Source organism: Pieris napi, chromosome 19 (genome assembly GCF_905475465.1).
Source record: "Pieris napi chromosome 19, ilPieNapi1.2, whole genome shotgun sequence".
Lineage (NCBI taxonomy): Eukaryota > Metazoa > Arthropoda > Insecta > Lepidoptera > Pieridae > Pieris > Pieris napi.
The window spans coordinates 9,246,287-9,318,375 of record NC_062252.1 but is presented as its reverse complement, the minus strand read 5'-3'; the positions used below and the strand labels follow the sequence as shown (position 1 = coordinate 9,318,375).

Here is a 72,089-nt window from a genome sequence, read left to right as displayed (position 1 = left end):
CAAGGCTGAAGTGAAAAAAATATTTCTTAGCCGGCAATCAAACTCAAATACTCTGCATTCAAAAAAATATAAATCGTGAATATTCTAAGTTGTAGAAATAAAACTTTCTTTCGTTGTAGAAATGTTAATTTATGTTGTATGTGTAAAAGTATAATGGAATTTTTTGAATAGCTAGACTAATTCTTTGTCCGAGGTAGCTGCCAGCTCTTCGGTCTCTTGTGATATCGACGAACCCATTTGCTATTCTTACAAAACCTTATAGCGCTAGGACCCCACGGACCAAGGGTCTCGACACCGAATGGGACAAAAACATATTTTATTTATATTATATTTACTAAAGTTATATTAGCATTTTGTGACTAGTTATCTCTTTTATCAGAACTATTATATTATTTATTTTGTCAAAGCTTTAATCGATGTAATACTATCAACTTTATCTTATACTTAATTAATAATGTATCGAGGGTTCAATCTCATAATGCCTAAAAAAAGACAGTGTGAATCGCAGACAAATAAAAAACTAAAATGTAAAAACATAGCAAATTGTTAAAGGTAAAAAACTCTAATTATATTTGAAAGAATAACTTAAAAAGCATCTGATATAAGGAAGTATGAGACTAAAAATAATCAACCTTGTTACACAACGACCGACCGAACGTGTTGTCAAAGTCAAAGTCAAAGCATTAATTTCAATTAGACCACCTAAAATGGCACTTTTGAGCGTCATACAAAGTACAATGAAGATTCTAGTTGCCCCTTCCAAAAGGTAGTTTCGTGTGGAGAAGAATGGGCAAGAAACTCCACACTTACTCTTTTAAAATAGGTTTACTATATTGTTAAATAATTATATGTGAAGACAATGTACTCTTAGAATAAACTACTATACTAAAAAAGTTAGTATACATGTTCTTCACATATTTACAAATATCGAAACCGTAGAATATTTACATTAAGGAATAATAAAACTAATAAAAAACACAATAAATCAGTGTGTGAGATAAAATAAAATAATTACATTTGTAGCATTATAAATTAAAAAAAAATAACAAAAATATGTTAAAGCAAAAAATCAGCAACCAATTTGATTTTGTTCAGGCTCTATTATGATTGTCCTATGGAGCAGGACCAGCATGTTTCCAAGCATTCTTATCTTGAATATAATCCTCTAATTTGTAATATGCTTGTTTACAAAGTGTACTTTTAATAAAACATTTAAATTTTCGTTCAACTTCAATCATCCATTAATTAAAAAGTATAATTTTTTATGTTCTCAGTAAATTTGGAGAGCATACTGACTTTTAGTTTGACTAACCTCACGTTAGTTATACTAAAAGAATTGTAGGGAGAGTATGCCTGATATTTTTTTTTTAACTTCACCTGATGTTAAGTGATACCGCCGCCCATGGACGCTCTCAATGCCAGAGGGCTCGCGAGTGCGTTGCCGGCCTTTCAAGAATTGGTATCTAGAGGTACTAGACCTATAGATGGCAGGCATAAAAAAACTGTCTTATAACCATCATACACAAAAATTTCAAGGGCGTTGTTTAAAAACATCGCATATAAAAACAGGGCCAATAAAACTTGTACTTGAAACCGAATCGGTCCACGTTAAACGAGGAAATAAAATATCAATAAATTATAGTATTTAAAGATTTAAATATTTATTATACTTGGTAATATCTAACAATACAAAACTGGGCAGTATGATGACAATGTAAAACCAAATGATCAGATCCTATCCATTGCTTATTTGTGGTATCTTGTCTTGATTCACAACGTTATTATTGTTATTAACTAACTTGACTGTCTGAAAAAAAACTAATGAGGTGGTTATGAACTTGACTTGTAATTTTTATATATATTCAAGCATTGATCCTCCATCTTTGTACCAATAGCGTATAATACCTCTTATAAATTTCCTCATTAACTCGTATTTATATTTAAATTTATATTTTTATATTTAATCATAGCTTCATAGTTCTGAACACTATAATTAATTTATTCCCGTTGAAAAAAAAAAATTTCTTTTTTATATAAATTTTAATTTGAAATTTCTTAAATATTAATAGTTTATTAAATATTGGCAAAAAACTAAATGCCATTATTTTTTCATCTTTAATGGTCTATAACTTTTGCAATTCTTTATGTGCTAATACACGCTTTTAGCACATTTTTCTAGACGTCATTCCGGATCCAATGAGCTATCGCACATAATTTTAAGAGTAGTATCTCTATTTTGTTCCATTTTCAACTTGTCGACTAGACTATGAAGGACACGACGTACATTATACATCATAATTATGACTTTTTTGTGTCAATTAGAATTTTTTTTCAAACTTCGAACGTAGAATTTTTACGACGGGAACAAACTAGGCATCTTTAGTTTAAAGGACTATACTACCCGCTGTAAGCTACTGAGCTTGGAGGTATGACATGACGTATTTAGGATTAAATTTATTTTAGTATGCCTAATATTCAGAAGTTAACTTAGATTATCAAATTATATATTAATTTCGTACTATACTGTGATAAAGATCGAAGTTCATAGGAATGTACCTATTGCTACTTAATAAATAATTTGTTTGCCGGAAGTATTATACAGTTCGCGATTGTTGTTTACAATGTTGAGACAAGTTGGGTTTGTGTTGTTAATATTTGTTATAACAAATGTACATTCAGCTAAAATAATAGCAGTCTTTCCTACTCCATCTGTGAGTCACCAAGTAGTGTTTCGACCACTAGCTCTAGAACTGGCCAAACGTGGTCACCATATAACAATCATAACAACAGATCCATTCACGCAAGCAAAAAACCCAAATATCACAGAAATTGACGTCCATGATATATCATACGAACTGTGGAAAAAGTACGTCGTTTTGGATTTGGAATTTGGGAATAAAGACAATATTTATCCACAGGTCGAAGTGGTACCGAAAGTAATGATGCATATTATTTGTTCGCAACTTGAACAAGATTCAGTTCAAAAACTGATAAACAGTAAAGAATCCTTCGATCTTTTAATATTAGAAGGTTGGCTGAGGCAAAATTTGATATATTCTCATATTTTTAAAGCCCCCGTGATTTTGATGAGTTCCTTTGGAGCGATGTTTGCAAGGGATGAAGTCAACGTGGGAGCACCTACACATCCTTTTCTCTACCCAATGTTAATACAACAGAGACTTTATAATATGAGTTTTTGGGAGAAAATTCAAGAATTATACAAACGACAGTGGTTTGATTCATTTTGGTATGCTAGTGACGGTAAGGAAGTTGCGGTCTTCAGAGAGAAGATAGATAAAGATTTGCCAGATTATGAAGAGTTAAGCAAAAATATTAACATGTTATTTATAAATACCCATCCTATGTGGATCAATAATCAACCTCTGCCACCAAACGTAGTAACGCTTTGGGGAATACACAAACACCCGCAGAAACCTTTGCCGAATGTAAGTAATTTAAGTTTGACTAATTTATTGAAGTCGTAAATTTCCAAGAATATTTGTACTAATTTATCTCGATAAGAGCGAAGGAGTAAAAACCGCTAAAGGCCAGACCTTTTATGATTTAATAATACGCTAAGAGATAGTATTGTCGTTTATTGACATAACTTTTACACATTTAAAGAAAACACTTTTTTACCGGATTGAAGTTATGTATTATTATAAATTCCATCTTTTAGTCGATACCAACTCCGGGGAAATAAATACAGATAATACAACCTTTTCTACAGCTGTGATACATTTTGACATTCAACACCTTTAGTCTTCAGTCACCGTGACCACGCACGCTATAAAGCACGCGAAACGTCGGAAAAAACTAAAATTATGTAAAATAATTGTAAATTTATAATAATGCTTAACTTCACTAAAAAGTGTTTTCTTTAAACGCTAGGAGATAGCAACACAATTCCACAACTGATTATTCTACTTTCGATGAAAGCGTCATAATACTAATTTGTCCAGGTCAACTTTGATTTTTAAATCGTTTGAATTTACATGATTTTTTTGATGTAAGTTTGAATAATAAATTGTTATTATTTCAAAAAATAAATCCGTGGCCGGCGGCCTATTTTATTTATAATAATAAATACAGTGGAACCTTGACATACAAGTTTAATTCGTTCCGTAACCTTGCTCTCATGTCAAATGTCAAAGCTATTTTCCCGATTGTAATTGAAATACTATTAATCCAGCACCTCCACCTCAGTTGCTTTTGTCAAGTGTTTTTGAATAAGAAAATGATTTCACGCTATAATTAAATAGATATCATCTTCTTCGGACCCATGATTTAAAAATAAATGTGATAACGTTTTGTAAATACTACAACTTATCAAAAATATTTAATTATTAATGAGGTGGTAGAAACCGCTAGTGTAGTGTGAGATTCCTAGTATCTCAAATCTTGCCCTCATTTCGGCTGCTCGTATATCGAGGTACTGTATTCGCAAAACAATAAAAAACGGTAGAGTCTAAAAAGTGTTTACCCACCTCTTTACAATCACGGTAACCAAATTAACTTTAAAAACGTTAATCTTTAATCTAACCAACTATGATTAGAAGATATCGCTAGTAAGGAATAACGCTGCCCGTTGCCTTCCGAATTATTAATTATAGACCAGTGCAGATAGCCTTTAAAATAAATTAAAAGTGAAAAAAATAATAGTAGGATAAAAATAAAGTTAAAAATAATTTTTTTTTTGTAAAAGATAAAAATTAAAAACCAAAAACTTGGTTTTTTGAATTTTTCACATAAATTTTGAGGTTATGTGAAAAATAAGTGAATACAAAAGTTTTAGATCTTTTTATTACCTACAACTTTGGCATTTAACTTTCTGCGATAGGACTTTTAGTTTTGCCGGAAATCGAGATAAACCGTTTTTTACCCTTAAAACTCAGCCCCCCTAACCCTTCCCGACCTCAGATCGCCCGTAAATTATTTTTCCTTTAATTTTTATAATATTCTCCTCCTTTTCCAATAGGTTTCATCCTACTATTATTTTTTCAGGTTTCAAAAATTATCTGCACTGGTCTATTATTGTACCGTATGGTTATGCGTTGAAGGGTTCCACAATGCACAGTAGGAATTTAAACGACCACCGGTGCCACCCGCTATACTTATTAAACCTATTGAAATTATCTTTATATATATAATTCTTCTGTGATAGTGAAGTATATACACACGTATGTCACTGAACTTCTCTCAAACGACTGGACCGATTTTGATGAAATTTTTTGTGTGTGTTCAAGGGGATCTGGGAATGGTTTAGATTCAGTCCGGCAGATGGCGCTGCAGTCGGTACTTTCATACTTTGCTTTACTAATCGCTTGAAATATCATGCAGGACAACGTCTGTCGGGTATAATATATTATTATTTTATTTCAGGATCTTCAAACATACCTTGACTCATCTAAAAACGGAGTTATCTATTTAAGTTTTGGTTCCAACGCACTCTCATCCATTTTATCCCCAGAGAAGATACAAATTTTTGTGCGCGTTTTTTCTCGATTGTCATACGACATTTTATGGAAATGGGAGACTGATGAACTGCCGGGAAAATCGGAGAATATAAAGATTTCCAAATGGTTACCGCAGTCGGATTTATTGAGTAAGTAATAGCATTTCTTTGGATACTGAAATATATTGAGTGCAATGAAAGACATTATAAATGATCTATATTTTCCAAAAGCAATTAAGTATACAAAAACTATAATAGGTATTTTATTTGAAAAAGTATTACAATATACACTCACTTTGCATTAGTTTTATTGACTTTTTAAAAGTATTATAATAATATAATAAAGTCATTTAATCATTTAGGTACAATTTGTACTCTTATGCATGTCAACTCCCCATCTTACAGCGGCACTAGTGCCCACACATTGTCATCGTCTATAAATTCCCGAACAGTGTAATATCCTCCCTTTGTTAGGGTTTTCTTGATGCAAAGCTTAAACTCATGTATCGGAAGTTTGGTTACACGGTCCGGAATCTTGTTAAATATCTATATACATTTCCCCATAAATGAGTGAGCAGTTTTATGAAGTCTAAAAGCTGGAAAATCAAGTCTATTCCTACTTCTTGTGTTTAAATTGTGACAGTCACTGCGCTTTATAAATTTATTAATGTTTTTATAAACGTACATAATATTTTCATACACATATTGGGAGGCAACTGTTAAAATACCAATCTCTTTAAATAATTCTCTTAGCGAGTCACGCGGTTTTAATTTGTATATAGCGCGTATTGCTCTTTTTTGTAAAACAAAAATATCTTGAATATCGGCCGCTGAGCCCCACAACAATAATATACCATATGTCATAACACTATGGAAGTAACTGAAGTATACAAGCCTCGCCGTTTCGACATCAGACAACCATCTAATCTTTCTTATCGCAAAAGCAGCCGAACTAAGTCTTGCCGATAGGTTTGTAATATGGGGCTTCCATTACAAACGAGAATCTAGAGTGATCCCTAAAAATACAGTTGAATCAACACATTGAATTATTTCCTCATTAATATTAATGTTTGTTCTGACATGTTTTACGTTAGGCAAAGAAAATCTAATACATTTTGTTTTATTAGAATTTAGTAACAAGTTATTATAAGTAAACCAACACATAACTCGGGAAAGGGCATCATTCACCTCGTCAAAATTTATTGCGTTCCTACTGATTTTAAAAATAAGAGATGTATCATCTGCAAATAATACCGTTTCACATAAGTTATTTACATAAAATGGCAGGTCATTTATGTAGACAAGAAAGGGCAACGGCCCCATTCATTAGTCTAATAATCTATTAGTCTTCTGAGCCTGACCACCCAAACAATTATTAATTTTCAATTCCCCTTTAACCTGTGTCATAAGAAAAAAAACAAACCTGTCGAAATAGAATCAAAGATATATCATAATTAATCACTAAACCCGTTACTCGGTAACAATACAAATCATCACTATGCGATGTTATAATAGTGTTTCTTAATCATCACAAATTATAAATTTGATGTCGCCGTTCAACCAATAAATTGAGGTTGTTAATTCTTTAGGAAATGACTGGGCCGGTAAATGAAACTCTTTAGACTTCTTGTTTAATTTCTTTATATGACCTTTCGCTAGTGAAGTACAAATAGAAGTGATGGCGCACGTCACCCCACCTTTGTGTTTTATTTTACCAATTATAATTTGAAAATGCGCCTGATATAAAACTTACGCAATGTCGCAACAGAGGGAAGCTTTAAAAAAGCAAAAAATGTGCTATATTCCAAAGAGATAATTCGCCGATAACGTAACTTTATTGGTAAAATAATTTATCCATTACAAAAAAGAAACAACATCTCTTTCTTATCTTATTGTCGATAAATTTGATTGGGTACTTATTTTTAAATCTGTGGAATTCAAAATTCTAAAATTGACAAACAATTACCTACTACACACAGTAAGGAAACAATTTTTTTACAATATAATATATGTTTAGGTTTCAATGGTAACATACATATAGGTATATTCCTGTTGATCAATCACCATTAAAAAGTTCACATTTTTAACCTGTAACACTTCAGGAATTGATTTTACAAAATCAGAGTTAAGTATTTTTTATACTTTCGTAGATAAAGATAAGAAGATGACCTGTCAAATCTATTGCTAATCCCAAACTCACTATGCACTACAAAGGTGATTTAATTAATAATTACCTCATTACAGGACACCCAAATATAAAACTCTTTATAACCCAAGGAGGTTTGCAGTCAACCGATGAGGCTATAACAGCTGAAGTACCTATGATAGCTGTTCCATTGCTCGGAGATCAATGGTTTAATGCAGAGAAATATTTATATTATAAAATTGGAATGAAACTCGATATGGAAACAATTACTGAAGACGAACTTGATAACGCTATTAGCACTGTTATAAATGATACTAGGTATGTTTATATAAATATTAAAAAATATAGTCATCTTATTAAATACAACTGTGTAATGTCAGTCGTACAGCTTAAATAACTCCTTTGAATTGTGCATCAATTAAATGGTTAGAATCCAACTGTTTGGTGCTCATTTATTAATAGAATAGCTTTATAGACACTGTCACGATCCTGGAATCTTCTAATAGGATAATATTTTATGGACAGCCCTACAAACATTGATTAGTCATTGTATAAACTCCTATAGTAAGCAACAAAAAATAAATTCTCAAAATAAACTTATCTTATTTCAGCTATAGGGATAACATCAGAAGATTTAATGATCTATTACACGATCAACCACAGAGTGCATTGGATCGAGCCGCTTGGTGGACAGAATATGTCATAAGACATGGCGGGGCGAAGCATCTTCGATCAATTGCAGCTAATTTGCCGTGGACGGAATATTATGAGATTTATTTTGTACTTAAGCTAACTTCACTTTTGCTTAGTATTATATTCGGCGTTTTAGTTGTAGTTTATCTGGTTTGGCGACGTTTATTTACGAAGGAAAAGCTTAAGTCTGCTTAAAATTTCAACCATGTCATTGCAGTGCATGGAGTTACGGTGTTTAGCTGATTATTTTGTCTATGACTATAGTATGCCAATACCTGATATTACTAACTTGACTACCAAGTGCCAACTAGTCCAACCAAGAGGTCGTTAGAGAGAAGTCCTTAGAGGAAGATTGCCTTGGTGACGTTCAAGTTAGTAAAGAGGAAGTTAACAATATTCTAAAATCACTAGATACTTGCAAAGGACCGGGTCCATCTATCATGGTATTCCGTTTCACTTTGTCGAAAATTGCTACGATGTGCTAACAACACACATATACCTTGTTTAAAAAATCGCTCTACTGGAACCTTTCCCGGGAAATGGAAAGTTCTTTACATAATACCTATACACAAATTGGGGGAAGACAATTGGTCTTTAACAACAAACAAATATGCATAATCAACTACTTTGCTAAAATTTTTAAATGCGGTGTTTACAAAATTAAGCTAGTAAAAAATCCTTATCAGCACGAGTTTATGACTCACAAATCAACAACATTAACCTTGACGGCATACTCCGATTACTTGTCAGATCGATGATAGGGGTCGACATTATTAATACTGATTTTCAATAAGCGTTTGATAAAGTACATCATCACCTTCTATTGACAAATACCTATAAAAAATTATAACGGGATACATGGCAACTTGCTCGGATGGATAAGCTCTTAAACAATTGCACCCAAATAGTTGCCATTAGGAGTTATTATTAGGTTTACCATTATTTGATTAGATTGGATTCGAATAATAGTAGGAATTTTCAGTAGGAAAATCTAAGCATAAATAAGAAACCATAAAAAAAGACTAGCAATATTAAAAAATCAGAAAGTGGAATTAAAAAAGGATTGAAAATAGTTTAAGATCACTCACAATGGATACCAAATGTGAAAGTACAAACTAACAACAATGAAATTTTTCAGAAACAAATATCTATATAATCAATGCCTAGGTAATTTAATAAAACAAAATTATACAACACGTTATTCATACAAATTACATAAGTCTCACAGAAACACAACATTACACAATAAAAATAAAAAAATATTTATTATGGAACATAAGATACATGTATAACTTATTCCACGTCATTAGGTATATTTGAATTTGTAGGCATCCCTACTCATCGGCAAAGAAGACAGAGTGCGTTTACAGAACATAATGCGACTCAGTGCCGCACAATGCCGCATAATGCTGAAGCTTAATTGGAACGTGAATTAGTTTTCAAATGCATCAGCAGAGTGCGCTAACTAAGTGTTGAAAAAAAAAATGTTTTGAATAGAGTTAGCAACCTCATGAATGTATAAATAATGTGGTTAACAATAATAATTGGTTGAAAACTTTTTACGCTTATTTTAATAATCAAATAATTTAATGAAATAATTAACATTTTTTTAGTGAAATAAGAGAAAACCTTTAAAGTATATAAGGTTTTAACAAGCTAAATTAACAGTAAAATATTTAGTTTCATATAAGAAGTTTACATAATTTACGTTTAGAGTAATTTTTTTTAAATGATTTCTAAAAAAATTACTTATATACTTTTTCAAAACCATTGCAATGTTTACAAAAGTATAATCCTGTAAAATAAATTTGTTTACAGATCCGAATTAAATGTGGAATATAAAAAAAAGTAACTATTTATACCTTCATCCATACTTATATTTATTTTTTTTAGCAGTTTGAAATAACTTTAATTATTTTCAAAATCTAGGTACGACGAAACAAATTTTTCAACAATAAATAATATTTAGTAACGAAAATTTCGATAAATGCCAACTTAAAGAACAAACACTGGTCAATTTCCTGTCACTGTGTTGGTATTTATTGCGAGAAGCACGCGAGAGCAATAGTTTTGAGAGTGCTCAATTGTGCGAAGCGTTGCTGTAGTTGGAACATTCAACGTTGAGTATTATGCCGCATAATGCGCTCTAGTGCTGTAATTGGAAAACGCAAAGAGGGTGTAGGCCGAGAGAAAATGCCGGCGTAAAAAACTCTCGGTACTCTTTTAAAATAGCAAATCATCAAACAATACTTATTTTAAAACAAATATCGCAAATTAATTAGAAGTAGCCTGTCTAGCACTAGTCCCAGGCCCTTTTATTGTTATTGTTAATAATAAGTAATTACCCCCCATCTCGCGGACCGCGGAAATTTTTATTACGATATTTTGCTTGGTCCAGCATTGCCATTGCGAACTTTTACATTTTCATAGGTGTTAACGTCGAAGTTAAAGGTCACAAAATATTCGCGAATTTTTTATCGGTAGGTATAGGGAATATAGGAGAGAAGCAACGAAGTGCACCTCGTCTTGAGACCCGTCAAGGATAAAGATTAGTAAAAAAATGTATCAGAAATTCTCGAGTGCGTCAGATTGAGGTAGGGTGAGTTAATGACATGCTAAATGTATATTTCCCTAATCTGACAATTTGTAAGTGACGTAAAGAAAGAAGAAGGCTGCAAAGTTGCAAAAAAACGTCATCTCGACATTCTTGAACGATTCCACAAGCTGAAGTAACAAAAATTCGTCGATAAAGTTTAATACATGCAGCTGCGTGATGCCTATATTCTTCTCTCTGCGTTTCTATTCCTCACTCACTTTTTCTCTATCCATTACTCTCTAACTCCGTCGTCTTGTTTCTGCCATCATCACAGCTAATCACACATCTCGTTCGTGGTATGATATTATTTCCAAGGGTTGTCTAACGTTTTAGCTTATTATGTTATATAAATATAGCTTATGTGAATTAAAGTATAAAAATAAAAACTATGAGTGATATTAACATAACATAATATTGTGTATTTAATTTCTAAGCACTTACAACTAAAAGTGCTTATTAGGGGTTATAAAACACGTAACTAAGGAGTGTTTCAACACTGAGATATGTCATAAATTAGCGTCGAATGTTTAATTTGTATAAAACGCACGAATGGCGCCAAAGCTCGCTTAGCCACAGCTAAGTAAATATTTGAATATGTTATTGATCAATCATTAAGTGCCATACATTGCCGCCAGTTTTATAGGAAAAATGATAGCTATTTGCAAATGACGTGGAAGTAACCATGATAGGTATAGATTATAGTTATTAAGGGATTTTTAAATTTGTTTTAATTTTCTTTTTGAGAAATTATAATTACTTTGTAGGTTAAGAAAATTGTAAATTCAAATTATATTTTAAGAATTATAGTTAATATATTAACGTAACGTTATAATCTAATATATAAAATTCTCGTGTCACAGTTTTCGTTGCCATACTCCTCCGAAACGGCTTGACCGATTTTGATGAATTTTTTTGTGCTTATCCGGTATCTATGAGAATCGGCCAACATCTATTTTCATCCCCCTAAATGTTAGGGGTAGTCCACCCCTAAATTTTTTTTTTATTTTTTAGACAAAATTTTTAATTTATATTTTTTTATGATACAAAAATACATACAACCCCTAACTTTCACCCCTCTACGATCAACCCCAATTTTTTTATTATAAATGATATGGCAAAACGACGTTTGCCCGGTCAGCCCTGCGATTCTGTAACTCACTTCACGAACTCACACAGCGGTGCTTGTAGTTTATTGTTTATCAGAATGCCAAATCATAAAATGACTGCTTCACGACTGATTTGAGAGCGACCGCCGATGCAAAAACCGCTGTGTGAGTTCGTGAAGTGAGTTACAGAATCGCAGGGCAGCTAGTAATATATAACATTGTTTTCTTTAAACAATGATGCAGCATTTATTTTAATATATTCTACTTCCTAAAAGCACTAATAAAATGGTACATTGTTTTTAATTCGTTAAAGCAATATTATTTACCAAAATTCAGTTTATTTTTTGTTCTTCTACCTCCCTTCTCGTCCCGCCTGTTTATATTTAAGGTTCTTAGATTTTGTAAAAGCATCAGTTCTTTTATGAATATTATAACATCTTATATTTAAAGAAAACACTTTTTTACCGGATTTTAACTTCAATCCGTTAAAAAAAAAGGATTGTGAAGTTTTATGAAACCACGGTAAAAGTGAAACTTTTTTCACATTATAGACATTTAACTAATTTTTTTTGAAATGATATTCCATTAAGGGTATAAAAATCGCTTTATCAATCTTAATTTTATACTTGGAAAATTGGAATGATAAGCGAAAATAATAAAAGTCTCCAACTAATGTTTTTATTGAACTCTGTGTCTTAGAGAGTACGACATACATAATATTTAAAAATTATTTTGTGTATACACATATTAATAACAATTATTTAGATTATATACACATATTAAATAATAGTCTATACACTACACGGTCAGCTGCTGCGAACTATAGGCGCCGCCATATTGGCCTTAGCTGCTATGACGAGCGCCTTTCATTTATCCCTACTCCGCGGCCGACCGTCACGCGACATGCGACACACAGACGAAAAAGTTTGAGACGATGTAATAAAAGTTTCACTTTAAAAATATTTGAAATGGCGCAAAATCGAAAGAAGTTTTTAAATACGTGTTCTAAATTCAAATAATTAAAAAGGTGAATTTTTTTTATTTTTATGTTACAGTATTTTTGCCCAGACTAGTTATAATACACGACTATTTATAATAATAGTTATGTGGGCTAGTGCTTTCAGCGTGCGACTCTCATCCCTGAGGTCGTGGTTTCGCATCTCAGGCCTTGCACCAATAGACTTTCTTTATGAAGGAAAACATCGTACGGAAACCGGCTTGCCTGTGTCAGGCACAAGAGGCTGCTCACCTACTTGCCAATTAGATTGACAAATCTGAGGCCCAAACTTAAAAAGTTGTAGCGCCACTGATTTATTTTATTTTATTCTGTTATTTTCTACTTTTTCAATAATATAAGTCAGTTTTAAAATGACACTACTTATTCAGGCTATCGGGATAACATCAAAAGTCTAAAAGTAGCATCTTCGAGCGTTCGCAGCGAATATATCCTAGACTAAATATTACCAGATAGATACTAGATAGATTTGTGTGTGGGCTTTCATAGATTGACTAGAGATTGATAGATTTGTACTTAAACTAGCGTAATTTTTACTTAGGTTATGAAGTTTTACCAAAAAAAATTTAGTAGTATTATTTTTGGTGACACTTATTAACGAACCGAAAGCTTAAGCTTAAAGTTGGTTTATTCATAATAATAAGCAACTAGATATTGTTGTCTCCTTTAAAACTTTAGTAGGTATACTTATATAAGTTTTCTCTATTTCATTTAGACCTGTATTTTTTAATAAAACAACATGTTTTCAGAATAAAACACAACTGGGCACACAAAATCACAGCTGGACAAATACTTACATTAGCGATAGAACTATCGCAATGATTTTAGATCGTGAATAGCTGTTAAAATAATAAATTATTATAACTTATTTAACTAAATTATTATAATTTATATTAACATATGAACAAAATCGTCAAGGTACAACGGCTGTTACTTCTACAAAGTTAGTAAAACGTTTTATTTGAGTATTTTTTTATTTGTAAACTGATAAAGATGATTACTCTTGGCTGATTCGTATGCGGCGGTTTGTCTTCTGTTAAGACTGGCTTGCGCAGTCACAAGTGAACTCATAACACCCGACCTCCTCCAGACCGAAGCAGAGCGAATGGGCCGAAATGTTTGTGATTAATAGCTGTGCCAAGGTCCATCCCACATCATTAAGTTTCGAGGACCGTGGCTTAAATAAAATATTCGCGTGATCTGCTCGAATCGGCTGATAGGACGCGAACAAGGTGCACCGTAGCGTGTCCCATCCAACCCTCCACCACGAAGCAGTCGTGCAGTGAGAGGATATGCGTAATGCATTTCCTTAAGGTAACTCTCATAGCTCACGAGATACGAGATAAGCTCATAGAGGCTCGAGATGTTCAAACATTGCCAACTTGGAACTTACATATTCGAGTAGTAAATATAGTTGTAGTTTTAGTTGGCAAATATGACGTATGGAAATAATATACTTGCTGTGACTCGATAGAAGATATTATTTAAATTTCATTTGAAATACAACTGTCGTAATGTTCAGTCCAGTCCTTGTTTTTTCTTTGGGTATATTAACAGTATGTGAATCGGCAAAAATATTAGCTATTTTCCCGACGCCATCTGTGAGCCACCAGGTTGTATTTCGGCCCCTTACACAGGAGCTAGCTAAGCATGGCCATCAGGTTACGGTATTGACAACGGACCCAGTTTTTAAAAATGGAACTGCAAATTTAACGGAAATAGATGTTCATGATATTTCGTATAAATTATGGAGAGACAACTTTGTGTATAAGGTAGAGTTTGGACAAAAAAAAACTCTATTACCTCATATGGAGGCAGTTGGGAATATATTGCGTAAACTATTTGTGATTCACTTGAAACATGAAAAAATTCAAGAATTGATGAAGGATCCTACGCAATTTGATATTCTTTTGGTAGAAGCGTGGACGAGGCAGGCTTTAGTATACTCCTATATATTTAAGGTGCCAGTGATTTTAATAAGCTCATTTGGAATGATGACCGGAAATGATGAGACTCTTGGAACTCAATCGCATCCGATATTATATCCTTTAGCACTTCAGCAGAGATTATATAATCTAACGTTTTGGGAGAAACTAGACGAATTCTACAAATATTGGCGTTATAGTATGCTATGGTATAAGAAAGAAAATGAAGAAATTAATACTTTTCGAGAAGTTTTGGGTCCGGATTTGCCTGAATATTGTGAACTGAAAAATAATGTTCATATGTTATTTCTGAATATTCACACTACGTGGATTGAAAATCAACCCTTGCCAGAAAATGTTATATCTATTTACGGTATTCACAAAAAGCCTGAGAAACCATTGCCAAAAGTAAGTTTTTATATGATTCTATTACGACTCACTTTAAATAGAAAAGGATATCTTCTGTCGCTGGATAAGGAAGTACGACTAATATAAATATTAAAAAAAGTGTGTGCGTGTAACCTTTACGCGTGATTGTAGTAAAACTTCTTTGGCGTTCACGGCATATATCACTGAAAACTGAAATGATAAAATATTAACAGCTTAAATAATAAATATCATATTATAATTTAATTATATTTATTATTCATGTGCTTTACAAAGATTATTCAAATACGAAGGTTAGATCAGTACATGTCAAAATAACCTTGTTATTGAATATTATAGAATGTCGCAATCGTCAGAAAAATTACTTATTTTAAAAGTAAAAAATCAATAAGTATATTAAGAAATTTTCATAAAACTTTGCTATTTAAAATATTTTTTTTAAAACTGTTGATTTTTTTTTATTCACTTTGCTATTCTCTTATACAACTTTGTAATTGTTTTATAAAATAGACTAGATTTATAGGATAATTAATTTGGTATTATTTACTTCTTCCAAAATGGTAAAATACGAAATTAAGCGAAAAAACTGGCCGTATGTATAACAAAAGAAAAGCAAGCTAGTATGGATGGATAGACCTTCCCTATTTAGTGGAATTCAAATTTGGTCACATGTTACTAGTATGGGTTTTCATTTTAAATATAATTATACGAATAATAACATAATTAAAAGAATCAGTATCAAATAAAACGAGTGAATGCTATCCTTAATAAATATGTACTACCAAGAGACTGACTTAAATCAGTTCAAATAATGCACCACTAGATGGCGCTGACGGACTTATAAAACGCGCTATTGTTGTTATTTTTAAAAAGCGGAAACTACACAGACTATAGTAAGTGTTACTTCTGTCAGTAAAAAATCCGAGTTACTCCCTAGTCGCGCCTAAAGAATACATTTTGTAAATGTTAAAAAATATTTTTTATAATATTTATAGAATATATCCTACAATTCAGGACTGATCTAAATGTAATTGTTAATTATTATACAAATCAAATGCAATAGTTTTATACAAAAGTTTACCTAAATGATATGCCTAAAGAAAATAGTATTGAATTAAACATTTGTAAGTTGTTACACTGATTCCATGATAAAACATAATTAATACTCACATAATTTTTTTTTTCTAATTTTTATAAATATTCATATTGAAATGTTCTTTTTAGGATCTTGAGACATATCTGGACTCTTCGAAACGTGGCGTGATCTATATTAGCTTTGGAACTAATTCTCCTTCGATTACTTTACCACAAGAATTTATACAAAAATTAATTAGAGTGTTTTCCACACTTCCCTATGATATTGTGTGGAAGTGGGAAGCAGATGAAATGCCAGGAAAATCAACTAATATTAAAATATCTAAATGGCTTCCACAGTCAGACCTATTGAGTCAGTATATTTTCATTAAAGTCAGAGAGATCTCTTTTTCAATTCCAATTTTAAGTTATTTTTTATATTATATTTAATGTTTTGATTGCATGGTTGTTAACGATATAGAGTTTTTCGTAAATACAACATTTTTTATATTAGTTTAAATCTTCAAAATTAAAAGTAATATGAAATATTTTGCATCAATTATTATTTATTATTATGCATTAGATTAGTTTGCATGTATTGAATAACATGTGTATATTGTATTAATCATTTTCATTTTTAGGGCATAAAAATGTTAAACTATTTATCAGTCAAGGCGGTCTCCAATCAACAGATGAAGCAATAACTGCTGGAGTACCGCTCATAGGTATACCTATGCATAGTGATCAATGGTACAATGTTGAGAAATATGAGAGACACAGAATCGGTATTCGACTTGATATGGAAACAATAACTGAAGGTGTTTTTAGTGCAGCAATTAAAACCGTAATAAATGATCCAAGGTACGTAAATAATCTGAATATATTCACAATATTCTCTAGTTTTACAGAAGCTAAATATCATATAAATATAAATCATGAAAAATAATTGTAAATACATAACTTCAATCCGGTAAAAAAAAATTGTTTTATTGTCAAATGTGTGAAAGTTATGTCAATAAAAGACAATACTAATCACTTTCTTTTTATGATCACTATCAAAATCGGTGATATTTTATGGTTATATGCTTACTGTTAACAGTTAACGTCTAACGCATCCTAAACACTGAGTAGAGAGAGAGAAAAGCGTCTGTCCAAAATAAAGCTAGCGATGCGGGTTAGAGTGAGAGAGGAGGAACCTACATACAGAAAGAAAGAAAAAGAAAGGATGCTAGACAGACGGGCGCTGTTATGCGTTATGTAACGAAGCGGTTTACCCTCCCATAAGAAGTTATCACTTCAATAAGTTACAATTAATATATTCATTGTTTAACTTTCATACTTTTGTTACAGTTATAAAGAGAACATTATAAGACTTCGAAGTATCATGGCTGATCAGCCTGTGAGTGCATTAGACCGAGCAGTTTGGTGGACGGAATACGTTTTAAGACATGGTGGGGCGAAACACCTCCGAGCGGCCGGTGCAAATATGTCCTGGGTCCAATATTATGAAATAGAGTTCATACTTAAATTATTTATGATTATCTTAATTAGTTTTGGTATTATGATAGGATCGTTGTATCTGTGTATGCGAAAAGTTGTATTTTCCAAGAAGGTTAAAGTTGCATAGTATAATAATTACGTACCTATATTAATTAAAATATAATTACGTTGTTTCTATATGTTTTATTGGATTAAATAATCACAATACTACTGAGATATTTTTATATTTTATTACATAATATCTCATATCAGCATAGTGTATACACAGTATAGAGAATGATGGCATATAAGTCCCCATCTATATTAGTTAAATTTGGTTCAGCTGTCTTGAGAGCTTGGCATTTAGAATGTCAGTTATAACTAATAACAGAGCTGTTTGCTATGTTATTAGTTATAAGATCTAGGTATATAAATTGTCCTTTCTTTGTAATCCAAGAGAACTAGAATAAAAGTCTTTTATACGTACCTACAGCTCGCTTATCTGCTACTTTTAATGCTCCCGTGAAGAAGCCTCGCTCTTACATTTTGATATATTTGCCAACAATCTACTTACCGTAATTTTGTTTAATAAGTGATGAGGTTGTTATTGTTAGTTTTTACTTTTTGCCTGTATTTTTCCTTGCTCCGTTTAATTTCTATGTTCTAATTTAATCGATGTGTGTACAATTGCTGACCATATTTTCTTGTATTATTTACGCATGTTGTTGACCTTATATATTAATGGAAATGTTATAACAAGTGTGTAATCGTCATACATAAAACACAATAGTATGCAAATTCTATACAATTTCCGTAACATTAATAGGTGTTTGTTGTGTAAAAAATATAAACACAAATTATACTTGTACGTGTTAAATACACTTTTAATATTCAAACTGTTTCCTGAACATAAGCGATCCCTGCTTGTCCCTAATAATGTCCCTTGCAATGGTTAACAGACGCACTTGCATCGTGTTTTTTCCTGAAAGAGATCAATGCTTTTCGATAATAATGACAGTCTCTTAGCGCAGTCCATTATCTTTTTACGTAATTCACATAAAGTCAAGATTACATAAGATAAAAAACAATTTTTTTTAACGTTTTATTGTCTATTATTTCTTTAAAATGTTTAATAACATTATTAATGCCTACTAACAAATTGTTGCAATTGCTTTTTAGGTGTAGATATATTAGGTTGCTCGCCCGATCACGTTTTAACATAATATTATGACCATCACTAATAATTAACCAAATGTACTATTAATATTTTCTTATTGTAGATTTTCAATCAATAGCAAATATACCAGATACTATTAAAATAAAAAACGGTTTTAAATTTTTTATTTCATATTCTTTTTAATCCGTGGTCATAAGCGAATAAACTAGTTATAATTTTGCTTTATTATGTATCTGACTTTTATAATCATAACAAGGGAGTAATTTTACCTCATTAATATTGCTGAATTTCATTAATCGATTAGGATAGTTTAGGAGATATAGCCAAAAACGTGTTTTCACCCCTTTTTCCAAGATGGCGGCCGGGGGACTAGGGCTCCAACCACACAAACTTCGGTTTAAGCATGTAGTGACCATCACTACATTTTCCATTTCCAATATTCAGTTTGGACTTCAAATTGTAACATTTCAATGGACTATAATAGTTGTAGCTGTATTTGGCAATTATGACGTATACGACGCGGAAATATACTTGCTGTGACTATGCTGTGTTAAAATGAAAATTTCATTTTAAATACAACTGTCGTAATGTTCAGTCCAGTCCTTGTTTTTTCTTTTTGTATAATAACTGTAAGTGAATCGGCAAAAATATTAGCTATTTTCCCGACGCCATCTGTCAGCCACCAGGTTGTATTTCGGCCCCTTACACAGGAGCTAGCTAAGCGTGGCCATCAGGTTACGATAGTGACAACGGACCCAGTTTTCAAAAATGGAACACCTGCAAATTTAACGGAAATAGATGTTCATGATATTTCGTATGAATTATGGAGAGACAACTTTGTGTATAAGCAAGAGTTTGGAAAAAAAAAAACTATATTACCTCAGATGGAGGCAGTTAGGAATATAATACGTAAACTAACTGTAATTCACTTGAAACATGAAAAAATTCAAGAATTGATGAAGGATCCTACGCAATTTGATATTCTCTTGGTAGAAGCGTGGACAAGGCAGACTTTAGTATACTCCTATATATTTAAGGTGCCAGTGATTTTAGTAAGCTCCTTTGGAATGATGATGGGAAATGATGAGACTCTTGGAACTCATACGCATCCGATTTTATATCCTTTAACACTTCAGCAGAGATTATATAATCTAACGTTTTGGGAGAAACTAGATGAATTCTACAAACATTGGAGTCTTAAAATAATATGGTTAAAGAAAGAAAATGAAGACATGAATACTTTTCGAGAAGTTTTGGGTCCGGATTTACCAAAATATTGTGAGTTGAATAATAATGTTCATATGTTATTTCTGAATATTCACAGTATGTGGATTGAAAATCAACCTTTGCCACCAAATGTTATATCTATTTGGGGTATTCACAAAAAGCCTGAGAAGCTATTGCCAAAAGTAAGTTTTTTATATATAATTCAATTATGCCTCACTTTAAATAGAAAAGGATATCTTTCGTCGCTGGATAGCGAAGTACGACTAATCTAATTTTAAAAAATCCAATTAATTTTTTAAATCTAAAAAAATATTTTTTATAATATTTCCTAGAATTCAGGACTTCAATATTTTTGATACAAAAGTGATATCATTAAAAAAGAATTGCGTAAATGAAATGCCTAAAGAAAATAGTATTGAATTAAACATTTGTAACACTTATTCCATGATAAAACATGCCCATTTAGAGATAGGGTGTCATTGCCCTCATATAATTTTACTTTCCAATTTTAATAAATATTCATATAGAAATGGTTTTTTTAAGGATCTTGAGACATATCTGGACTCTTCGAAACACGGCGTGATTTATATTAGCTTTGGAAGTAATTCTCCTTCGACTGCTTTACCACAAGAATTTATACAAAAATTAATCAGAGTGTTTTCCACACTTCCCTATGATGTTCTGTGGAAGTGGGAAGTAGATGAAATGCCAGGAAAATCAACTAATATTCAAATATCTAAATGGCTTCCACAATTAGATCTATTGAGTCAGTATATTTTCATGAAAGTCAGAGAGATCTCTTTTTCAATTCCAATTTTACAAGTTATTTTTTTATATTATATTCGAAGTTTTGTTTGCATGGTTTAGCAAGTGTTCACGATACAGAGTTTTTCGTAAATAATTTTTTTTTTTTAATATAGTTTAAATCTTTAAAATTAAAAGTAATACATTTATAGACATATTTTGCATTTATTATTATGCATTAGATTTGTTTGCATGTATTGTATAACATGTGTACATTGTATTAATCATTTACATTTTTAGGACATAAAAATGTTAAACTATTCATCACTCAAGGCGGTCTCCAATCAACAGATGAAGCAATTACTGCTGGAGTACCGCTCATAGGTATACCTATGCATAGTGATCAATGGTACAATGTTGAGAAATATGAGAAACACAGAATCGGTATTCGACTTGATATGGAAACAATAACTGAAGGTGTTTTTAGTGCAGCAATTAAAACCGTAATAAATGATCCAAGGTAATTAATCTAAATATATTTACAATATTCTCTAGTTTTACAGAAATATAAATAATAAGAATATACATAAGAAGAATATAAATGTATGCCGGAAGTCCCGATTCAGTTTAAATATTTTGGTTTCTTTACCAAAAGTTTTAGACAGTCTAACGCACCCTAAACACTGAGTAAAGAGAGAGAGGAAAGCGCCTGTCCGAAATAAGGCTAGCGATGCGGGTTAGAGTGAGAGAGGAGTAACCTGCCTACCACTACCGTATGCGTGAGAGAAAGAGAGCCAGAATGGCGCCGTTATGCGTTATGTAACGAAGCGGTTTACCCTCCCATAAGAAGTTATCACTTCAATAAGATACAAATATTATATTCAATGTTTAACTTTCATACTTTTGTTACAGTTTTAAAGAGAACATTATCAGACTTCGACATATCATGGCTGATCAGCCCGTGAGTGCCTTAGACCGAGCAGTTTGGTGGACAGAATACGTTTTAAGACATGGTGGGGCGAAACACCTCCGAGTGGCCGGTGCAAATATGTCCTGGGTCCAATATTATGAAATAGAATTTATACTTAAATTATTTATGACTATCGTTATTAGTTTTAGTATTATTATAGGATCGTTGTATCTGTATGCGAAAAGTTGTAGTTTCCAAGATGGTTAAAGTTGCAAAATATAATTACGTTTAATTAAAATATAATTCCGTTGTTTCTATAATACGTTTTATTGGATTAAATGAAATAATCACAATGCTACTGAGATATTTTATAACATAATATCTTATATAAGCATAGTGTATACACAATATAGAGAATTATGGTATATAAGTCCTATATTAGTTAAATTTGGTTCAGCTGTCTGAGCGCTTGACATTTAGAATATTAAAGTTATATAATGTTATAACTAAATATATCAAACATAACATAGCAAACAGCTCTGTTATTAGTTATTAGATCTAGGTATATGAATTGTCCTTTCTTTGTATTCCAAGAGAACTAAAATAAAAGTCTTTTATACGTACCTACAGCTCGCTTATCTGTTACTTTTAATGCTCCCGTGAAGAAGCCTCGCTCTTACATTTTTATATATTTGCCAATAATCTACTTACCGTAATTTTGTTTAATAAGTGTTGAGGTTTAAGTTTCTATTTATTGTTAGTTTTTACTGTTTGCCTGGATTTTTTTCCTTGCTTAGTTTAATATTTATGCTCTAAATTATTCGATGTGTGTACAATTGCTGACAATATTTTCTTGTATTATTTAAGCATGTTGTTGAGCTTATATATAAAGGGAAATGTTATAACAAGTGTGTTATCATCATACATAAAACACAACAGTATGCAAATTCTATACAATTTCCGTAACATTAATGGGTGTTTGTACGTGTACATGTTAAATATTTGTAAATTGTACGTGTTAAATACACTTTCAATATTAAAACTGTTTTCTGAACATAAGCGATCCCTGCTTGTCCCTAATAATGTCCCTTGTAACGATTAACGCACGCACTTGCATCGTGTTTTTTCCTGAAAAACATCAATGCTTATAGATAATAATGACAGTCTCTTAGTGCAGTCCGTTATATTTTTATGTAAGTCCTGGGTTCACATCTTGGAGAATTGAGAAGCAGAAAAAAAAATACGCGCAAAAGTGTTGCTGCTGATAATTCGGTGGCTTCGACGGGTAATTATGAAGGTGGTTCATTCAATCATTCATAAATTAATCATTATATAGTTATATACACCGCAGTATCAGACATATTAAAATAGACAGGCATGTGTCATAATAATAAGAACAGTTAATATTTATTATTGAAGTGAAACTTCTTTAGGCGCATGAGGGTAAATATTTAAGGAACGTCACGAAGATGTGCAGCGTTTTTGATGAAGAATAGGGAGTGATTGAGACCAATTGAGAGAGAGTGAGAAGGGCGAATTACAATACAGAAAAAAGAGAATTTATGAAATATTGGTATTTTATGCAAAATAATTAATTGAAATCTCAAATGTTGGATTGTAAATTAAATCACCCACAAAGACATACGTCTCATCTGTATTGCTGTATTGCTGATAGGTTTCACAACATGATCCAAGACACTTTGGCTGAAGTTTTTACTTCCTTTTCACAAAAATGTAGTTTCGTGTCTCCTAGATAAGACACGCCCCACGAAACCATTACTGACGCAGGATCCACGTTGTACCTTTCCAACCACTTGAACAGTTTATTTATTTCGTAATCCTACAGCTAACATAAATTATATATAATAACAAACAGTTATACTGAAAATATAGCCAGAGATGGAATACATAATACATTTAACTACAAAAAGTTTCAAAAATGTACAAAAGGAAACAAACAAATAAAAAATTTCAATAAATTTAACTAAGTGGTACCTAATTTGGCTGTGTTGTGTGATTGTGTAAAAGTGAGGGTATGAACGTGAAGGTGTGTGTGGGGTATGTTCATGATGCAGGTGATTTTGCGCTATGGATATTCTTAATACTTCTTTTAAGCATATTCCGCGATAGCTTAAACAAGTCAAGGCTTAAATATTGGTCGTTGTATGTCAGGGCTGCGTGATACAAAACTTAATTTTTTGCGTAGTTAGTGTTGATGTGAGGAACATGAAACAAAGCACGATTACGAGTCTGGTAGGCTGGAGCAAGGAAGGGCAATTTTTTTTAATTTGAGATGATGTCATGGAGAAGCTATAAATCATATTGTTTTCGTCGAGTCTAATTAGTATTTATTTTAAAATGTTCACACGCGTTTATATTTATTAAACTTATTATATATATACTTAGGTCTTATAGGAGATAAAATTTATAGTCTTTTTGGATCTTTTCAATTTTTGAAGTGAAAACTTCTTTAGCGGCGTTGTACACTTTTTTGGAATGGGTAAAAAATGTTACACTCGCGTCAGGACAAATTCGTAAGACGGATGTTTTTTAAAGGATTATGAACCTTCATGCTATATAGGCACGGTTTTAATTCATTTGTCTCTTTCCTCAGATTCATTAATGCATGTGGAATTGGACCTTAAGTCAATACATAAAGGTTTAATTTTGCGAAACGTCTAAAGTTTTATTATTAACGATTTGGTCAGACTGACGACGGATCGAGAGTAGACAGCTGTCGCAGCGTATTTAATGTAATATAAATTGTCATGTTTGTGTACGATAGCGCAATAAATCAATATTGTATTCTACCACATAAATTAACGTTCTTTTATACTGATAATTAAAGCAATTCGTGCAAAATTATTCCCAAACCATTCCAAAATATCAAAAATGCACAACGTTAATATTCAAGTTTTCACTTCTGCAGACTGGATTTTGTGACAGTCTCCTTCTTTGTTTATTTTTAAGTATATCTTTTTATCATCAGCGAACATAAGGTAATTAGAATCTTTAATGCTACTATTAATGTCATAAAGATGTGCATTGTATAACATTGGACCGAATGTAGATCCCTGAGGAACTCCTGAACTTATATGAACACGTATCCCTAGTAGTTGGAGCTTATGTAAGAGGATGGTGTGGTCCACTTTAGAACTGTGAGCGTACACATTATTTTTCTTATTGTAGTGTTCTGCAATCGTGAAAATAATTTCATCGATAAAGAGGATATTTCTGTGCTTTTCACCTGCGTATCGCGACAGAAGGCGTTTCGATCGATACACTCCGTTTAATTGTAAAGATTGATTTAGGGCATGTCCTGTATATTTATTGAGGATAAGCACTAGATCTTGTAATATAATACGCGACAGAGTCCTAGTGGGAATCTTCATTTCTCGCCAAAAGATTTTTTTGCTTCCTAATGGGCTTTTGACGAATTCTGGCTTTAACAGAATTAACATCCTTTGTAGTTCAAACAGCACGCAACCGCCCCGATCTTTTCTTCGTCTTCGACAGACGAAGTGTTGTTGTCTGTTGATAGTACGATATACGAACATACAACATATGACCGATGGCTCCATAGTATATTTATTCTGTTATGTTCTCCTTTTTTAATAATATAAGTCAGTTTTAAACATACACTTTACTTATTCAGGCTATCGGGATAACGTCAAAAGGCTTAAGTATTATCTTCGAGCGTTCACAGCGAATATGTCCTAGACTGAATATTACGAGATAGATACTAGATAGATTTGTGAGTGTGATTTGATAGTTTGACAAGAGATAGATAGATTTGTACTTACCCTAGCGTAATTTTCACTAAGGTTATTTACGAACCGAAAGCATAAGCGTAAGTTGGTCTCTGCATAATAATAAGCAACTATATATTTATGTCTCCTATAAAACTTTAGTAGGTACATACGTTTTCTCTATTTCATTTAGACCTGTATCATTAAACAATACAACAACATGTTTTCAGAATAAGACACAACTGGGCACACAAAATCACAGCTGGGCAAATACTTACATCAGCGATAGAACTATCGCAATGTTTTTCGATCGTGAATAGCTGTAAAAATAATAAATTATTATAACTTATATTAATATGCACAAATCGTCAAGGTTGTACCTTGTCCAAGCAGACCTTGTCCGCAAACTTAACCCCTCGACTTGGAAGATTTTGCGGTGGCAACACTTTGATTCTAAATTAACATTTTCCAGTTCGCAAGTCGAGGGTGTAGACCGCGCAAGAAGAAATGGCGAGAAACTCTCCGCCACTCTTTTTAATCGCTAAGTTTTAAGTCATAGAAATTATTTGAACTGGAGCAAATCAATCCCAAGGATTAGGATCATTTAAATATTCTTCAAATTTATAAAAATCTTTGTTTATTAATTTACGTTTAACGAGAACTTTGAATTTATTCAGTGATAATTATTTTGTTTTATGTTAGAGGAAAGGCAGACTGGCAGGACGCTCATCTGATGTTAAGTGATACCGCGGCTCATGGACACTCGCACTGCCAGTAGGCTCACAAGCGCGCTGCCAGTCTTTTAAGAATTGGTACGCTCTTTTCTTGAAGGACCCTAAGTTGAATTGGTTCAGAAATACTTCAGTGATCGAAGCGGTCTTCCAGGACTTGGAACAGTGCCGATCAAGTGTAGGTACCGGAAAAGGTGCGTTAGGACCGGAGCCAACTCAGGCGCAAAAGTACGGAGCACAATTGGGGGGATGCCATCAGGCCAGCTTGACTTATGGATGTCCAAGGAGGATAAAGCTTTGCGGATGGCACGTTGCCGGAATATTACTTCAGGCATAGTATCACACCGCACTTATGTCGGTGGTTCCTTCCCTTGGTCATCAAAAGTGGAGTTCGACGCAAAGAGACAGCCTAGAAGCGACGCTTTCTCCTTCGCGGTATCGGCTTGTGTGTCATCCTCCCTGTGCAGTGATGGAATAGAGAGCTGACAGGAATTCCCTTGGATAGCTTTGGCAAAAGACCAGATGGCTCAAGTTCTCGAAGGGAGGTGGGCCAATTTCTTGCGAAAAATATAAAAAAACATACTGAGGTACTACTATGTAGGTAAAGAAAATTGTAAAAATTGTATATTTGTTCAATTAAAATAAAACTTTTATTGTCAAAATATACTTTGGATTGTCAAATAAGAGGATACGTATATTATGTATATCCAGTGGTAGTACAACCGTTTTGGTAAATGCTTCAGATTTATTTGTCTGTTTGATAATAATAACTCGACATAGATAACAAGGTATTGTTTATCGATATTCTTATTTCAAAATAACAACAGTCGTATCTTTGACGCGTTTCTGTTTGATAGCGACCGATTTTATAGTTAAGACTACGTAACACTGACGAGATTTGCCTGCAACATAAACCTTATTTAAAGTAGTCTGTATGATAATATGTACGGACATATATAACTTATATCTTAAGTACAATCCTATTTAAAGTGTACATTTATAATATCAGTCAGTATATTGTGCAATTTTCTAACTGGTAGCTTTGTATACGATGATTAAGTCAACAGTTTTATTAAGTATTATATTTTTATTTTCTCAAATAAATGCAGCAAGAATTTTGGCGGTTTTTCCCACACCATCAATAAGTCATCAAGTAGTATTTCGACCTCTTACACAAGAATTAGCACGAAGGGGTCACGAAGTTATAGTCATCACAGCAGACCCAGTATTTACTGAGGAAAATAGACCAAAAAACTTAACTGAAATGGATGTCCATGATATTTCATACCATGCTTGGAGAGATGGACTCGAAGAACGTGATACAGGATTTGGTAAAAAAACCGGTGTTTTTAAAATAGTCAAGAATATGGAAGAATTTCTAAAGGAAATCCTCGAATTACAAGTCAATACGGAAGAAATACAAGCTTTGCTTAACGGTGATAGTAAATTTGATTTGCTAATAATCGAGGCATGTGTACGTCCAGCATTAATGTATTCTCACAAATTTAAAGTACCTGTTATCCAGATAAGTTCATTTGGCTTCATGTTAGGAAATGACGAAGTTATTGGTGCGCTTACACATCCAGTTTTATTCCCAATAATTATGCGCCAGAGGGTTTTCAATCTGACGTTTTGGGAAAAGTTATACGAATTGTACGTGCATTATTGGATTACATATCATTGGCATATGAGTGAAACGAGTGAGCATGAAGCACTTAGTAAATACTTTGGTAGTAACGTACCTTCGTATAAAGAACTGAATAACAATATAGATATGCTTTTTTTAAATATTCATCCTATATGGACGAACAATCAACCACTTCCACCCAATGTTATATCAATTTGGGGAATTCATAAGAATCAAGAAAAGCTTCTACCTCAGGTACTTACATTTTTTTATATTTGCTAATACTAATCTATCAAAATTTTGACAAAGTTTGACGAAGCCAAATTCTAGTTACTTTTTATGCAATGCCCCAAAGTTGCCACGTTAGATCATATATATGTGTCTAACGTATATGTCAGAAATATGTTTTTAGAGAACTTTTCATAGAAAAAGCTACAATAATTTTATGGAACTGTGATAAGTTTTGAAATAAATTGGACTAAAAAAACTTAAGACAAAAATCAACTGTAAAAAAATTAATGGTGAGTTGCAAAGTGTACAATTGTTGTATGTACATGGTAAATAAAGTCATTCAATTCAATAAGATTATTCAACCATAGTTCTGAAATCAAGATTCAAGATTCAAAGCCTTTATTTTTAACTAATACAAGAGAACAAAATATAAATGTATATAAAAAAATAAAAAAAGTTTAACAAGCACAGCTGTCCTCTTGTATAGCTTGCCTTTGTGGCACAAAGACCTCCTCCAACTGTTTCCATTCCTTCCTATCCCTGGCAAGTCTTTGCCACAGAGCTTAGTGGCACCGGTGGCTTTTTTAAAGTCGTCAGCCCACCGGGCACATGGTCTTCCTCTCTTTCGCTTGGTGTTGTAGCGAGGTGTCCATTGGGTGACTTTTTTCGACCATTTTGCTCTCTGGCCTCTGAGCAGGTGTCCTGTCCATCTCCATTTAAGCCTTTTGGCTCTGGTCATTGCATCTTCCCAGTTGGTGATCCTTCGGAGATCTACAGCTCTTTTCCTATCATTCCGTGTGTACCCTAGTATGCTCCTTTCCATACTTCTCTGGCAAGTCACAAGCTTTTGACTTGTGACTTGCTTAGTGGTCCAAGTTTCGCAGCCGTACGTTAGGATAGGTAAGATACAGGTGTTGAAGATGCTCCTTTTGATCCTAAGTGGGTAATCTTTATTCTTTAGGATGTGTTTTAATGACCAGAATCTTTTCCAGGCATTTGAGGTTCTTCTCTCTATTTCCTGATGGGCTTGTTCTGTCATGGAGATGAGTTGTCCCAAGTATATGTAGGTTGTCACATATTCTAGGTTTTCGTTCTCTAGGATAATAGTATCTGGTGTTCTGTTTGTCATGGCTTTTGTTTTTGATTTGTTCATTGTTAAACCCACTTCTTTGCTTTTGGTTGCCAGTTCTTCGATCATAGTTTGTAGTGTTCCCGGGTTGTCAGTTATGAGCACAATGTCATCTGCAAATCTCAAATGGTTGATCCTTTCTCCATCTATGTTTATACCGCAATCTTCCCAATATAGGTTTCTGAAGACTTCTTCCAACACACTAGTAAAGAGCTTAGGCGAAAGAGGGTCTCCCTGTCTGACTCCTTTTTTGAGTGGGAATGATTCTCCCAGCATCTCCAGCTTCACCCTGGCCGAGCACTGGCTGTAGACATTTCCGATGAGTCTAATGTATTTCCCTTCAATGCCTTGGTTTTTTAGCGCTCTCCAAATGCATGGGTGCTCCAAAGAGTCGAAAGCTTTGCTGTAGTCGACAAAAGCCAGATACAGGGGATATCCATATTCCTGGCACTTTTCGACAATTTGCTTCAAGGTGTGCATGTGGTCTATTGTGGAGAATCCAGACCGAAATCCGGCTTGCTCGATAGGTTGTTGTTCGTCAAGTTGTTTGGTGAAGCGGTTGAGAATGATTTTTGCAAAGACTTTATACACGTTGGACATAAGACTGATAGGACGATAGTTGCTAAGGTCTTCTTTGTCTCCTTTCTTGTGGATTAGGATTATTGTGCTTTGTGTCCATTGTGTAGGTATGTATTCAGTATCTAATATTTCATTGAATAGGTTTGTTAATGTTGTTAGTGTGTCCGGAAGTGCAATTTTGATTGTCTCATTTGTTATGTTGTCGGGGCCAGGGGATTTTTCATTTTTCTGTGTCAGGATTGCATATTCGACTTCCCTTTCTAAAACAGGTGGGATAGGATCTTCGTGTTCTGGGTCAGGGTTGGCATATGTTTCGGAATTGTTGTTACATGAGTACAGTTCTTTAAAGAAGGATGTTGCAGTATCTAGTATTGTTTTTCTATTTGTAACTAAGTTTTTGTCCTGTTTTTTGAGTCTTGGTATCCATTGTTTAGGTGGTTGTAGTTCTTTTAGGGCTTTCCTTATTCCTCCTGTTTTAGTAATATGATTTATTATGCAGTCCATTGTTTTTTTTGCTTTATCCTTTTTTATACTCTTGTTAATTTCTTTGCTGATCCTTGTTATTTCTTTTAATATGTCTTTATCCTTTTTGTTCTTGAATAATTCTTTTCTTTCCGAAATTAGTTGTTTGGTCTGTGTGCTTAATATTTCCTTCGTCTGTTGTTTTGGTTTTTTAGCTTGATACATTCTGTTTATTTCTTTATTGTGTCTTTCCTGCATTGCGTTCGGCGATTCTAGCAGATGGTTTGCGTCTAATTTGGTAGTAAGGGTGTATTCCTCAGAAGGTAGCACTTGTTTGTAGCGTTGCCTAGATTTAACCTGGTTTTTGGAGTGTAAGGTTGCTCTGACCATTCGGTGGTTGGTGTAGAAGTTGAACTGGTTGATTACCTTTACGTCTTTGAAAGCTTTGGGTTGATTGCTTGTTATGAAATCGATTTCGTTATGGTAGCTACCGTCTGGTGACTTCCAGGTCCATTTTTTGCTTGGTTTTTTCTTAAAGAATGTGTTGAGGATAGCCAGGTTGTTTTCGTGACTCAGATTTACTAGTCGTTCTCCGTTATTATTTCTCTTTCCTATGGTGTATTCGCCGATGATATTTTCTTCTCCTGATCTTTGCTTGCCAATTTTCCCATTGAAGTCTCCCATAATTATTAAGTTTTTTTCTGTTACATCTATTGTTTTGGATAGTTGATGATAGAATGAGTCTTTTGTGGCTTCTTCTGCTTGTTCTGTTGGTGCATACACTTGTATCAAGGTCCAGTGTTCTCTGTAGCCTGTTATCTTTATTTTTAGGATTGCTATTCTTTCTGAGATGCCTGTGAATTCTAGTATGCTGTTCTTGAGTTCCTTTCTGACCATGAAGCCTACTCCGTAGTGTCCTTTTGTCTCTCCAATAGAATATAGAATGTAGTCGTCATGTTCAGTGATTTCTGTTCCTAGTCTTCTGACTTCGCTAAGGCCTAGAATGTTCCATTTAATGTTCTTGAGCGCCTCTTCCAGTTCCATAAGTCGATCGCATGTTTTTAGTGTTAGTACGTAGTCAAATCGCGACGGTTATCAAAGGTTTTTTTAAAAAGGAAAACTTTATTAAGTAAATTACACTTAATATTCTTAACTTATAGTCGATATGAGACTCTTATTCTAAGTTGGTCGATGTTAGACCCTATCACTATGGTGGTCGATATTAGACTCCCTTTAATATAATTATAATCTTACAGCTAAAACCCCTTACATGATAACTTTGATTCGTGGAACACAATGGAATCATAAGACTAAGCATTGATTGCATTAACGCTTACAGTGCTATTTGGGTATCTGTGTGACATTGTAACTTTTCCCTCCTTAAGCTCGAAATCATCTGAAGAACAATTTTTCGGAGGATGGTTTCGGCCTTGAAATATTATACATGTTTTTATCTTTTTGTATGCCAGAAAGGATATAAGACTTAAAATTAACATTACATATAGAATTATTGTCCCTAAACTGACACTATTGGTTTTCACTACACTATCACTTTGATTTTCACTGTTTTGTAGGGCGTATGATAATACTTTTAAATTGGTTAAATCAACCCCATTCAGCTTAACAGGATTAATGTTGCTCTGGATACTGATCTTCAAATTTTCAGGTAAATTTACTAGCGGCAGCTTTTGAGATATAAGCTTCTCACCGTTACTGCTATGTATTCTTAAATTGTGATTTGCAATGTTACATTGGCATTTATCTTCAATGGTTAATAAGTAAGTATTTATGAGAGTGTAATGTAAAATTTCATTATCACAGGTTCTAACCAGATCAACAGGTGATTTAGAGTAGATTATCCATCGGTTAATCTGTAAAAGTTCCACTTTAATTTCTTCGAATTCTATTGGAATTTGTTTGCAAGAGACGTTGTGAGAATATTTCATCAGGTCCAGGATACAAGTGTCTTCAACAGGTACCATGGTCTGCAGCTCATCACAGAGGTATATTTCTTCTTCTATATTCTTACATGGTGTCGACAGCGATTTCGCTTTCAACCCCTTCGCAATAAGGTAAGGATACTTGGGTAATATTATTAAGGTAAGGTTTGTTTCAGGTTGGGTGATAGGTAAGGGTACAATTTTATAATAAAAATAAGTTTCTTTCTTAACTAAGGGTATTTCTAATACTAAAGTAATAACATTGTTCTTAAAATACGATTTCAATGTCATGGACTGTTCAATTCTTACAATATTTTCAGGAATTACTTTAAATATCAGCTTATCTGTTTTCTCTATGATTCTAAGTACATTAATGAGTTCATTACTATTAATTATAGATTGATGTAATACGCCCATTCTACTGAATGCTAAAATGTTTTCAATCTCGGTCAATTTTGTGTAAATTATTTGAAAATTATGTAAGAAGGAATTATAGATATGTGTTATTTGGTTAACATGTGAAATAATTGAAATGTCTTTAATATTTTTATTAATTTTATTAATTGCATCACTTAATTGTTCGAGATTGTTTGTAATATTTATAGTAGAGTTTGCAACAAGTCTTATCATTTCGGATATAACAGTAGTTTTCTTTTCCAGAGAATGTTCACGAGATTTTACATTTTTTATTAAGTTGTCATATTTAATAGCATCATCGTAATCCAAATTTCCTGTTATCATTTTAACTAGAGATCCCAAAGGATTAATGAGTCCTCTTTTCTGTCTGTTAATTGGTACAATTTCTGAATATTTGTTTAATGTGATATTTAACATATAATTAACTTGAAGCTTAACATCATTGAAGTATATTAACGAAGAGCTACTGGTATTTAACTGTAATTCTACTTTTCTATTTAGTTCTATATACCTATGCATATTAAATTCTAATTCTTCCTTAATAAGTTTAATATCTAATGTCTTAATTACTATCCACTTATCATACGTAATCATAGCGGTTCCTTCTCTAAGAGGGAGAACGCCTGGATTCTTCTCAACCTTTTGAAGTTGAAGGGCCCGGATCGTTACTGCTTGGGTCACTAGCAGGACGAACCTGTGGGGGACGTTTTATGTCTTTTATTGGAACATTTTTATCTTTTGTGCTAGTTTCTACCAATACTACATTTCTTTTTATTTTACCCTTAACTTTTGCTTTTTCATACCTGGGCTTATCCTTGCTTCTACGTCGATTTATGCCTTTAATAAAAACATTATCACCTTCATTTAAATCAAAATTAGTTTCTCCTACTCTACTTTGTTGAACTTTTTCTTTCCTAGTTCCTATTTTATCGGTTAAGTATTTGTATAAGTAGTGAGTTCTTTTTGCATGATCCCTAACTAGTTGTTGAGTATATTCTTTATCAAAATTTAAATTAAATTGATTGTTATTTTCCGTGTGACCAAATACTACTTCAAACGGAGTGAGACCTGTTACTGAATGGATTGTTTGATTGTAAGCCATTATAGCATAAGTCATCACTGATGTAGCATCTGTGAATTTATGTTCATATTTCGCAAGTCTATATATTTCTAAAATTGTGGAATGGAATCGTTCTATTAATCCCATTGAGTTTGGATTGTTAGGGGTGCCTATGTGAATGTCTATTTTATATAATGTCATTAAGTCTTTCATGAGTTTATTATTGAATTCAGAACCAGGGTCTGAACTGATTTTAGTAGGTACGCCGTAGAATGAAAAATACTTTATAAGTGCCCTGACTACCTCAGGTGTCGATCTATCTGGGATTTCAAAAGCTTGTGCTAACTTACTAAATGCGTCTAATATGGTTAAGTAATATTTTCCTTCTATGGAGAATAAATCTATAAATAATTCTTGAAAAGGTCTTGATTGAGTTTGTGTAAGTTGTAATTGAGGTTTAAATGGTCTACGATCGTATTTCATACGTTTACAAGTGTCGCATGAATTTATTAAACTGGTTACGGTTTCTTCTAAATTTGTCCAAAAATAAACTCGTTTTAAATGAGAAATTGTTTCTTTAATACCTCGGTGACAGGTTTTGCCTACGTGATACTTCATTACTATTTCCTCTTGTTCTTTTTCGTCAGTGACATTAATTACTCTTTCAGTGCATTCATAAAGCTTTACGGTTTCTTTTCTAAATAATGAAATTAATACTTGTGTGAATAATTGTCGGTGTGCTTTATTTTCGTAATAGATAAAGTATTTAATTTTGGGTCTAATATATTCTTTAAGAAATTTTTTTATTAACTCGGAATTATCTAGGGGTAAGTGAACCTCTAAAATCTTTTGCTTGGGATGTGAACGAATTTTAACTGAAAGTTCATTTTTAAACCATGGGTATATTAATATTTGGTTTGGTTTTGTATCTATAGCTTCGTAAAGTATGGGAATGCCATCAGTATCCATATCTTCAGCAGAATGTGCTGTATCTGTACTAGAGTTTATTGTTAATGTACGTGATGATGACCTGGAATTAACTCGAGATGGAATAGTCCTAGATGCTTCAGAAAAAGACATAGAGTTACTGTTGTCATTTTCAGGTTCTTTACTTTGGTTGTTTTGTCCTAATCGTGTTATTGAATCGGTTAATTCTTGAATATAGTCATCAAGATTTCTATCAGAGTTATCTACATTAACTACCATTGATTGATTATCTTTATCGTTTTTACCTAAAGCATTTAATTTAATACGTGAGAGAGCATCAGCATTGGTGTTTTGCTTTCCATTCTTATGAATGACTTTAAAGTTGTATTCAGCTAATCTGAGTTTATATCTAGTCAATTTACTATTTGGTTCTTTAAGAGAATCTAGCCAAGCTAATGGTCTATGGTCTGTATAAATTGTAAATTTTGTTCCATATAGGTACGGACGAAAGTGTTTAACTGCCCATACTATCGCTAATAACTCTTTTTCTATAGTACTGTAACGTTTTTCTGTGTCATTCAAAGTTCTACTAGCATATGCTATTGGTTTATCACTGCCTACTTGGCCCTGCGAGAGTACAGCTCCAAGTGCATAGTCAGATGCGTCAGTTGTCAAAATAAAAGGCTTTGTAAAGTCGGGATATTGAAGTAATGGTGCATTAACAAGAAGTTCTTTGCATTTTTCAAATGATTTTAAATAATTTTCATTAATTACAATTTTACTGTTCTTTTTTAGACATGCTGTCATGGGTTGTGTAATCTTTGAGAAGTCTTTTATAAATTTTCGATAATAACCAATAAGTCCGAGAAAGCTCTTAATTTCTGTCGTAGTTTTTGGTACTGGGTAATTAAGTATAGCGTCTATTTTGTCGGTATTTGGTTTTAGTCCGTCAGGTGTAATTGTATGTCCTAAGTAATTTGTTTCTTTGCAAAGGAATTCCGATTTATCGAGTTGGACTTTAAGGTTGGTCTTTCTAAGTCTGTCGAATACTAGTTTTAGTTTTATTAGGTGTTCGTCGAGGCTAGATGAAAAGATAATTATATCATCTAAGTAAATTAAGCAATGTATGCCCTGCAGTCCTCTAAGAATATTGTCCATTGCTCGTTGGAATGTCGCTGGTGCGGTCTTTAACCCAAACGGCATTCGAAGGAACTCATAGTGTCCAAATTCAAATTCAAATTCAAATTCAAAAATCATTTATTCACGTAGGTAACACAATGTACACTTGTGATTCGTCATTAAAGAAATAAATATTAATGCTTCTAATTTTACATTTACTGCCAGTTCTCAAATCAAGGGCGTAGAACGGAAGAGAAGAACTGGCAATAAACTCTCCGCCACTCTTTTTAATCGCCATGTTTTTTTTTTTACACAACGTTTGTAAGGAGTTGAATTGAGTTGAAAAGGCAGTTTTAGGTTGGTCTTCTTTTTCTATTTCCAGTTGGTGATAACCACTAGCCAAATCAAGTACTGAGAAGTAACAGCTTTTACCTAGTTTGTCAAAGAGGTCAGTTATATTAGGTAATGGATATTTATCGTCTATTGTAATGTCATTCAGTCTTCTATAGTCAACAACCATCCTAAACTTCTTTTCACCACTAGCGTCAATTTTTTTTGGTACGAGGTGTACAGGTGCACACCATGGAGAATTAGATTCTTGTATTACATTATCTTTTAAAAGTTTATCTATTTGATTCCTAATTTCAACAGCTTCGGCTGGAGATTGACGATAAGGTTTTACGTAAATTGGGTCTTCATTAGTTGTACGAATTTTATGCTTAACTTGATTAGAAAAACTTAATGGTATATGCTCGCTGTAAAAAATATCTCTATATTCAAAACACAAATTAAAAATTTTAGTTCTTTCTTCCTCATTCATGTGTTCAAAACGTAATTTTGACAAATTTTGTTTCAGAATTTTATCAATGTTATAATCATGAATTGTTTGAGTATTATTTATATTAATTATTTCTTCATTGTAACTTGTAACTATTAGAGGTTTAGTGAATTTAATTTCATAGTTTTTATCAGTTGCATTCTGTATTATAGTGGTAGCATAACCGTTTTCGCATTTTACAAGAGCAGATGGTGTTCTTATACCTTTACCAAAATTAATTGAATTTAATATTGCTTGTCCATTAGGAAGATTAACAGGAACCTTAACACGAGTTTCAGATCGTGCATCAACATGAATGCCAAAAGGTGGACTATAAATAATTGGTATTTCTGTGTCACGAGTTCTTAAAATTTGATTTTTCATGTCTATATTAGCGTCAAGTTGTTTTAATAGGTCTGATCCTATTAAACCGCCATAATCGCTATCCACATTATAGATATAAAATTTATGATAATCTGTACTACAAAAAGTTTTAAAGAGAGGTATATAAATTACTTCGTTATGGTGACTCTGTGCGTGTGTACTCACGACTTCGAATGGCTCATAATATTTAAATTCTGTCAAATACTTATTAACTATTTCAGGACTTATAAAGGATCGTGAACTACCTGTGTCTATCATAAACTTACTATTTATTTCGGGAATTTCAATATGTGGCAACTTTAAAGTACCGTGATGATTTAATTGTATTACTTCGGTTTGTCGGTTATTGAGGCTTGTGTATGAAAATTTTCAGGTTCTGAGGTGTCAATAGCTTCTTCTGAATTTTGTTCTAATTCGCAATAATTATCTGGAGTAAAATCGTTCGAATCTACATTATAATATTCATAGGGATAATTATCTTCGTGTGTATAAAATGTTTCATGATCGTAATCTGTGTAATTATTCATATCGTCGTTCATGTAATTTGTATAAAATAAATTATTTGATGTTCTTGGTGTCATAAAATTTGGCTTAGCTTGAGGCGCCGTTCGCATCGATACATCGTTATCATATCTATGTACCGGTTTTGGTTGATGATTTTGTGGGATACCAAATTTAAATTGTTGTTGATTCGTTGTTTGGGGGAATTGCCTGTATCCAAATTGAGGTGGTCCACCACCAAACTTAAATTGTGAATTATTAGGATTATTAGGATTATATAACCCTTGCTTTTGGTTGGTACCGAATTTAAAATTAGAGAAATTAGGTTTAAATCCTTGAGGTTGTTGTTGTGGTTGTATTCCAAATTTGAAATTCATTGGAGGCTTATTTTGGTATTGGGGTAATTGATTAAACTTATTAAAATTATTTTGTGAAAAATTATTTCGTGATAAATTATTTTGTGGTAAATTATTTTGTGGAAAATTATTTTGTGTTAAATTATTTTTTTCATTAATATTTTGAGTATATTTTTGTCTATTAACACTCCGTGATTTATATTGGTTAAGGAAATTTACTTCTTCCATTACTACACTAAGCGCGTCTTCTAGAGTTGTACATCTATGTAATCGGACAACGCGTATCATATCTTCGGGCAAATTGAAAAGGAAAACATTTAAACATGTATGGTTATATATATTCATCTTCGCGTTCTTAATATTCTCGTCCTCTATTAAATTAATTTTTGAAAATAATGTGCTACGGACGCTTTGGATTCGATTACAAAAGCTTAAATATGACTCGCCTTGATTAATTTTAATATTTTCTAATTCAATCGAAATACATTCTTCAGTTCTAGGATCTCCGAAATGTTGGATAAGAGTTGTTCTTAGCTCCTCCCAATTATTGATGTCTTGTCTCTCGCTAATCAAGTGACTTGCCTTACCTCTAAGGCGGCTAGTTATAACATGAAATATGTATATATCTTGTGCTATATTCGGATGTTCTGGCCTAAAGGCTCTAATGACATACTCACTTTTATTTAAAAATAAATTTAATAGTTTTTGTTCCCCATCGAACTTTGGTATAATATTTAGTATATCAGTTGGAATAGTGCGTATTTCTTGCATTTTTAAGAAAAAATATTTATTACAATTAATTAAAAAGTTTAAATTTATATTCTTTACTTACTTAATAATTCAATATAATTTTCTTTTTATTTCAATTAAAATCTTTATCAACTTATAATTACTTAAATCTATTTTACACAATACACAGTCAAACGGAAATAAAATGGGACAGGTTGGAATGCGAAGAGGTTTACTCACATAAGTCTGCAACCCATTTCTTCTATTTATAACTGCTTCTGCTTCTTTCACTTTTTACCTTTAACCGTCGAATTACGCGATCAATAATGACTTATTTGTTTGGTCGTAAAATATCCGTTAAATGCGTAAAAACACACGCGCAACCCTATACTCAGACTGATTTTAAGTCTTCACAGGCACAGGATCACGACGGATATCCTACCGGCTGCGCCAGTCAAATCGCGACGGTTATCAAAGGTTTTTTTAAAAAGGAAAACTTTATTAAGTAAATTACACTTAATATTCTTAACTTATAGTCGATATGAGACTCTTATTCTAAGTTGGTCGATGTTAGACCCTATCACTATGGTGGTCGATATTAGACTCCCTTTAATATAATTATAATCTTACAGCTAAAACCCCTTACATGATAACTTTGATTCGTGGAACACAATGGAATCATAAGACTAAGCATTGATTGCATTAACGCTTACAGTGCTATTTGGGTATCTGTGTGACATTGTAACTACGTTGAGCGTGCCGATATAAATATTGGTGTTTATTTGACTTCGTTGCTTAGACTTTGGTAGGTTGGGCTTTGGTGGGTTTGGATTTGGTAGGTTGTGTTTTGGCCGGTTCGTTTGCTCCAATGTGATTTTCAGAGATCTCTCTCGAGGGTCAGCTGGAGGGCTGCGGTCGCGCTTCCCCACGGAGACCGCTGTCCGGCTTGGGGAAAGGTATATTTTGTTGGTTGTTTGTATTTGTTCTTTGGTTTTATTTTTGTTTTGATTCCGGGGACCGCTGTGTACTAATTGTTATTGGTTAGATGTTTCTGAAATAGAATTTGTTCTGTGGCGTATCATTTTTTCAAATGCATTGGTTACAATCATTTTCTTTGGCTCCGTCTGCCTTGTACCTTCATAGCAGTCAGATTGCGTTGGTGTTTTAGATGGTGAGCGCTTCCTTTTCTCAGTTGCCTTGGTTGAGTTTGTTTCCTTTATTATGAGCCGATCATATCGGATGAGAGCCAGATTTCCTTTCTTTCTTTCTTCTTGTTGTAGGGACTTTAATTCTTTTCTCTTCCGCAGTACTTCTTTGGGGTAGTCTTCAGACACGTATATGTTTGCAGGGAATCTTTTGTTGTTTTTTAAGATTTCTATTTTTCTCCATGCTAGAGTAAACTTTATGAGAATAGGCCTGCGTTTCTGGTCGACTTTAGAGCCAAGTCTACGAGCTTCACTTATTTCCCATTTATCAAAGTTGTCCAACTCGCAATCTTTACCCACCTCGTTAAGGACCTTCAGGACCAGTTGTAGGAGTTCTGCATTATTGCTTTCGTTTTCCTCTACTCCGTGGAGTATTAAATTATTTTTTCTGACTTCTCTCTCCAGATTTTGCACCTTATTCTTCATAATTGCCACGTCGTTTTTAAGTATTTTATTCTCTTCTACCAACGGTTTCAGTTTTTCTTCTATTGTCGACGCCATACTTTGGGTAAGGCTTTTGGTGAGGGCAGTTGTTTGCTCACGAAATTCGTCCCTAGTATCCTTTTTGTTTTTATTCAGCTTCTCGTCAATTTCCATTATTTTTTCTAGTAGACGTGCCAGCTGTTTCTCCATGGCTGTGAGTTAGCGTTAGTACGTGTGTGTAAAATCGATTTTTAGTTGGCAACACTAAGTTAGCAGCACTGGTTGGTAGTTGGTATCACCGGTTGATTTTTTTTTTTCTATGTAATATTTATTACATTAATCTTGCGGACACTGCCCTCTATTGACAATTAGTTAGATTAGTTACTTTATATTATTATTAAATATATTTCCGTAATTGCACAACAATAAATGCTCTCTTTAAAAGTGTCTCAGTAAAAATTGCACTGCAATAAATGCTCTTCACAGTAATGTACGTTTCAGTACTTATACTTTATATTTAAACAACTCACAATAACGGTCGTTGATCCAAAATAAACACGTATTAGACAGAAAAAACTGTCAATCTGGGATCTCAGTTCACTTACACAAAGTTTTTTTTTTTTAGTTCACAATTTATAGTCACCAACACAAAATCAGTTTTGAAAAGTCGAACTATTTGTATATATTCCGTACTCCACAAAGCACCTATCACTTCCAGAGATGGACAATTCACTAATATTGCCTTATTATTGCTATTTATGATATATTTCTACTTTTAACTATATTTAATTAATTATGTTATGAGGACACGATGTGTCTGTTATGACTACCCGCCCCGGAATCCTGAATTTGAAATAAGTTTATTAAAATATACTAAATGAAAGTAAAATTTGACGGGTTGTATTGCGGGAGTGCCGGCGGAAGTGAAAATTTGAATATTAACGTTGTGCATTTTTGATATTTTATTTTGGGTAGGGAATCATTTTGCACGAATTGCTTTAATTAACAGTATAAAAGTACTATCATTCATGTGGTAGAATACAATATTTATTTATTTCGCTATCTTACACAAACATGATAATTTATATTACATTAAATACGCCGCGCCAGCTGTCTACTCTCCATCCGTCTTACGAACTTTCGATCAGGCCACGTGTCCTGACGCGAGTTTAACATTTACCCAATCCAAAAAAGTGTACAACGCCGCTGAAGTTTTCACTTCAAAAAGCTCCTTAATTTTTACTTATAATTAAATAAATACGAAATAGAGCAAGAGATTTAATATGAATTATTAATTTGCATTCTCGACTAACTTTCAACTAACTAATGTTAATAATATTTCAAGGACAAACAGTAATAAAATGTCAAACTTTTCGTTTTGAATCTGTGGTTTTGTGCTGTCAATTTTGTTAAAATATTTTACTTTGAACGTTTTAATTTATCTATTTGTTAAATTAAGTGCACAAGTGTTTGTATAAAAGTATAAAGTAATGTATGTGAATAGAAATTTAATTGTTTGTTAAGTTAAGCTTTCTAATATTTGTTTGGGTCATTTAAGTACAAATGACGGTAGAAATTAATTTTTCCTACCCTAACAGAAATCATGATTAATGTTTTAAGCAGCATCTGTATTCTTTTCCAACTCTTATTTTTTTACCTTTGGTAATATCTTGATTTGCAGGCCATCCAAGAGTATATGGATTCTTCCAAAAACGGTGTAATATACTTTAGTTTGGGTTCTAATGCACAGTCGTCGACGTTGCAGTCGGATACAATAAATATGTTAATCGATGTATTCTCCAAATTGCCATACAATGTTTTATGGAAATGGGAAAAAGATGAACTACCTGGAATATCGAAAAATATTAAAATATCAAAATGGTTACCTCAAACCGATCTCTTACGTAAGTAGAACATTGATATTTTTTTTTAAATTGTAAATGTTACCTGTCGCAGATAACTCTTGTCATGCGCAATGATTGAAAAGCGCATAGCTTATATTAAATAAATTGTTATTTATCTAGCTGTTGCGCGCGACTTATAATTGAGATTATTCTATTAGTAACTTTGTAAGGTTTTATTAACTCCATAAAATAAATCGAATTTAATGTGATAAATTCCACTTCATAGAACTCAAACCAGGTCTTACTTTACCTCGCACCTTACTTTTGTGCGAGAATACTACACAAATTAAAATAAATTGCGGCTTTTTCATTGATAGATAGTTTATGTTAATCAATTGCATATAAAAACTTTAAACATTTCTTATCTTACATAAATTACGCATTTGATAAATCGAGTGCTTCGATAAGTAGTGCTTGAATTGGTGTAGTGTGGTAGATATTAATATCGCAATTTCATTTCTGAATAATGACTTATATAACTAAGGGTTATTCATATAACTACTTAAACCATAAGTCCTCACCAGATGGTTTTCACATATACATATTTATCAAATCAATGTATACAAAATATTGTAAAAACTATTTTAAATGAGTAAGTATGGAGATACTTGCCCTTTCTTCTCCATATGAAACTACCTTTTGGAAGGGGCAACTAGTCATTTTTTTCAATATTTTGAACTTGTAATTTTGACTTTCGAAAGTGCCTTTTTAATAGGCTTAATTTAAATAAATGACTTTGACTTTAGATCGAGTTCCATGCCTTTCTTTAATTATTTAATTGGTTATAATATTAATATATCTATAGATATAGTGGCCTCTACACTTCCTTTCTATTTAAATTTTTGTTGGAAATGGAAATGTTGGAAAGACTGGGGCTGCGTGTGCAAAATATCCACACTCGGCGGGGTAATCGGTCGCAATTGCTGGCAGTGCCTCGGGCGCGGACGAACTTACTTAGAGAAACATCATTTACGCGTGTTTTGCGCACCCTAAACACTATTGCAAACACTTGCTACGGATATATTTAGTTGCACAAAAATAGGAAATAAGGAAAAAAATAAAATACAAATTTTCAAAAGGGAATTGTGAATCCATAATTGTGGATCTGACCATCGCCTGGTATCCATTACAAGCAATGAAGTTGAAGTGAACTTCATCACAAGTTCATAAGTATAGGCTAACTTTATGTATAAATTATTATTTACTTATTCACGCTGTCTCCGTTATGCAATATCACATTCAATTTATACTTTTTTGTTTGAGTTCCGAAGGCCGCAGATTTAGATGAATGTAGGCGTCAACCTAGGTGACAATCATCTAGGTCTTAGTATAGCACAGTTATACATTGAGACAAGTTATATTGTCAATGCATTATTATTTCTAAATTTCTGAACGCTATTTGTTCTAAAAACTAACTCATGAGGATATTAACTAACTAATTAATGGTTATTATTAAATGCGTTAACACAATAATTCTATGTATAGCAGTAGAAATAAAACTCCATAGAAATATTAATTGTGGTAGAGGTCTCGTCTTGTCAAAATTTCCAATTGAGCGGAGTTCCTAAGGACCTTATGTCTTAATGGACTATTTTTGGAACTCGGCTTTTCTAAGGGTAAGATTCTGAGTCGAACAAAAGCACTAAGTAAACCATATTAAAGCAGACCTTTGATAATATTTCGCCTTAAATATATATAAAATTAGTTTAATATATTATTCAATTTTAATCTAAATACACACACTCACACACACCAACTCAAGATCGGCTGGACCGATGTAAGTTATCTCTTTTTTGGTGGATTCTTATCTGCTCCAAGTAGCAGAATAAGTTATAAAATATCGGATGAGTTATCGAGTCACAATAAATTAATTAATTTTACAAATGCAAACAGCATGTGGGACATCTGTTGACAAAATAAAAGAATATATACTACCGCTTTATTCTTACACCGAATAACATCCTTGTTTCGCAGTGGCAAGCAATAAAACATTTCTGTAAAAAAAATGTATCAATGTCACCTTAATGCAATCCTTAATTAAGTTAATCTTTAGTTAAACTAAAGTTAACACGATATTATTAGACTGTTAGGCTGAACGAAGTTCGCCGGGTCTCTAGTATTAAAATAAATAGAAATTGTTTGGAACATAATTATTTTTAATTACAGGTCATCCAAATTTAAAGCTATTTATCACACAAGGAGGTCTACAGTCTACCGATGAAGCTATCAACTCTGGGGTACCACTCATAGGGATACCGATGCTGGCTGATCAATGGTACAATGTGGAGTTTTATGAACATCTCAAAATTGGCATTGGTCTCGACATAGAAACAATAACGAGAGAAAAACTATTAAAGGCTATCGAAACAGTTATCAGCGATAAAAGGTATTTAAGTTATTTTATGTTTAACATATGCCAGCGACTCTAGTATTATTATCATAATTATGTAATTATTGATGGCAAGGTTAAATTTTAGGTTCGGTATTAATTTAGTAATGACAAATGCGTGTTCGTTTCGCGTTTACTATCTATTTTTTTTTCAATTTCTTCTTCTACTAACTCTAACTTCTAAATATAATTGTTATTATTATATAGGTATTCTTAATTTAAGTAGCCATAGCTAAGATTTTTTTCTGAGCATGCTTTCAATTAAAATGAAATAATTTTCTCCTATTTTCAGCTATAAAGAAAACATACTAAAGCTTCGAAATATTTTAAATGATCAACCACAGACTGCATTAGATCGCGCGGTATGGTGGACCGAATACGTGTTGCGACATGGTGGTGCAAAGCACCTTCGAGCTGCGACTGCTAATTTGACCTGGTTTGAGTTCTATGAAGTGGAATTTATACTAAAGCTTCTACTGCTTATCTTCACTACCATAGTAGTATTAATAATAATAAGCCATCTTGTGTATAGACGTCTGCGATGTTTTATGAATTCATATAAAGTCAAGATTACAAAAGATAAAAAACAAATTTAGTTTTTTACCCTTTTATCGTCAATTAGATAAAAGTTTTGTATTTTGAGTTATTTTTAATGACATTATTAATGCCTACTAACAAATTGTTGCAATTTCTTTTAGGTGTGGATATATTAGGTTGCTCGCCTGAGAACGTTTTAACATAATACTATGACCTTCACTATTATATATTAACCGAATGTACTGTTAATGTTTTCTTATTGTGTATTTTCAATCAATGGCAAATATATCAGATGGTATTAAAATAAATAAACGGTTTTTTTAATTTTTATTTATATTATAATATTATTTACTAGTTATATTTTTGCTTTATTATGCATCTGACTTTTATAATCATAACAAGGGAGTAATTTTGCCTCATTAATATTGCTGAATTTCATTGATCGATTAGGATAGTTTAGGAGATATAGCCAAAAATGTGTTTTCACCCCTTTTTCCAAGATGGCGGCCGGGGGACTAAGGCGCCAACCCCACAAACTTGGGTTTAAGCATGTAGTGACCATCTCTACATGTTGCATAAATAAAATTGCGTCCTCTAACAAATGTTCAGTTCGGCCCTCAAATTGTAACATTTCAATTAACTATAATGGTTGTAGTTGTAATTGCCAAATATGACGTGTATGACGTGGAAATATACTTGCTGTTACTGTACTGTGTGATAGAAGATTAATTATTTAACTTTCATTTTAAAAACAACTGTCGCAATGTTCAGTCCGGCCCTTGTTTTTTCTTTGTGTATATTAACTGTAAGTGAATCGGCAAAAATATTAGCTATATTCCCGACGCCATCTGTGAGCCACCAGGTTGTATTTCGGCCCCTAACACAGGAGCTAGCCAGGCGTGGCCATCAGGTTACGGTATTGACAACGGACCCAGTATTTAAAAATGGAACACCTGCAAATTTAACGGAAATAGATGTTCATGATATTTCGTATAAATTATGGAGAGACAACTTTGTGCATAAGCTAGAGTTTGGACGAAAAAATACTATATTACCTCAGATGGACGCAGCTTGGAATATAATGCGTAAACTAACTGTGATTCACTTGAAACATGAAAAAATTCAAGAACTAGTGAAGGATCCTACGCAATTTGATATTCTTTTGATAGAAGCGTGGACGAGGCAGACTTTAGTATACTCCTTTATATTTAAGGCGCCAGTGATTTTAGTGAGCTCCTTTGGATTGATGATGGGAAATGATGAGACTCTTGGAACTCAATCGCATCCGATTTTATATCCTTTAGGACTTCATCAGAGATTATATAATCTAACGTTTTGGGAGAAACTAGACGAATTCTACAAACATTGGAGGCTTAAAATGCTATGGTTAAAGAAAGAAAATGAAGAAATTAATACTTTTCGAGAAGTTTTGGGTCCGGATCTGCCAAAATATTGTGAACTGAAAAATAATGTTCATATGTTATTTCTGAATATTCACAATATGTGGATTGGTAATCAACCTTTGCCAGCAAATGTTATATCTATTTGGGGTATTCACAAAAAGCCTGAGAAACCTTTGCCAAAAGTAAGTTTTTTTATATGATTCAATTACGCCTCACTTGAAATAGAAAAGGATATCCGTCGCTGGATAACGAAGTACGACTAATATAAATAATAAAAAAAACCTAATTAATTTTATAAATCTAAAAAAAAATATTTTATAATATTTATAGAATATTTCCTAGAATTCAGGACTGATCTTAACGTAATTATTGTAAAATTCAAATTCAATATTTTTGATACGAAAGTGATATCATTAAAAAAGAATTGCGTATATCATTTACGCAATTCTTTTTTAATGATATCACCTTAAGAAAATAGTATTGAATTAAACATTTGTAACACTTATTCCATGATAAAACATGCCCATTTAGAGATAGGGTGTCATTGCACTCAATTAATTTTACTTTCCAATGTTAATAAATATTCATATAGAAATGGTTTTTTTAAGGATCTTGAGACATATCTGGACTCTTCGAAACACGGCGTGATTTATATTAGCTTTGGAAGTAATGCTCCTTCGACAACTTTACCAGAAGAATTTATACAAACATTAATCAGAGTGCTTTCCACACTTCCCTATGATGTTCTGTGGAAATGGGAAGCAGATAAAATGCCAGGAAAATCAACTAATATTAAAATATCTAAATGGCTTCCACAGTCAGACCTATTGAGTCAGTATATTTTCATGAAAGTTAGAGAGATCTCTTTTTCAACTGCAATTTTAAAAGTTATTTTTTTATATTATATTCGAAGTTTTGTTTGCATGGTATAGCAAGTTTTAACAATACAGAGTTTTTCGTAAATAAAACATTTTTTTAAATTAGTTTAATTGTTCAAAATGGAAAGTAATATGATATATGTTGCATTTATTATTTTGCATAAGATTAGTTTGCTTTTATTGTATAACACGTGTACATTGTATGAATCATTTACATTTTTAGGACATAAAAATGTTAAACTATTCATCACTCAAGGCGGTCTCCAATCAACAGATGAAGCAATAACTGCTGGAGTACCGCTCATTGGTATACCAATGCTTACAGATCAATGGTACAACGTTGAGAAATATGAGAAACATAGAATTGGTGTTCGACTTGATATGGAAACAATAAATGAAAGTCTTTTTAGTGCAGCAATTAAAACTTTAATAAATGATCCAAGGTAATTAATCTGAATATATTCACAATATTCTCCAGTTTTACAGAAGCTGAATATAAATGTGTCCCGGAAGTCCGGATTCAGTTTAAATATTTTGGTTTCTTTACCATAAATTTTAGAAAGTTTTAACTGCAATCGATTAATGATATTTAATATGCTTAAATAGAAAGAAGCAATTATACATTTCTGGCCATATGCATACATCGCACACATGATCAACAGCTTTACTTGCTCATGTACCACGTTTTAAAATGGTTTTCTAATATTTGTAGTTGAAAGTGGCGTAGCTGTAAATAAATATGTATATAAAAAATGTGCGCCCGACAGAAGTCATAACTGAAACTAATCTAAATTGAACTATTTCATGTTCCGAGGATCATCTTCTGCTTCATTCATAATTTTTTTATAATTACTTATGATCACTATCAAAATCGGTGATATTTTGAGGTTATATGCTTCCTGTCAACAGTAAACATCTAACGCACCCTAAACACTGAGTAGAGAGAGTATTTTTTTTTTTTAGAACGGGGGGCATCAGGCTCACCTGATGTTAAGTGATATCGCCGCCCATGGACACACTCAATGCTAGAGGGCTCGCGAGCGCGTCGCCGGCCTTTTAAAAGTAGTAAGCGTCTGTCCGAAATAAAGCTAGTACTGCGGGTTAGAGTGAGAGGAGGAACCTGCCTACCACTGCCGTATGCGTGAGACAAAGAAAGCCAGAATGGCGCCGTTATGCGTTATGTAACGAAGCGGTTTACCCTCCCATAAGAAGCTATCACTTCAATAAGATACAAATATATTCAATGTTTAATTTTCATACTTTTGTTACAGTTATAAAGAGAACATTATAAGACTTCGAAGTATCATGGCTGATCAGCCTGTGAGTGCATTAGACCGAGCAGTTTGGTGGACGGAATACGTTTTAAGACATGGTGGGGCGAAACACCTCCGAGCGGCCGGTGCAAATATGTCCTGGATCCAATATTATGAAATAGAGTTCATACTTAAATTATTTATGATTATCGTAACTAGTTTTAGTATTATCATAGGATCGTTGTATCTGTGTATGCGAAAAGTTGTATTTTCCAAGAAGGTTAAAGTTGCATAGTATAATAATTACGTACCTATATTAATTAAAATATAATTACGTTGTTTCTATATGTTTTATTGGATTAAATAATCACAATACTACTGAGATATGTTTATATTTTATTACATATCGAATACTCGTATAAACATAGTGTATACACTATATAGAGAAGAATGATGGCATATAGGTCCTCATCTATATTAGTTAAATTTGGTTCAGCTGTCTTGAGAGCTTGGCATTTAGAATATCAAAGTTATATAATGTTATAACTAATAAAAGAGCTGTTTGCTATGTTATTAGTTATAAGATCTAGGTATATGAATTGTCCTTTCTTTGTATTCCAAGAGAACTAAAATAAAAGTCTTTTATACGTACCTACAGCTCGCTTTTCTGCTACTTTTAATGCTCCCGTGAAGAAGCCTGAATAATAATGACAGTCTCTTAGCGCAGTCCATTATATTTTTATGTAAGTCCTGGGTTCACATCTTGGAGAATTGAGAAGCAGGAAAAAATAAAATACACGCAAAAGTGTTGCTGCTGATAATTCGGTGGCTTCGACGGGTAATTATCAAAGTGGTTCATTCAATCATTCATTAATTAATCATTATATAGTTAGAGGAACCGCACTATCAAAAAAAAATAGACATGCAATAAGAACAGTTAATATTTATTATTGAAGTTATACTTTTTTAAGCTCATAAGGGTAAAATTTTGTGGAACGTCACGTAGAATAGTTGAGAACAATTGAGAGGGAGTGAGAAGGGCGAATTACAATACAGAAAAAAGAGAATTTATGAAATATTAGTATTTTATATTTTATGCAAAATAATTAATTGAAATCTCAAATGTTGGATTGTAAATTAAACCACCCACAAAGACATAGGTCTAATTTGTATTGCTGTATTGCTGAGAAGTTTCACAACATGATCCAAGACACTTTGGCTGAAGTTTTTACTTCCTTTTCACAAAAAAGTAGTTTCGTGTCTCCTAACACGCCCACGAAACCATTACTGACGCAGGATCCACGTTGTACCTTTCCGACCACTTGAACAGTTTATTTATTTATTTCGTAATCCTACAGCTAATAACAAACACTTATACTGAAAATATAGCCAGAGATGGATGTGACTAATACAAAAACTTAATGTACAAACCTTCACAAAAATCGTAACAAAACAACAACAAATTATTTTTTATTGTTTTAACAACAAATGCACTCGCGTATTGTTTTGGTTGAACGCACGTGAAACGACAAAAAAAATAATTTTAGATTTATTGAAAAACGGTTATTCTTCTTGTCCGTACTATGCTTCTTGCCCGGGCTTCCCCTACATAAGTTTTCTCTATTTCATTTAGAACTGTATTATTAAACAATACAACATGTTATTAGAATAAGACACAACTGGGCACACAAAATCACACCTGGGCAAATACTTACATCAGCGATAGAACTATCGCAATGATTTTCGATCGTGAATAGCTGTTAAAATAATAAATTATTATAACTTATGTTAATATGCACAAAATCGTCAAGGTACAACGGCTGTTACTTCTACAAAGGTATTAAAACGTTTTATTTGAGTATTTTTTATTTGTAAACTGATAAAGATCATTACTCTTGGCTGATTCGTCTGCGGTGGTTTGTCTTCTGTAAAGACTGGTTCGCGCAGTCACAAGTGAACTCATAACACCCGACCTCCTCCTCCAGAATGAAGCAGAGCGAACGGGCCGATATGTGTGAATAATAGCTGTGCCAAGGTCCATCCAACATCATTAAGTTTCGAGGGCCGTGGCTTAAATAAAATATTCGCGTGATCAGCTCGAATGATAGGACGCGAACAAGGCGCACCGTAGCGTGTCCCATCTAACCCTCCACCACGAAGCAGTCGTGGAGTGAGAGGATATGCGTAATGCATTTCCTTAAGGTAAGTCTCATAGAGGCTCGAGATGTTCAAACATTGCCAAGTAACTTACATATTCGAGTAGTAAATATAGTTGTAGTTGTAGTTGGCAAATATGACGTATGGAAATAATATACTTGCTGTGACTCGATAGAAGATATTATTTAAATTTCATTTTAAATACAACTGTCGTAATGTTCAGTCCAGTCCTTGTTTTTTCTTTGGGTATAATAACTGTAAGTGAATCGGCAAAAATATTAGCTATTATCCCGACGCCATCTGTCAGCCACCAGGTTGTATTTCGGCCCCTTACACAGGAGCTAGCCAGGCGTGGCCATCAGGTTACGGTAGTGACGGCGGACCCAGTTTTTAAAAATGGAACACCTGCAAATTTAACGGAAATAGATGTTCATGATATGTCGTATAAATTATGGAGAGACAACTTTGTGTATAAGGTAGAGTTTGGACAAAAAAAGTCTCTATTTTCTCAGGTTGAGGCAGCTGTAAATATTATATGTAAACTAACTGTGATTCACTTGAAACATGAAAAAATTCAAGAATTAATGAAGGATCCTACGCAATTTGATATTCTTTTGCTAGAAGCGTGGACGAGGCAGACTTTAGTATACTCCTATATATTTAAGGCGCCAGTGATTTTAGTAAGCTCCTTTGGAATGATGATGGGAAATGATGAGACTCTTGGAACTCAATCGCATCCGATTTTATATCCTTTAACAGTTCAGCAGAGATTATATAATCTAACGTTTTGGGAGAAACTAGACGAATTCTACAAATATTGGTGTTATAGTATGCTATTGTTTAAGAAAGAAAATAAAGAAATGAATACTTTTCGAAAAGTTTTGGGTCCGGATTTGCCTGAATATTATGAACTGAAGAACAATGTTCATATGCTATTTCTGAATATTCACACAATGTGGATTGAAAATCAACCTTTGCCAGCAAATGTTATATCTATTTGGGGTATTCACAAAAAGCCTGAGAAACCATTGCCAAAAGTAAGTTTTTATATGATTCTATTACGCCTCAATTTAAATAGGAAAAGTAATCTTCCTCCGCTGGATAACGAAGTACGACTAATATAAATAAATAAAAATCTAATTAATTTTATAAATCTTACAAAATAATTAAAAAGAATTGCGTTAATGACATGCCTAAAGAAAATAGTATTAAATTAAACATTTGTAACAGACAGATAGGATGTCATTGCACTCATGTTATTTTTTTTAAATTTTAATAAATAGAAATAGAAATGGTATATGGAAATGTTTTTTTTAAGGATCTTGAGACATATCTGGACTCTTCGAAAGATGGCGTGATATATATTAGCTTTGGAACTAACGCTCCTTCGACAACTTTACCACAAGAATTTATACAAACATTAATCAGAGTATTTTCCACACTTCCCTATGATGTTCTGTGGAAGTGGGAAGCAGATGAAATGCCAGGAAAATCAACTAATATTAAAATATCTAAATGGCTTCCACAATCAGACCTACTGAGTTAGTAGATTTTCGTGAAAGTCTCTTTGATCTCTTTTTCTATTGCAATTTTACGCGTTATTTGTTTATATTATGTTCAAAGATCTGCTTGTATGGTTTATCAAGTGTTAACGATACAGAGTGTTTTGTCAATATACTTTTTTTTTAAATTAGTTTAAATCTTCATAATTAAAAGTAATATGAAATATTTTGCATTTGATTACTTTCATATATTGTATTGTTATACATTGTGTATGTGTACTAATCATTTATATTTTTAGGGCATAAAAATGTTAAACTATTCGTCACTCAAGGCGGTCTCCAATCAACAGAAGAAGCAATAACTGCTGGAGTACCGCTCATAGGTATACCTATGCTTGCAGATCAATGGTACAATGTTGAGAAATATGAGAAACACAGAATTGGTGTTCGACTTGATATGGAAACAATAACTGAAAGTCTTTTTAGTGCAGCAATTAAAACTGTAATAAATGATCCAAGGTAGTTAATCTAAATAGATGCACAATATTCTCTAGTTTTACAGAAGCTAAATATAAATCTATCCCGGAAGAACCGATTCAGTTTAAATATTTTGGTTTCTTTATCAGAAGTTTTAGACAGTTTTAACTGCAATCGATTAATCATATTTAAGCTTGAATGATTATTTGCTGCCTGTTTGTGGAAGAAGGAATTATACGTTACTAGCCATATGCATACATCACACACATGATCAACAGTTTTACTTGCTCATGTACCACGTTTTAAAATAGTTTTCTAATATTTGTAGTTGAAATGTGGCCGTAGATGTAAATAAATATGTATATAACAAAAGGGTGCGTGTACTTATGTACGCTCGTAAGAAGTTATACTTCTTTGGCATTATTAAAATAGTTTTTGATTGCATGCAAATAATTAATTACAATTAAATAATCATAGACTGGAAAAGGAGTCATTATAGTCAATAAAGTTCAGTATTAAATAAATAAATATTTATTAATATTATTATATTTATATTTATTATTATTTTTTAATATTAATTATATAATTATAACTTCAAAAATGTGCGTCCGACAGAAGTCATAACTGAAACTAATCTAAATTGACCTATTTAATGTTCCGAGGATCATCTTCTGCTTCATTCATCATTTTTTTATAATCACTTTCTTTTTATGACTTTATAATCACCATCAAAATCGGTGATATTTTGAGGTTATATGCTTACTGTCAACAGTAAACGTCTAACGCACCCTAAACACTGAGAGAGAGATTAAAGCGCCTGTCCGAAATACAGCTAGCACTGCGGGTTAGAGTGAGAGAGGAGGAACCTGCCTACCACTGCCGTATGCGTGAGAGAAAGAAAGCTAGACAGACTGGCGCCGTTATGCGTTTTGTAACGAAGCGGTTTACCCTCCCATAATATAGATACAAATATATTCAATGTTTAACTTTCATACTTTTGTTACAGTTATAAAGAGAACATTATAAGACTTCGAAGTATCATGGCTGATCAGCCTGTTAGTGCCTTAGACCGAGCAGTTTGGTGGACGGAATACGTTTTAAGACATGGTGGGGCGAAACACCTCCGAGCGGCTAGTGCAAATATGTCCTGGATCCAATATTATGAAACAGAGTTCACACTTAAATTATTTATGATTATCGTAATTAGTTTTGGTATTATGATAGGATCGCTGTATCTGTGTATGCGAAAAGTTGTATTTTCCAAGAAGGTTAAAGTAGCATAGTATAATTACGTATAATAATTAAAATATATACATTAAAATATAATTACGTTGTTTCTATATGTTTTATTGGATTAAATAATCACAATACTACTGAGATATTTTTATATTTTATCGAATACTCGTATAAACGTAGTGTATATGTTACTGTAAAAGCTCGAACTATGGTTAATCTTAAGATTTAAGTGTAAGTCTTAGGATTTACCGACACGAGTTGGTAAATGTAAGTATTTCTGAAAATACGACGATTTTTTCGAGCTTTTACCATTCGAATTCAGTATATGCTAGGTTTTACCACTGTCAGCTAGTAGATGTTGGTTTAAGGAATATATTTATTTATTTTTATTTATTTATTTACACTTCGTTGCAAAAAAAAAGGATTAAACACAATACAAAAAAATTATACGGGATGCAACGGGCGGCCTTATCGATAATAAGCGATCTCTTCCAGGCAACCCTAGTTAAAGATAAAAACTTAAAAAAAAGAAACATGATGCGTGCGAGAAGTGCAGAACCAAGTGTTATATAAAAATATATATATATATATATATATATATATATATAGTACCTTAATCTAAAGTAATACAAAAAAAAATATGAATAACAGACTAAAAACTTAAAAGCTAATCTTACAAATTCATGAACAGCAAATAGTGATGTAAAAGGAAACATAAGATTTATACAAGTCACGATTGATCAGGATAGGATAAGGTTAAGAAATGATTATATAGAAGAGTTTTAAAAGATGACAGAGAGGTAGCCAATCGTACGGAGTCGGGCAATATAACAACGAGTAATTCTTAATTATTTACTTTAATGAACTATAAGACAATACAGGTGCATAGTATTATAAAGGTATCATAATATGATTGTTATAAGTACAAACTAATACCAACTTACTTAAACACATAACGTATATCTCTGAATATCTCAATCTCTATCATATTATCTATCTAACTGAATTGACTTGATTCTAACTGAAAGTTCTCTATTATTTTGGAATTTAACAACGAAATACAAACATAATGCTTACATAAGCTAGTCTAACTTAATAATTATTTTTCTTATCATTTGGTAAAGAAGTAAAAAAAGACAATCAAATGTAATTGATTGATAGGTAAGGCACTAGACGTTATTGTAGGCAAAGCAATTTGCTACATGTCTTCACAAACTTCTTGTGCGTTGGATAGTTTAGGAGATATAGCCAAAACCGTGTTTTCACCCCTTTTTCCAAGATGGCGGTCGGGGGACAAGGGCGCAAACCCCACAACCTTGGGTTTAAGCGTGTAGTGACCAACTCTACATGTTTCATAAATAAAATTGGGACCTCTAACAAATGTACAGTTTGGCCCTCAAATTGTAACATCTCAATGGACTATAATAGTTGTAGTTGTAATTGGCAGCTATGACGTATATGACGTGGAAATATACTTGCTGTGACTATGCTGTGTGACTGTACTGTGTGATAGAAGATATTATTAAAAATTCATTTTAAATACAACTGTCGTCATGTTCAGTCCAGTCCTTGTTTTTTCTTTGTGTATAATAACTATAAGTGAATCGGCAAAAATATTAGCTATTATCCCGACGCCATCTGTGAGCCACCAGGTTGTATTTCGGCCCCTTACACAGGAGCTAGCCAGGCGTGGCCATCAGGTTACGGTATTGACAACGGACCCAGTTTTTAAAAATGGAACACCTGCAAATTTAACGGAAATAGATGTTCATGATATTTCGTATAGATTATGGAGAGACAACTTTGTGTATAAGTTTGGACAAAAAAAAACTGTGTTACCTCAGATGGACGCAACTTGGAATATAATGCGTAAACTAACTGTGATTCACTTGAAACATGAAAAAATTCAAGAATTGATGAAGAATCCTACGCAATTTGATATTCTTTTGGTAGAAGCGTGGACGAGGCAGACTTTAGTATACTCCTATATATTTAAGGTGCCAGTGATTTTAGTAAGCTCCTTTGGAATGATGATCGGAAATGCTGAGACTCTTGGAACTCAATCACATCCAATTTTATATCCTTTAGCAGTTCAGCAGAGATTATATAATCTAACGTTTTGGGAGAAACTAGATGAATTCTACAAATATTGGTGTTTTAGTATGCTATGGTATAAGAAAGAAAATGAAGAAATGAATACTTTTCGAGAAGTTTTGGGTCCGGATGTGCCTGAATATTGTGAACTGAAAAATAATGTTCATATGTTATTTCTGAATATTCACACTATGTGGATTGAAAATCAACCTTTGCCACCAAATGTTATATCTATTTGGGGTATTCACAAAAAGCCTGAGAAACCATTGCCAAAAGTAAGTTTTTATGTGATTCTATTACGCCTCACTTTAAATAGAAAAGGATATCTTCCTCCGCTGGATAACGAAGTACGACTTATATAAATAAATAAAAATTTAATTAATTTTATAAATCTTCTCAGGACTGATCTTAATGTAATTATTGTAGAAATCTAATTCAATATTTTTGTTACAAAAGTGATGTAATTAAAAAGAATTGCGTTAATGATATGCCTAAAGAAAATAGTTTTAAATTAAAGATTTGTAACATTTATTCCATGATAAAACATGCCCTTTTAGAGATAGGTTGTCATTACACTCATGTAATTATTTTTTAATTTTAATAATTAGAAATGGTATATAGAAATGGTTTTTTTAAGGATCTTGAGACATATCTGGACTCTTCGAAACATGGCGTGGTCTATATTAGCTTTGGAACTAACGTTCCTTCGACAACTTTACCAGAACAATTTATACAAACATTAATCAGAGTGTTTTCCACACTTCCCTATGATGTTCTGTGGAAGTGGGAAGCAGATGAAATGCCAGGAAAATCGACTAATATTAAAATATCTAAATGGCTTCCACAATCAGACCTACTGAGTCAGTATATTTTCATGAAAGTTAGAGAGATCTCTTTTTCAATTGCAATTTTAAAAGTTATTTTTTTCATATTATTTTCAAAGTTTTGATTGCATGGTTTATCAAGTGTTAACGATACAGAGTGTTTCGTAAATATATTTTTTTAATTAGTTTAAATCTTCATAATTAATAGTAATATGAAATATTTTGCATTAGATTACTTTTATATATTGTATTGTTATACATTGTGTAGGTATGTGTACATTGTACTAATCATTTATATTTTTAGGGCATAAAAATGTTAAACTATTCGTCACTCAAGGCGGTCTCCAATCAACAGAAGAAGCAATAACTGCTGGAGTACCGCTCATAGGTATACCTATGCTTGCAGATCAATGGTACAATGTTAAGAAATATGAGAAACATAGAATTGGTGTTCGACTTGATATGGAAACAATAACTGAAGGTGTTTTTAGTGCAGCAATTAAAACTGTAATAAATGATCCAAGGTAGTTAATCTAAATAGATGCACAATATTCTCTAGTTTTACAGAAGCTAAATATAAATCTATCCCGGAAGAACCGATTCAGTTTAAATATTTTGGTTTCTTTATCAGAAGTTTTAGACAGTTTTAACTGCAATCGATTAATGATATTTACGCTTGAATGATTATTTGCTGCCTCTTTGTGGAAGAAGGAATTATACGTTACTAGCCATATGCATACATCACACACAAGATCAACAGTTTTACTTGCTCATGTACCACGTTTTAAAATAGTTTTCTAAAATTTGTAGTTTAAATGTGGCCGTAGATGTAAATAAATATGTATATAAAAAAAGGGTGCGTGTACTTATGTACGCGCGTAAGAAGTAATTCTTCTTTGGCATTATTAAAAATAGTTTTTGATTGCATGCAAATAATTAATTACACTTAAATAATCAAAGACTGGAAGGAGTCATTATAGCCAATAAAGTTCAGTATTAAATAAATAAATATTTATTATTATTTTCTAATATTAATTAGTATAGATTTAAATATTCAATTTAAATCATTTCTGATTATAATTCAGACGCACATTTAAAATTCGCACTTGAGCTAATGAAAAAAATAAAACACGTTTTTTTTTTCATTAGCTCAAGTGCGAATGATGTTCTGTGGAAACTCAAAGCTATTTATATAATATTTATCCACATGATAAATATTATAAATATAAATACACAGTGAACAGAGGCGGCGTGCGTGCCAACATGCGCCACTGACTTCATTCTGTTAATTTTGTGTCACGGTGCGCGCGCATCGTAAAATTTCACTCTCATCAATTTTTCATAACGCGCCTAAAGAAGTATATCTTCAAAAATGTGCGTCCGACAGAAGTCATAACTGAAACTAATCTAAATTTACCTATTTAATGTTCCGAGGATCATCTTCTGCTTCATTCATATTTTTTTTATAATCACTTTCTTTTTATGATCACTATCAAAATCGGTGATATTTTGAGGTTATATGCTTACTGTCAACAGTAAACGTCTAACGCACCCTAAACACTGAGAAGAGAGCGATTAAAGCGTCTGTCCGAAATACAGCTAGCACTGCGGGTTAGAGTGAGAGGAGGAACCTGCCTACCACTGCCGTATGCGTGAGAGAAAGAAAGCCAGACTGGCGCCGTTATGCGTTATGTAACGAAGCGGTTTACCCTCCCATAAGAAGTTATCACTTCAATAAGATACAAATATATTCAATATTTAACTTTCATACTTTTGTTACAGTTATAAAGAGAACATTATAAGACTTCGACATATCATGGCTGATCAGCCTGTTAGTGCCTTAGACCGAGCAGTTTGGTGGACGGAATACGTTTTAAGACATGGTGGGGCGAAACACCTCCGAGCGGCCGGTGCAAATATGTCCTGGATCCAATATTATGAAACAGAGTTCACACTTAAATCATTTATGATTATCGTAATTAGTTTTGGTATTATGATAGGATCGCTGTATCTGTGTATGCGAAAAGTTGTATTTTCCAAGAAGGTTAAAGTTGCATAGTATAATTACGCATAATAATTAAAATATAATTACATTGCTTCTATAATATTAAATTAAATAATCACAATACTACTGAGTTTTATTACATATCCTATACTCATATAAACATACGGTCTTACTAATAAGAAATCACTATACATGCGTTATAACAAGGTGATAGTAATTCAGTGAATAGAGCTTGTACAGGGCATAAACACCTCTTTGACCAATAATCGATGTGTATTGGTTGAATAACAAAACGACCCTTATTTTTTGTTACCCTGGCAACCCGCCGTGTTAGATTAACGTTTGATTAAATAATTCTGATACAACTCATAATTCTAATGTAAGTTGTATTTATTTTATCAACCAAAGCAATTATATACACATTTACTTAATATACTAATAACATTTTATTATTTGCAGCTAATAGAAACTCCAAAACCTCAGACAAAGAGGACTAGAATTTTACATAAAAAGCCGCGTTCTGCAGTAGAAAAGTTAGAAGAGGATAGTATCAATGTGATAGAGAAGGACTATTTCATTCAAAACCCCTCAACGATCATACTTAAATTTTTTAGGCATCTCAAATAGTGGAAAGTGCCAAACTCCGCAACACGGTAGTGTTCCAGAGTTTGCAGGAAGAGCACGAAACAAAACAAAGGCTGAAACACATGAGCTCAAACAGAAGCAACTTGCCGAAGCTCACGAAAGGGCTAGACAGGAGCATCTTCTAAGGCTCAAATTGTTACAGCAGCAATTTAATGAATAATTATATACTTATAAAAAAAATAAAACCCCTGTTTTAAATGAAATATAACTTTTTATTTATTTCAAGTCCTTAACTATCCACACCTATGTAAATAAAACAGCCTTAAAGATATGTTTCAATAAAAGCAGCTCTAGCAGCTTGTCCAGCCAGATTGCTTGGGGGCGTCTAGGTTGGCCTTGGTTATACGTAACATCCAGGTCTTCTTTGATATCAATAGCAATATTGTGGAGGATTGCCAGTGCTACTATATATAATTTGGCATTTTCTAATGACACTGAGAAGCCATGAAGAAGACACCTAAATCGAAAACCCTCTACCTCTATTACTATTTTCGACATCAGCTCGCACTATGTCACAGATCTTCATAACATACTTCTTTGAAAAGCGGTATTTTGTTTTGAAATCGCCATGCGAAAGTAATAACGGATTGCACCGAGTTTGGTATGTTTAGACTTTCCTTGGAGGCGGAAAATCTTCAATCGTATGTATTAGCTGCATATCAATATTATCTAAATCTTCCATTTGATCTATAAAATCTATTTTCAACAAACACAAATACCTACTAACTTAAATCTTTCCTTGAACTAAACAGTCAAAAAATGCTGTCAAACGCGAAATCAGATAAAATGACGCAATTTTTGTCTTATACACCCATTAAACTAGGCCTCTGCGTTGTATAAGCATTGTACAAGTCTTCATACAAACCAGACACTTGTTATAACCTTGTCAATTCAGGAATTATTATTAACATTTTTCTTATAAAAGGCTTATACGATGTGCATAAATCTTTATTAGTAAGACCGATAGTGTATACAGTATACACTATAAAGAGAAGAATGATGGCATATAGGTCCTCATCTTCATTAGTTAAATTCGGTTCAGCGGCTGTGAGAGCTTTGCATTTAGAATGTCAAAGGACCAAATTAAAATTTAAAGAAAGAGAAAAAGTCTAAATCTTGAATCTTACTAATAGAGTATATTGTCATATTCTAGTTTTCCAAATTTTTCAATTCAAAGTAGTAATTGTATAATTGCAATAAATAAAACCATTTAAGCCAACATTTTCATTATATTAACATATCCTAAAGTACTTTAAATGCAAAATAATTGCGTCTATATGTATTTGATAAGAGAACTTCAAGGTCCACAAACCATTGTTGATTGTCACAAATTACTAAGCTAATCGCTACCAATGTTTGAATTTTAAGTAAAAACTCACAATCTGTATTTGTTGGAATTCTTTATTTTTAATTTCCTTAAGATTCTTCCAGACCCTACCTCACTTACCATTTTTTTTGAAAAAAGACTTCGAAACCTGAAACGCAGACGCTAATTATATAGCTGCCAAAATTTCGTTCATTCATTGCGAGTAGTGAACGACATAGCGCGGTGTTGCTTTAATGGAAGATTATAAAAAAATAATTACCACAAATGAAGAACAAAATCAATATTTGCTTTTGTTGGTAAAAGAGTATAGGAAAAAGTTTCATGATACTAACAAGTCAACCCTTGTGTTAAAAATGCATAACAAATCAGATATATCTACATAATATCTTGACAATGATTTCGAAATATTTTGTAGGACCTGGACATAAAATACTATATTATAGGTACTGTTTGGTGTTTTATTAAACATGTTATATATATGGATATAATGGAGAGAATGTGTCTACGAATTCCAAGCAAGAACCTGAGGCGAAAGTCACACCTATTGGATGTACCGCGCGCACACTCCAGCTTGGTTTGCGAAAAGCCACTCACGCGAGCGATACATGATAATAAATGATATTTATATTGATGAAGACCTTTTTTTTTGTACACTGGCTGAGTTCACAAGAGCTGTTTGCTATGTTATTAGTTATAAGATCTAGGTATATGAATTGTCCTTTCTTTGTATTCCAAGAGAACTTGCTCCGTTTAATTTCTATATTCTAATTTAATCAATCGATGTGTGTACAATTGCTGACCATATTTTTTTGTATTGTTTAAGCATGTTGTTGAACTTACATATAAATGGAAAATATGTTATAACAAGTGTGTAATCATCATACATAAAACACAATAGTTTCTTAATTCTATACAATTTCCGTACCATGAATGGGTGTTTTTTGTGTAAATATATAAACACAAATTATACTTGTACGTGTTACGTGTACGTGTTAAATACTTTCAATATTAAAACTGTTTTCTGAACATAAGCGATCCCTGCTTGTCACTATTACCATTTGAAAAGGGTGATTTGCTCTTTGAAGCCCCAACATTGAAGTCTAGGGAAGAAGAAGGTGTTTTATGGAGGTTAAAGTGGGCTCCCACATTGTGATCTGTCTTGTTGAACATCGGGGATCACAGACGCAATTGGACCCTGTTTTTTCCTGAAAGAGATCGAAGCTTATAGATAATAATGACAGTCTCTTAGCGCAGTCCATTATCTTTTTATGTAACTCCTGGGTTCACATCTTGGAGAATTGAGAAGCAGGAAAAAAGTAAAATACGCGCAAAAGTGTTGTTGCTGATAATTCGGTGGCTTCGACGGGTAATTATGAAGGTGGTTATATATACCGCACTATCAGACATATTAAAATAGACATGCAATAAGAACAGTTAATATTTATTATTGAAGTGATACTTTTTTAAGCGCATATGTGTAAAATTTTGCGGAACGTCACGAAGATGTGCAGCGTTTTTGTCGAAGAATAGGGAGTTATTGAGACCAATTGAGAGGGAGTGAGAAGGGCGAATTACAATAATCAAAATTAAAATTTCGAGAATTTATGAAATATTAGTAGGTATTTTATAGTTTATGCAAAATAATTAATTGAAATCTCAAATATTGAATTGTAAATTAAAATGCCACTTGCTTTTATTATAGAAGAAATAAATTAAAAATATTAAATTTATAATTTGTATTAATTATCGACATTTTAAATATTTTAATGACAATTAAATTCATTAAATTCCTTACATATCTTCCTTTTTCCCTCCCTTAGCCTCGGAAATCTAAGTTTTAGATTTGTATAAATATGAGTAAGACTTAAAAATTAGTTTGCCAAAGAAGTTTCACTTCTTACATGTGTACTTTGTACGCACGCACTTTTTTTGTTTCGTGTGTAAATTTTACTAATTTGTAGTGCATTCTTGTCAATTTAAGGTCACCTGTTAAGACAGGATTGTGTTTATTTATAAATAAAATAAATAATTCTTGACCCCTCTGTCCTTTTATTAACAAATTAGGGCCCCCTCTTCCCGAGAGCTCCAAACTTCCCTCTATGCCGATAATACCGTTCTCTATACCAGCCACCAAGACAGAGGTCTCATCGTGCACAGACTCCAAAGCGCTCCCCCCTAAATATTGAGAATCAACCCGTGCAACCGTTCAAGTAACCAGGTAATCTTCCCAATGAACCAATATTTTTCCCTATGGTTTGCGACAAGATACACACGATGGTACCGTTCCCACTCCTTCAGACTGTGAATGAGTGTCTGTGTTAGTGGTAATGTAACTTTATCTTTATCTTTTATAGAGAGAGAGACCATAGGACTTAGGTCTCTCGACTAGTTCTAGCACATGATGTTGCGAGTTATGCGGGCAGCCGGCCGCCACTGACGTGTGATAACGGAGTGATAAGCGACACTATCGTAAATGGTAATTATGTGAATTTGCTTAAAAAGAGTTTGCTTTAAAATATGATAAAATTATGATTGATAAAAGGTAAAAAATGCAATTCCGAAGGATTATTTCAATTGGTACGTACATTAATTTTGATAAAAGATAATAAAATTACACAAAAATCTCTACATATTAAAATCGTAGCGTTGCTTAGCACAATAACATTTAAATAAAAATACAGTCGTAATAGACATAGAAAAAAATAGTAAAGCAGTGTTGGCACGTTAGCACGTTGGCAGAATTAGTACGCTGAAGCCACTACTTCAGCGTGCAACTCTCATCACTGAGGTCGTCGGTTCAATCCCCGGCTGTGGAACAATGGACTTTTTTGCTATGTGCGCATTGCAACATTCGCTCGAACGGTGAAGGAAAACATCTGAGGAAACCGACATGTCAAAATTCAAAAAAATCATTTATTCACGTAGGTAACACATTGTACACTTGTGATTCGTCATTAAAGAAATAAATATTAATGCTTCTAATTTTACATTTACTGCCAGTTCTCAAATCAGGGGTGTCCTACACCCAAAAAGTCGACGGCGTGTGTCAGGCACAGGAGGCTTATCACCTACTTGCCTATTAGATTGAAAAAATGATCATGAAACAGATTCAGAAATATGAGACCTAAAGAGGCATGTGGCAGATTTTTGTAATAGCGATAATTATACGATATGCCATGGTGGCAGATGTGGTTCTTTATATTCCTTACGATGGTGTTACCATTCAAATTAAAAAAAAACTGTATACTATTTCATTTTCTCGTGTATGCCTTTAATGATTTTTAGAAACCTTCTCAAAATAAAAATAAAAATAATTTTTCTTTGACTTTTCAAGTTATGATTTTTTAAAGATTTTTTTAATATCTAAAAAAATATATGAAATCCACGCTTAGCAAAATACTTTTCCTCAGATTCGCGGACTTTAACGCACTGTAATGGTAAAAAAATGTAAGTAAGTAAAATGTCTGCCATTTTTTTGTATTCAGGGGGTTCTAATAAATCGAATGGACCTAATTACATAGACTAGCAAAAATAATTTAGAATCGTTTTTTTTTTCAGATTTGAACCCTTTTAGCTTAAAAACGTAGCAACGTACGACCTTACTTCATTAAGAAAATTTTTTCGTTTTGATCCGAAACTTAATTCATATCAATAAGAATACGAGCAAATCATATACTTAACTGTTTTAACTTTTAATAATATAATCCTTGTTTTATTTTCATCTTTGTTATTTTCTCTAAAATGTTCATTGTATTTTCTTGTTAGTTATTATTATAAGGTTACCTGGGAGAAATCGCTTAGTAGGCGATAAGGCTGCCTGTTGCAATACTATGGATAAATAAAAAATGGACCAAAAAGAACCAAGAAACCAAAAAGGTCCTGTACTGTACCTAAGTATGATGTTTATTATTATCAGTCTTATAATTGAAACTATTTGTACTTCGGTCCCATGAAAAAATATAATATACAGTTTTACTTTAATCCAAAAACATCCTATTCTCAATATTATGTATACGGTAAAACTTACGTATATTTCGCTGTCAAAGTATTTTCATAATATACGGACGTTTTCTATAATTTTGTTATACTTATGTTATTTATGATAAAAATCGATAAGACTTGTTTTTTGTGAATTTTTTGTGATTATCTCTTTTAGTCTTCCTTCAGATTCGCGATGTATAGGATAACATTATTGACTTTTTTGATAACTGCCCAACATTCAAATGGGGCAAGGATTCTTGGAGTGTTCCCCACGGCATCTATAAGTCATCAAGTAGTGTTTCGACCTTTGACTCAAGAATTGGCTCGAATTGGCCACGAAGTCACTGTTATTACAACAGACCCAGCATTTAATGACCACAATCGGCCAGCAAATTTGACGGAAATAGATGTGCACGACGTTTCATACAATCTGTGGCTACAAATAATGAAAGAAAACCGTATGGAATTTGGTGATAAAGCTGGCATATTCAAAGGAGCAGAAAAAATGGCAACATTAATTGGTAAAATCGTAGAAGAACAATTAAAGACTGATGGAGTACAAACACTCATTAAAGATAAAACTAAAAAATATGATTTAATTATTATTGAAGCTTGTGCAAGACCAGCTATTATGTTCTCGCATTTATACAAAGCACCGGTTATCGCAATGAGTTCCTTCGGAATGGCTTTTGGAGGCGAAGATCTGGTTGGAGCACCTTCTCATCCTATTCTGTATCCAAACATGGTGCATCAAAGATTACACAATTTGACGTTTTGGGAGAAATTTAATGAATTCTATAAGCATTATGGGATCCTTAATTTGTGGGAATCAACTGAAAATAAGGAATTCAATTTGTTAAGGAAATACTTTGGTGGCGATGATGTACCCTCATATAAAGAACTAAATAAAAATGTGGATATGTTGTTTCACAAGTAAGATCAATGTTTACTTATTCACTTAGTTTAAAAAACATAAATTTGATGGTATTAAAAAGACTAATATATTCACAAGTTGCCTTATTATCTAATAACTAAACAATATCTAATATTTGTTTTTTATGTTTTCAATGCTTTATTACTTTTTAGGATCTCCAAGCATACTTAGATTCTTCGAAGAATGGCGTGATATATATTAGTTTTGGATCAAATGTTCTCTCGTCAATGCTGCCACCGGAGAAAATAAATATTTTGATTAACGTATTTTCTAAACTGCCCTATAATATACTATGGAAATGGGAGACGGATGTTCTTCCCGGGAAATCGAAGAACATTAAAATAGCGAAATGGTTACCACAATCAGATCTGCTACGTAAGTTTCCTTAATGATATGGGTTTTATTTCTGTTAGTTAAATAGTGGGTAAAAATTTTGCATATAAATTTTATAATCATGAACCTATGCCTAATTGGTATTGATACCTACTTGCGCATAAATATTTGTGTAATTTTCATTGCTGTTTCTTCTGTACATTAATTATTTACCGAATTTGGTTAGTAATAAATGCATTCTTTACGCGGATGATATCTCAGTGGTCGTGTCGAATGAAACTACGCGTAACCACGAATCATTATTGAATGAAACAGTAAAGAATGTCACGGAATGGTTGGAAATTAATAATTAACGTAAAAAAAAAATTTATACAATTTCGGAATTATAAAAATTGCAGACCCAATAACCTCAAAATCAATCATAAATACGAGTCAATTGGCGAAGTTGTATCAACCAAGTTTCTAGGCATAACACTGGACCAAAATCTTAATTGGAAACAATACATTTTAACGATATGCACGCGCCTTAATAAATTTGTTTTTGCTTTGAGTCGAACTCGCAAGGTGGCTTCAAAACACGCAGCAATTATTGTTTATCACGGCAATGTTGCCTCTGTTTTGCGCTATGGTATCCTTTTATGGGGAATTTCGGTAGATGAGAGTATAGTTTTTATTACTCAAAAAAAATTTATTAGGGCTATCATGGGCGTTGGACCTCTTATAAGCTGTAAACAAATTTTTCACGATCTCGGTATTCTGACAGTACCAAGTTTGTATATCTTTGAAGCAGTAATGACTGTAAAGAAGCATCCAAAATTATTTTAAACATAATATAAAGAAAGTTACCGAGGGCTCCAACGCGGCTGTGAGTGCCTGCATATTGCACCGCGCTATATTCCAAAAAAATGGCTATAAGAATATTTAATCACCTTCCTAGAATTTATAGATCGCTGCCATGTAATGTTTTCAAGGGGAAGGTGATTAGGTTTTTATAGTCAAGGTGCTTTTATAGCGTGAGCTAATATTTAGACAGTTTTTTAACAATTATAAATGACTTAAATTCTTATTATGACATTATGTTAATGTTCTTATTATATGACATTGCAAATATTTATATGACATTTGCATGCCTATTTATATATGGCTTTGTGCGGATTTTTCTTGTTGATCGATCTAATTGTACCACTATCTCGGCAAATAAACGATTTATTTATTTATTTATTATTATTTACGTGTTTAATATAATATAAATTTATTAAAATTTTATTTATGACGTTTCCAGGCCATCCAAATATTAAGTTATTTATAACACAAGGAGGTCTTCAGTCGATGGATGAAGCTATGAATGCTGGAATACCACTTATAGGGATTCCAATGTTTGGAGACCAGTGGTATAATGTTGAGTCATTTGAGTATCATAAAATTGGACTCGGAGTTGAGTTAAATACACTCACAGAAGAACAATTAACGACAGCTATTGGAACAGTTATAAATGATAAGAGGTAATTAAATTATAACAGTAAGTATATGTATCATACAATCGAATTAGGACAAAGCAGGAAATATATTAAATAAATAAAACTACTAGACTGAGTTATAAAGATTTAATCTTTATAGATTACATAGATTTTCGTTAATGGACGACATTTTTCAGCTACAAAGAGAACATTATAAGACTTAATAGGCTTATGAATGATCAATCCCAGACTGCATTAGAACGTGCGGTTTGGTGGACAGAGTACGTGTTGAGACATGGTGGAGCGAAACACCTTCGAGCAGCTGGAGCTAATATTTCCTATTTCGAATATTATGAGATAGAATTTTTACTTAAACTAGTTTCATTGGTGTTTTCAATTGCTGCGATTATTTTGTATTCAATATATACAGTATATAGAATCATTTTACCAAGTAACATACGTTCAAACAAATCGAAAACATCATAGTTTCTAGAGTTGTCTGGCTGGTGACTGGCATTATTATGTTTGTTATGTACTCTATTCTAAGTGTAAATATTTATATTGTTCAATATTACCGTCTGAAATACTGTGCGTATAGATAGAATAATTAATATATACATTAAAAATAAATTGTTTCTATCAATGTCTGAAAGTAAATTTGATTATTAAAATACTTGAAAATCTTATCCAAATGTAAGTTTAATTATACTTTAATAGTTAAGAAAATTGTAAATACTGTATATTTGATTAATAAAAATAAAACTTTTACTGTCAAAATATACTTGAATTGTGAAATAAAAGTATATGTACATTTACATCCAGTGCTACTACAACCTTTTTGATGTAGGATTTCTGTATCTGTTTGATAATGATAACTGGATATAGATGCTAAGGTTAGAATATACGAGTAGTTTATCGATATTCTTATTTCATAATAACAACGTTTTCCTGTTTGTTAGCGACCGATTTTTATAGTTAAGTCTACGTAACAATGACGCGATTTGCCTGCAACATAACCCTACTTTAAAGTAGTCTGTATGATAATAATATATACGGGCATATATTAGTTATATCTTAAGCACAATCCTATTTAAAGTGGTTATTCATTATATCAGTCAATATGCGCAATATTCTAACGGGTAGCTTCGGGTAATATTATTTACTTTCTCAAATAAATCATTCAATCGATCGATTCAACGCACTACTGACAAATTGACTTTGACACATTGACAATTTACAATCTGTACGATGTCTATGATATTAAGTGTGGTGTTGCCAATCTAATAAAGCAAGTGATATCGTGTCCTCGTACATTATATCACGTACATTATTTCTGACATACATATATGTATATATATTTATCTTTAATATATTTGAAAATGAAAGAAAGTGGAGTATGATGCGAAATGATGACATGCGTGGAAATAAACAAAATCATCGCATCATCATCCTCGTTTTATTGCTCATCGGGGAAGACCAAAGGAAATATTTTCTGATAACGGTACGAATTTTGTAGCTGCAGCGCGAGAATTAAGTTCATTTATCAAACAAAATAAAGATTATCTGTTTGACTTTGCAAGTCAACAATCTATTACCTACACATTTTATTCCGCCATATACTCCACATTTAAAGTAAAATCTGCGGCGTGTTATGGAAAGCTGTCTTCTTACTTTTGAGGAAATATCAACTTGCAGAAATAGAACAGCGCACTAAATGGGGAGAGAACTCTGCCAATCTTAATATCGGGGAGTAGTGCAGAGTGGCAGAGGTTACAATCAGCAGCGGCTACATAATACTTTCATTGGCCCAGCTGTTCAAGTTCCCGGTACAAAAAGAATAATTGAAGAATTTTTTTTTTTTTAAACGTTTCCAGATTATTCCCCGACTATATAGTCGTCGGAGGTGTTAAAAAGCTTACATAAATGTATTGGTAACCCGAATGTTTACTTTCTATTACTATATTACTACTCTACTACTACCTATTTCTTTTGACAACCCCCTGCATGACCCTCACAGCAAATCCCAAAAAGATGCCCCTCAACCTAACATTGAGCATTATTCCCTTCAAACTCGTCTCCGTTACCCTCATGCCCATAGCTTGCTCAGCGTTATACCTGTCGTATCCATACATGGGACAGTCGGTCAGAAGATGTAAGTGAAGAAATTAAAAAGTGTTGTTGCGTCATTGCGCAACTTTTGTACCAGGCGCAAATTATTAAAGGACTTGCGCCATCATCTAATCTAATTTTACTTGACCAGCTAAAGGTCATATAAGGAATAATACAATTTTTACAAGAAATCTAAAGAGTTTTATTTACCGGCCCAGTCATTCCCTAAAAAATACACCATGTCTCGACGCCATCTCGAACAAGGTCCCCCGATGCCTCCCTCCTCACCTGATATGCCTATTAGTGGCTATTTTCACAGTGGAAAGAGGCGATTTTAATTCGTATCCACTAGCCGGACAAGCCCCATAACAATCCCACCAGATACCAGTTATTAGCCTTCTTAATTAGCTGCGCTGGTACTCAAAAAGCACCTTCTAGATTTCACCCTAGAAAAGGGCAAACTGACAATAGTTCTATTATTTTTTGTTTATTATGTAATTTTGTTTTTCTTGTTTATTTATTGTTTGTTGTTTTTTGTTTCGTGTGTAAATTTAAAAAAAATGTAGTGTATTCTTGTCAATTTAAGGTCACCTGTTAAGACAGGATTGTGTTTTTATAAATAAATAAAATAATTACGTCCCTTTGACCCTTTTATTAATTAATTAGGTCCTCCTTTTCACCGCTGCTGTTCACCTTCGATATCCCGTGAGCTCCAATTGTGGAGCTAACCCACTATGCCGATAATACCGCTCTCTATACCATCCATAAAGACAGCTGAGGTGTCATCGTGCACAGACTCCAAACCGCAACCGAACCCTAAAATATCGAGAATCCACCCGTGCAACCGTCCACGTAACCAGTTCGTCTTCCCCATGAACCCATATCTTTTCCCCATGGTTTGCGATAAAATACACATGATGATACCATTCACACTCCTCCAATGAGTGTGTGTGGTAATGTAACTTTATCTTTTACTAGTAGACTCGGCCAAGCGTTGCTGTGGCTAAGATTTTTATTATTTTACATAGTAGTAAACTATTCAAGAGAAACGGCAGGAGAACACCAATCCACCATGCTTTTTTGGTGGTTATGCCATTAAATTGTAGCTTATGTGAAACGTTGGTATTTATTTTGATAAGGATCAATACCTAGGTACGAAAAAAAGAACCTTTTCTAGCGGTGGTATTTTAATAAAAAAAAAATTTATAAAAGGACGCTTATTGTGACGTAACTATAAAATATAGAGTCATGCTATCGCGACATTTTTTATAGATAGTGATGTGTCCTGAAAAATTGTATTACATCATTTTGTTCTATCATTAATAGTTTTTGCAGCGCACGCGATATAAGGAAGTTTTTTGTTTATTTTTTTACACCTTGGGTTAGATTATTCAAGTTATAGTAAGCATCCCTATTTTTTTTTAAATGAAACATAGCCTATGTCTTTCGGGAATAGTGTAGCTTGCCAACGGTGAAAGAATTTTTGAAATCGGTCTAGTAGTTTCGGAGCCTATTCATTTCAAACAAACAAAATATCAAATCTTTTCTCTTTATAATATTAGTAAAGAAAGATAGAGAGACCATAGGACTTAGGTCTCTCGACTAGTTCTAGCACATGATGTTGCGAGTTATGCGGGTCAGCCAGTCACGCCACTGACGTGTGATAACGGCGTGATAAGCGACACTATCGTAAATAGTAACTATGTAAATTTGCTTAAAAAGAGTTTCCTAAAAAATGCGATAAAATTATGATTCATAGAAGGTAAAATTGCAAGTCAGAAGAATTATATCAATTCGTACGTAAGTCAATTATCAAGATACTATAATGATACAGTAATCTCTACATATTAAAATCGTAGCGTTGCTTAGCACAATAACATTTAAACAAAAATACAGAAATAGAAAACTCAGAATATAATGGGAAAATTAAAGCAAAAAATGTGAGAAAAGAAAAAAAATACCTGCACTTGCTACGATACGCAAATTCCCTATCCTAGATCCTCTTAGCTAGATAATTGAATAGTAAAATATCTATAGGATTTGCTCATGTGGCAGACTTTTTTATTATATATATATATTTACTATCGTACAAATATCTAATAGATTTATTTTATATTTGTACGATAAGGAATATGAAGGACCACTTCTGCCACCATGGTGGCGTTGCGTTGACAAATCTGACTGCGTCGACACCCCCTTAAAAATGTAAAAAAAACAGGTTTACATTTTCTCGTGTATGACTGTAAGGCTGATTTTTAGAAACCTTGTCATAATGAAAAAAAACGAAAAGGCAGAAATCTAAGACTGACTTTTCAAGTTATGGA

General features: G+C 32.7%; 6 protein-coding genes and 1 long non-coding RNA gene across 11 annotated transcripts; all 7 read left to right on the top strand.

Annotated features, from left to right (window-relative positions):
• The first annotated feature begins 2,607 nt into the window (after positions 1–2,607).
• Positions 2,608–9,314, top strand: LOC125059102 (UDP-glycosyltransferase UGT5-like). The gene is made up of 4 exons (XM_047663312.1): positions 2,608–3,446; positions 5,383–5,605; positions 7,700–7,919; positions 8,213–9,314. The coding sequence occupies exons 1-4, from the start codon at positions 2,622–2,624 to the stop codon at positions 8,487–8,489; spliced, it is 1,545 nt and encodes a 514-aa protein (XP_047519268.1). The 5' UTR covers positions 2,608–2,621; the 3' UTR covers positions 8,490–9,314.
• Positions 9,315–11,985: 2,671 nt separating this feature from the next.
• On the top strand, positions 11,986–12,331 carry LOC125059109. Its single transcript, XR_007118607.1, has 2 exons — positions 11,986–12,023; positions 12,194–12,331. It is a non-coding gene; the product is annotated as an uncharacterized LOC125059109 (long non-coding RNA).
• A 1,951-nt stretch (positions 12,332–14,282) lies between these two features.
• LOC125059106 (UDP-glycosyltransferase UGT5-like) lies at positions 14,283–18,053 on the top strand. The gene is made up of 4 exons (XM_047663321.1): positions 14,283–15,344; positions 16,548–16,770; positions 17,039–17,258; positions 17,748–18,053. The coding sequence occupies exons 1-4, from the start codon at positions 14,526–14,528 to the stop codon at positions 18,022–18,024; spliced, it is 1,539 nt and encodes a 512-aa protein (XP_047519277.1). The 5' UTR covers positions 14,283–14,525; the 3' UTR covers positions 18,025–18,053.
• Positions 18,054–19,571: 1,518 nt separating this feature from the next.
• On the top strand, positions 19,572–54,156 carry LOC125059104 (UDP-glycosyltransferase UGT5-like). 5 transcript variants are annotated; one of them, XM_047663317.1, is made up of 4 exons: positions 19,572–20,462; positions 20,824–21,046; positions 21,325–21,544; positions 48,703–49,067. In XM_047663317.1, the coding sequence occupies exons 1-4, from the start codon at positions 19,641–19,643 to the stop codon at positions 48,977–48,979; spliced, it is 1,542 nt and encodes a 513-aa protein (XP_047519273.1). In that variant the 5' UTR covers positions 19,572–19,640; the 3' UTR covers positions 48,980–49,067. The 5 variants fall into 5 exon arrangements, with proteins under 5 accessions (XP_047519273.1, XP_047519276.1, XP_047519275.1 ...); XM_047663320.1 differs by lacking the exon at positions 48,703–49,067 and adding an exon at positions 21,937–22,561 and having other exon boundaries at positions 19,594–20,462; XM_047663319.1 differs by lacking the exons at positions 19,572–20,462; positions 20,824–21,046; positions 21,325–21,544; positions 48,703–49,067 and adding exons at positions 45,595–46,735; positions 47,162–47,384; positions 52,643–52,862; positions 53,827–54,156.
• LOC125059097 (UDP-glycosyltransferase UGT5-like) lies at positions 27,445–45,462 on the top strand. The gene is made up of 4 exons (XM_047663306.1): positions 27,445–28,296; positions 42,002–42,224; positions 44,391–44,610; positions 44,906–45,462. Exons 1-4 carry the CDS (start codon positions 27,466–27,468, stop codon positions 45,207–45,209), a joined length of 1,578 nt encoding a protein of 525 aa, XP_047519262.1. The 5' UTR covers positions 27,445–27,465; the 3' UTR covers positions 45,210–45,462.
• A 1,419-nt stretch (positions 54,157–55,575) lies between the features above and the next one.
• On the top strand, positions 55,576–59,069 carry LOC125059107 (UDP-glycosyltransferase UGT5-like). Its single transcript, XM_047663322.1, has 4 exons — positions 55,576–56,425; positions 56,788–57,010; positions 57,279–57,498; positions 58,757–59,069. The coding sequence occupies exons 1-4, from the start codon at positions 55,610–55,612 to the stop codon at positions 59,031–59,033; spliced, it is 1,536 nt and encodes a 511-aa protein (XP_047519278.1). The 5' UTR covers positions 55,576–55,609; the 3' UTR covers positions 59,034–59,069.
• Positions 59,070–64,535: 5,466 nt separating this feature from the next.
• LOC125059081 (UDP-glucosyltransferase 2-like) lies at positions 64,536–65,869 on the top strand. The gene has a single exon (XM_047663282.1). It carries the CDS (start codon positions 65,126–65,128, stop codon positions 65,867–65,869), a length of 744 nt encoding a protein of 247 aa, XP_047519238.1. The 5' UTR covers positions 64,536–65,125.
• The last annotated feature ends 6,220 nt before the right edge of the window (positions 65,870–72,089 follow it).

Excerpts from the sequence above, each read along its gene's own strand:
- LOC125059081 (XM_047663282.1), top strand. The coding sequence starts at position 65,126 with ATGTATAGGATAACATTATTGACTTTTTTGATAACTGCCCAACATTCA.
- LOC125059102 (XM_047663312.1), top strand. The coding sequence starts at position 2,622 with ATGTTGAGACAAGTTGGGTTTGTGTTGTTAATATTTGTTATAACAAAT. Across the intron at positions 3,447-5,382 it reads CGCAGAAACCTTTGCCGAAT|GATCTTCAAACATACCTTGA; the intron begins GTAAGTAATTTA and ends ATTTTATTTCAG. Across the intron at positions 7,920-8,212 it reads ACTGTTATAAATGATACTAG|CTATAGGGATAACATCAGAA; the intron begins GTATGTTTATAT and ends ATCTTATTTCAG.
- LOC125059104 (XM_047663319.1), top strand. The coding sequence starts at position 45,914 with ATGTTCAGTCCGGCCCTTGTTTTTTCTTTGTGTATATTAACTGTAAGT. Across the intron at positions 47,385-52,642 it reads TCCACAGTCAGACCTATTGA|GGCATAAAAATGTTAAACTA; the intron begins GTCAGTATATTT and ends TTATATTTTTAG. Across the intron at positions 52,863-53,826 it reads ACTGTAATAAATGATCCAAG|TTATAAAGAGAACATTATAA; the intron begins GTAGTTAATCTA and ends CTTTTGTTACAG.
- LOC125059106 (XM_047663321.1), top strand. The coding sequence starts at position 14,526 with ATGTTCAGTCCAGTCCTTGTTTTTTCTTTGGGTATATTAACAGTATGT. Across the intron at positions 15,345-16,547 it reads CTGAGAAACCATTGCCAAAA|GATCTTGAGACATATCTGGA; the intron begins GTAAGTTTTTAT and ends TGTTCTTTTTAG. Across the intron at positions 16,771-17,038 it reads TCCACAGTCAGACCTATTGA|GGCATAAAAATGTTAAACTA; the intron begins GTCAGTATATTT and ends TTTCATTTTTAG.
- LOC125059097 (XM_047663306.1), top strand. The coding sequence starts at position 27,466 with ATGATTAAGTCAACAGTTTTATTAAGTATTATATTTTTATTTTCTCAA. Across the intron at positions 28,297-42,001 it reads AAGAAAAGCTTCTACCTCAG|GCCATCCAAGAGTATATGGA; the intron begins GTACTTACATTT and ends CTTGATTTGCAG. Across the intron at positions 42,225-44,390 it reads ACCTCAAACCGATCTCTTAC|GTCATCCAAATTTAAAGCTA; the intron begins GTAAGTAGAACA and ends TTTTAATTACAG.
- LOC125059107 (XM_047663322.1), top strand. The coding sequence starts at position 55,610 with ATGTTCAGTCCAGTCCTTGTTTTTTCTTTGTGTATAATAACTATAAGT. Across the intron at positions 56,426-56,787 it reads CTGAGAAACCATTGCCAAAA|GATCTTGAGACATATCTGGA; the intron begins GTAAGTTTTTAT and ends GGTTTTTTTAAG. Across the intron at positions 57,499-58,756 it reads ACTGTAATAAATGATCCAAG|TTATAAAGAGAACATTATAA; the intron begins GTAGTTAATCTA and ends CTTTTGTTACAG.